General features: G+C 48.4%; 4 pseudogenes; all 4 read right to left on the reverse strand.

Moving 5' to 3' along the window:
- Window positions 1–6,204: 6,204 nt before the first annotated feature.
- LOC127311448 (F-box/FBD/LRR-repeat protein At5g22660-like) lies at window positions 6,205–8,130 on the reverse strand (annotated as a pseudogene).
- A 16,369-nt stretch (window positions 8,131–24,499) lies between these two features.
- Window positions 24,500–26,312, reverse strand: LOC139833417 (F-box/FBD/LRR-repeat protein At5g22660-like; annotated as a pseudogene).
- Window positions 26,313–42,678: 16,366 nt separating this feature from the next.
- Window positions 42,679–44,479, reverse strand: LOC139833419 (F-box/FBD/LRR-repeat protein At5g22660-like; annotated as a pseudogene).
- Window positions 44,480–60,837: 16,358 nt separating this feature from the next.
- LOC127311449 (FBD-associated F-box protein At3g52670-like) lies at window positions 60,838–62,576 on the reverse strand (annotated as a pseudogene).
- Between the last annotated feature and the right edge of the window lie 9,513 nt (window positions 62,577–72,089).

Here is a 72,089-nt window from a genome sequence, read left to right on the forward strand (position 1 = left end):
ATATATAGACTACATAATGAATGCACGTTTTTTTATCTAGACATTTCCCACCACGATCAAGCTTTTAGCTAATCAGTTTTAGAAGCAACTGCTACATCCGGTAGTCTTTACCATGAGCTTGTCAAACTAGAGTAAATTGTTCCACCAACTAAACTGACTCGAATTGCACTAAAGATCTGGGTTGTAAATAAATTAATAGGCCTTATGTTGATATATTTTTAAAACAGGAATGGATCTTCTGTTCGTTTTTGGGAGGATGATTGGCTAGGTGATATTTCCTTAGCAGAACAATAACCATCTTTATATAATATAATGCAGCGGAAAAATGTTTTGGTAGCCAATATGTTGGCACAAACTCCGCTAAATATTAGTTTTAGAAGGACCTTTAATGAGTATAAATGGAATCAATAAATTCATTTATGCCAACGGCTAATGACGGTTCGGTTGTCTAATAACCCGCACAAATTTGTTTGGAAACTTTGGTTAAATCTATGTACCTTAACTTAATGAATGGTCATACTAGGCTTTTACGTAAATACTTATGGAAGTTGAAAATTCCTATCAAAATTAAAATCTTCATGTGGTTCCTTAATAACAAAGTGTTGATCAGAAAAGATAATTTTGGCCAAACGTAATTGTAATGATGGTCAAAAGTGTTGTTTTTGTGATTCTTTAGAAACCGTACAACACTTATTCTTATCATTTCGTTTTGCTCAAATCAGTTGGGGTATAATTTATCTAACCTATAATATACCCCGCCTGCTAATATTTCTAATATGTTTGGTAACTGATTTAATGGGTAGAAAAGAATGATAAAGCTCGGATACAGATTGGTATATTAGCTTTATCTTGGTCCATGTGGACAAGTAGGAATGATTGTATTTTTAACAAACAAAAGAGAACTAATTTTTTGTAGGTTATTCGACGTGTTGTGCATTAGATACAACAATGGGCCTACCTTCTCCCGGTGAATCAGCGGGAGGTTATGGTTACTGGATGCAGCCGTCTGCTAACGGTTACATGGGATGTCTTTTTCCAGGCTACTGGATATATAGCGTCATATTAGTAGACAACACAAAATAGATAGGTATATATTGCTTTTCATTTTTTAGATGGTTGATACATGTCTTAACGTTATTTGATTCTGATTGTGAACTCTTGAACTTTTGAAACTCTAAAATAAATAGAAAAGGCTATATGCATCGACTGATGTAGAGGTCGGGGCATCTTCCATTTCAAAAAAAAAGGCCTTATGTTGATTCCTCGCACTCAGAACTTCAATAGGGACAAGGTGTTTCTGCACTCGGCTGCATCTACACCTTTTATTTGAAATGTATTTTGAACAAATTTAAAAATATCAAAAAAAATTTAAAAAAAGTCACGTGTATATCTCGACATGTTACTTGCTCATAATGTTGTTTTGATGAAAACCGACATGTTTTGTGTCCTGTGTAAAAACAAATTGGTACTAAAATAGTCTATTCCGAGACATTTTTTTATCTTTTTTACACGTAGCATAAAAGTTATCGGATTTATGTGAAACTTCACGTCCACACATAAAACATGTCGGAACAAGTCCATCTACATGCGTTTTTCTTTCCTAAATTTATTAACATTGTGAAATATGGTTTGTAGATACCGGGTGCATATACTACACCCAGGATCAGTTTGGAGTTTCACTGCGGAAAATGTTTGTAATTAATTAATAGTAATATTTTGTGTGTGAAATAGCGAATAAACAATATGCTAACACATTTTATTTTCGGATCTGAATGTCGTCGGTTTATAATGTTTCATATAGGAGTATCAAATTTGGTGTGTTCGTGCGACGCACATTGTTTTGGTACTATTATTTGCTGCGAGGTTTAGCTTAGCTAGCACAGAATCAATTAACTAGCTAGGACTTCCTTTCTCCGTACTAGCTAGGAGTTCTAATTGTATGGAGTTCCAGTGAAATATATTGTACGTTTACAAATCCCCAACTTGGTCGGCGCAGTTGGCTCGGAAGCCTTAGAGCATCTTCAGCCGCGTCTCTCAAAGAGTCTCTCAAAGGGATTTGGGGCGCGTCGGATAAAATTTCGTTTCCAGTCGCGCGTCCCAAAGGCCCTTTCCGTCCGGTGAATCCCAATACGGTGTCCGGCGTCCCGAGCTCGTCCCCGCTCCACAGGGGATGCTCCGGGCACGCCGGTCAGTTCCCTCCACCACCGTCTCCACCACCACCCCCGCCACCTCCAGCACCGCAGTTCGACATCGACCCGGAAACTGGGGAGAACGAGGCGTGGGAGGAGGCGGCGCTGGCAGACACCATAGCGGTGTTCGACGCCGCCATGGCGAAAGAGGCGTGGCGGCGCCGGACGGAGGAGATGGGCGAGCGGTGGCATGCAGAGCGTCGGCGCCTATACATGGAGCGGGATCTCCAGCACCGTGAACGGCGGGAGGCACTTGAGCAGTAGCGGCGGGAGGCGGTGGAGCGTTAGCAGTGGCAGGCGGCGGAGGATCGGGAGGCGGCGCTGGCGGCAACGGAGGCGGCATGGGGGGCGGGCGGATGCGTTGGCGGCGGAGGCTGGTGCGTTGGCGGCGCAAATGGAGGAGGAGGAGGAGGATGACGACGACGACGAGACGGCGGAGGAGGAGGACGACGAGGCGGAGGAGGAGGACGACGACAACGACTTCAAGTAGTCCGACGACGACAGGCCGCACCTGGAAGAGGCGGCGGATCAGCAACGAGCGCTCGTCGAGTCCTTCGAGTCGGAGAAGAAGCTCTAGGACGATGTCTGTGCCCGCAAAGACGAGCAGATTCGCCGCGCCGTCGAACTCTTCCTCTAGGTGGCGCAGCAGGGGAGGGCAGTCGACGACGCGCTGATGGAGCAGCGACGTCTGCTCGCCACCCTACGCAGGGAGAGGCGGCGCGCGGAACAGGAGCTGCGCCGGAAGGGAGGCCACGATGGGGCGGGGCCGTCGAACGCACCGCCAGACGGCTAGTAGGCTAGGGTTAGATAAAATCTAGCCATTTTCATTTAAACTTGTAATATAATATAATCAAATTTGTATAAAAACCTTTATTTTCGTGCACTTTTATTTATTTGGGGGTGCGTTTGGGGGACGCGGGCTGGGTCTTCCAAACGCGGCACGAAAAAAACGTGTTCCCCAAATACTCGATCCGACGCCTTTTGAAAACGCTTTGGGGGACGCCGGTGGAGATGCTCTTAGCCTGACAAGAACACACGTGTTGTAAGCACGATGCAGTCAGTTCCAGTATTGTATATCTGCATTTGAGCTCCACCCTTTTTATATGTAACAATAATTATTTTATTTTTAAAAACTTAGTTGTACATTTCTAGCTTTCCGAAAAATAATTGGATAGTAGAGCGATGTGCCGAAAGAAGCTACTAGCTGTCTGTGTGACACCCCGAGGTCACAGGGAAATAATGGATTAGTCTAACTTATCTCAACAACCTGGCTTAGTCTTAAAAAAATCCAGCGCAATCATCCCCAACCCCAAGCAAAATACACGGCATCACAACTGCGTGCCTACACCTCGATCAGTGATGCGTACAATGCACACAGTTGAATTTACGATCCACGTTACGTTGCAGTGCACGAAGCTAACTAAACAATGGTGGAATGACGATTGACGATGCTAATTGAAGCTAAATCACGTTCTATGTATCTGGAAATTCTTATATATTTGCACAATCTGGTTGCCGTGGTTAAAGAAGTTTTCTTTATTTAGAGGTGATGGGGTGGCCATTGTAAAACCCCTAGGGTTCCACCCCTCTCGTCGGCAACGCCGTTGGCCCTCTCGGCCTCCTGTGGCCTTGGGGGAGACGTGGCGGACCATGGCCTCTCGTCGGCGGAGGGTTCCCATTCTTATTTAGGTTGTTTTCCAGTGTCTTATTTTAGTTACTGATGCGACGGCTATATTCTTAAGTTAAAATACTTAAGGTCCTCCTCTCCCTGTGTGAGTTTTTTCGATCTACAATTGTCATCATTAGCGATGGTTATTGTTGTCGTGCGTTGGTCTTTTCGGACATCACCACGATAATTTCTTGTTTATCTACTACAACAAACACTAATCAGAGGAGTAATATTTTAGGGAAGTCAAAGAAGTAATTAGCCGGGGCGGCTAATCACCGGAACAAGTAAACAACGGGGACAGCGCGACAAGTCGACACCGGCGTACGCGGCTGGCTGGCACGGCGACAGGCACAGAGGGGCTTTGTCTGCGTGTCACGATAGCTGCAGGATGCAGCTTGCAGCCACCAGTTAATCAAGGTCCAGTTTAAGCAAACCAGTGGAGGGGATCCATTGGTTAACCGACCACCGCGTGAGCTCCTCGGGGTAAGTAGCCGCTCGCTCACCGTTGCGCCTATCGTCAACACCATCGAGGAGATTAACTGTCTTGCAATTTTTCTTTAGCAAATCTGTGAGTATTAATCAACCACTGTGTTGCTCATCCTGATCATGTTGGTCTGTGCCCGGCATGCGATGGCTATAGCTGTCAGCCCGTCACCCACAATTTCGGTATTTCTGGTGTCAGATGTGAGTAAAAGGTTGCAAGAACATCTTCAGTGGACCATTCCATTTTAGGCCCTAAAAATGTCCATTTGATGCTGGGGATAATTAGCGATATCTGTCACAGTATGGACCTGCACTGTTTTCAATTTTTTTGATTGATTTTATTGCTCTGAACATGCTTATTATTGATAAACTGTTGTGTGTCATTGAGATGATTTTGCGCGAAAGTATACCTCTCATTTCAAGTATTCTGTGTGGCTTCTGAATCCCGTTAATGATTGTCGGCTAGACTTATTCCTTAGGTTACATTTTACAGAAAATTAACACCTCATAGTAGAGCTATACATCTACTCCTTGAATGCGGTTCCACAAGTATGTAACACAGTACACCGGTGGCAAGTCCATGTAGGCGCTTATCAGCTTCTCAAGTCACTTCACACTTACCGTGAAACCTTGTTATTGATATAGTTATTTTGATTTTATATCCACGCTGATAAAGCTACATCGATTTTCTCTCCAGACAGCACAGGTGAAGAACATAAACTCCGACAATTCTGCTTGTGATGTGGGTAGTACCATCTGCTCAAGATGGATGTGTAACAGCTACTCCTCTTTACATTTTTTTATAGCAGAACTGTGTAGTGTTACATAAGAGACAATGCGTGCATTCAGCCCTTGGGCTTGTAAGAGTTGGCCGTGGGCCAGATGTTGTGTGCGTTGAGCTATTACTGAAGAAATTACCATCTCGTGTCTGTAAATAGTATCGATGGAATATACTCTGAAATCTGAATCCCCGAACTCATCTCTCTGCTTCTGCTTTCTCATCCCCTTACTTCCATTCTCTCACCCTGATTCGAATTATTTCATCTCTTGCGCGACTTCGATCCCTCGTCGATCGGGTCGTTACATGATGCTTGTCACATATAGGCTAGTTTACAAATATTCTCGGAATTGCTTGAAACAAAAGACCACGTCCCTATTTTTTCAGAAGCTTCACGAAGTCCGAAGGAGAGACGAAGGGGGGCCACTAATATGATGGCATCAAAGCCTTGAGATTGCACTTCTTTCCTGCTTATTCCATTATTACTACCACATGCATCTCATGGTCCATATTTACTACAATGTCATTATCGGTAGCTATACAAGCGCTACCATGCATCTCATGATCCAAATTTCAGAACTGAAGAAGAAGGTAGGCCATAAAGAGATGCGGCAATAATTCACTTGCCGGTTCTATGCAAATCAACCAGGACATGAAACGGCACAGCCTGCAAGGGTCAAAAACTTCTGCTAGCTGGAACAAGAGTTCCAGGCAGTATCCAGGGGAAACTGTCAAGGTAGTACATACAACATGAAATAGCTCACATATTGCTAATTTTCCCCATCATCAAACCTCATAATGTTTAGCAGCAACTGTGCAACCTAAAACCATTCTCATCAGATCAAACCTGGCTAATGAAACTACACACGAATACAATAGGTGCTTCACAATTTCCATCAAACGAGACAGTTAGAATGGTAGTCATTTGCATCAGCGAAAACAGTACTACTAACTTCAGCACTTACTTCCCCACATAATGTTTAGCATCAATTGTGCAATGTAACACCACTAACTAAATCAAATCTAGCTAATGAAATCACACAGAAATACTGGTATTTACCACAGAATGGTAGTCATTCGCACCATCTAAAACAATACTACTAACTTCACCACTCAAGCTAATCATGTTTGCAGAAACACGAGCCAGGGCAGAACATCAAAAAAACTGAAAACAGGGCATGTCCATACTGTGACAGCACACCACGTACATTAAGAACTTACAGATCAATTTACTTTCCGCATGAAATATGTAGGCACCGATTGACTTAGACTGCGAAAGGGTCACCAACAGAAAATTCGGATGACCTTTTGTATCTCCGCATGTTGTCTCCTTCAGGCTTAGGATGTATAAAGACCGTGATTGAGGAGCCTGCACTAGCCCGTTTCATGGACCCCAGAGGCGCCACTTTGGAATGCAAATCCTCCTCCGAAGTGAAACTTGTATGGGCAATCACTAGCACCGCCTCCTTCAGCACCAGCGCGCTCCCAAGGAAAAACTTGAGGAACGCAAGCTCACTTCGTCCCCATTTGAAATAATGGAACACCAGCTGCTTGATGCGCGAGCGGATGCATTCTATGGTACCTGACTCATTCCAAAACTTGAGGTTGACCTTGCCAGAGGGTTGATCAGCTTCTGCAGACTGAAAATTGTAATTAATCAGTGCACATTAAGTACAACAAGTATTGATGGATCATGCAGCAGATGGTGCAAATGAATGCCAAAAGATGCATCAGGGGCTTCACCATGAGGTGGAGCGTCTCAATGCTTGGAAAGCATCTGAGCATAGTCGGGATCATCTTGACATCATTACGGACGCCAAAACACACCTCCAAAGCCAGGATCCTCACACTCGGTACCATGATGCTTGGGCTGGCCTTTGCCCCAACCTGCAATCGCAATCTCAAAGCACCCAATTGAGAGAAGAAAGATCGCACACACTTATACACTGATCATTTAGGTACGATGTGCAGTAATAGAGCAAATGGAAAAAAAGATGAGCAACCTTGATGACCCCCAGCAATTGCAGCTTGGGGGCATGGCCGATGCTCATCTTGTTGCTGGCCGCGCCGAAGCCCCAACCTCCTGAATAGATGAATCGCTCAAGGCATGGGGCGTGCACCACAGAGATTTCTTCAAATGAGCATCCGACGATCTGCACGCAACGGAGGCTCTGGCTGACAAGGCGGAGGGGAATCTTGAACATATTCTCTCCGACACAGAGCGTCTCCAGCACGGGGCTTCTGTCGAGGATGAAGTCCAAATCCCTGCTCTCCATGAAGACGCTGATGAACCCGAGCTCACGGAGGTTAGGGAAACAGGTGGCACGCGAGACGCGGGCCGTGTCGGGGAACCTCCACATGCCGAGGTGGAGGTGGGTGAGGGTGGTCATGCCTAAGAATGTGGCAGGGAGAAGGAAGTCGAGCGGGGACGGAGCGGTTGAAGAGGACGAGCTCCTGGATGCCCTTGGCGGCGAGGGTGTGGAGCCAGGGCGTGAGCAGGTGTTGGAACTCCTCCATGTAGCTGCTGGTGAGGTGGACGCAGCGGAAAGGGCCCGGGTGCGCGAGGAGGATGCGGGAGACGGCGGAGGTGACGCGCCGCGCGTCGGCACGCCCGACCACGGTGCCGGCAGGGAGGATGTGGGAGTCGACGAGGACGAGCGGGGTAGAGCGCCAGACCCCGCGCCAGCGGCGGGAGAGCGCGGCGGTGCGCGCGGCCTCCAGGATGGGGAGGCGGGATACGATGTTGCCGAGGAGCTCGTCGGGGAGGCTGCTGACGCGGTCGGCGCCGTCGTGGGGGAGGAGGGAGGAGAGGCGAGCGTCGACGGAGGCGGGCGGGTCCGGGAGGGCGTAGTGGGCGTCGGAGAGCACGCGGGCGAAGTGTGCTTCTACCTCGTGACGGTCATGGCCTTCGCGCCGGAACCGTTCCTCCTTCGAGGGGTCCATGAACAAGGGTGGCACCCGGGTGTCCATGGTCGCCGCCGCCGCCGCCGCCGGAGGCGCTGGGATGGGGACGAGGGCTATCGATGCCTGTGCGAAAGAAGTCTACATACCCCCCATAGGTTTCACGTTTGGAGCGTTTAACCCCCCCAGGTTTCAACTAGAGCAAATAACCCCCCAGGTATCACTTACCAGTTAGTTAACCCCCCCAGGCTGGTCATGGCTGTTTTAGCCTATGTGGAGAGTGGTTTTGGCCACGTAGACTACAGGAGATGGGGAAGAAAAGTCCGATGCTGTGGCTGCCGTCCTCTCTGCTTATGGCGCCGGCGCCCGCGCTCGCCGACGACGCTCCCGGCGCTCGCCGATTCATCCTCCTGAAGCTCGTTGTTGTCCGCGCGGCAACAAATCCTCCTCCCAGCGCTCTCCGACGCGCTCCAGAGTCCAGAGCATCGGCAACACGGAGATCATGGACCGCTCTCCAGAGCATCGCCATGAGCGCTCTAGACTCCAGAGACTCGGCAATGCGGAGATCCTCCCGACGCTCGCCTACGAAGATGCCCGCGACGCGCTGGATCTCCTTCACTGCCCCCTCCTCCAGCGTGGACGCCGCCCTAGGCGAGGTCGTGCGCCGCGTAGAAGCCGGCAACAGCGACGGCGTCGCCAAGAGGCAGACGATCGATAATGCGGGCCAGGCCTTCACCAAGGAGAGGAGCGCACGCCGCCGGGTGCCGGTGACAGTGTCGGCTCGTCCAAGGCTGAACTCGACCAAGGCTGCAGGCAGCGCTGAAGCAGCCCGACTGCGCGCCCGCCTCGCGTCCAGGAGCGCTCCTTAAGCCACGTCTTGTCCGCACTCTGCATCGACAGCGCTCGTCCTGAGCCGCGCGTCCGCTTCGCTAGCACCCCACCTCGCCGCGCGTCCAGGAGCGCGTACTCTGCATCCAACAAGTCGCCGTCGAGAAAACAGAGCTTCCGTAGAAGCCTGCGGCATAGACGGGCAAGGTTCGTGCTCCTTCTTCCCCAAATTAGGTACCCCTTTCCCTCTTTCGTGCAGGACTCAGAGGATGGACGAACTGGAAGAGGACAGATCGAATTGGAGATTCAAATCGGAGAATTGGATTTTTATCATCAGTAAGGAACCTAGAGGTTGGGATATATGTACGCTGTGACGAGCTTCCAGTGGAGTATTGCTGCAACGCGAAGACCCTCCCAAATCGCGAAGACCCTCAACCGCGAGCTGCATCGCCTCCGCGTCCGCCGCCCTATACACTTGCATCGGCATCGAGCCCATGGCCCCGTGGATTTCTGCGCCTGTGCACTTGCATCGCCATCGACCGAGTCGTCGTCGAGTTCGACCCCCCACGACGGCGCAGCGGCGAATCGCACCGGGCGATGGGGAAGAGCATGGGCGGGCGGTGGGGAAGAGTTGCCGGCCCGGCGGGCAGTGCATGAGAGTAGAAAGCGACACCCATCTCTTAACCGTAACTCAGTCCACATGACCCAATACCGCTCACGGAAACAGCTAATACAATGACAAACCGCCTGGAGGGGGTAATGTATCTGGTAATGCAAACCTGAGGGGGTTAAGTACTCCACTTGAAACCTGAGGAGGTTCTCCGTCCCAAACGTGAAACCTGAGGGGGTTATCTAGACTTCTTTCATGCCTATGCAGTGGAGCAGCAACGGCACGAAAGAAAATGCTCCTGAGCCCAAAGTGTTCGAAACCTATTGCTCGTGGCCCATTGGTTTCTCTACAAAATAATGAGACCATTCCTTTCAGATTACTTTGCGGCCCAACTAAATGTTGAGTGCTCACAGTAACAAATACATACTAGAGGATTACCCCGCGCGTTGCTGCGGGATTTGAAGAATGATTTAGAGATTGTCATCAGAAAATTCACTGTGATATGTATTAAAGTGAAACAGCTTAACACCAAAAAGTTAGCAGAAATGCATCCGCTCAATTCTTCTATAGTTCTTTCAGTTGCTTCAAAATAAGATGTAGATGTACAATTCAATTGATTAAAAACGGTTACATTGTGATTTACAGTAACACTGATTGCAAGTATACTGTAAAGTGAGTGAACACTGATGCATACCTACTCAATTCTAATCAAGTCAAAGAACCAAAACTGCAGCGTACATTAATTACATTTCATTCAGATGATTCAGAGAGGATTACATTGTACGAACAAAAGAAGCTAAAAATATCTAATGAGCCAAAAACATGTCATATTGACACTGTTTGCTATAGACTGTTGTACGCTAAAGACATGTAGGTTAGGCAGGGTAATGGTTATAGGAATGGCTCGATTATAGCCATTAGATACAATAAAAACTGAACGACTGTAAGACTGCATGACTTGTTGCATGAATTATAAAATTGAAAAATGTACATGGATTAGTTCTTTGCATGGAGTCAACAGCAGGATCCTGCAATCGGAAAATTGAGAAACAATAATCGATTTGTGCTAATCAAGCTGGTTTAGTTCTTAGTTAGCATGAAGATGAGGCTTACCAAATAAGTACAAAAGAAATACTATAATAAGTGCAGGATAAGCATGATGCAACAATAGAAGAGCGAACTGGAAGTTGTTGCTTAAAGAAACAGGAAATAAAAGAATAAATAAGAGGGGTATGATAAATAAAACACACTTACATTTGTTGACTTCTGAGGAGGTTCCAATCATCTAACTGGGGTGGGCATAAAATAGAACGAAGTTCTTACCTGGATCGACTCAATCCCTGATGTATGCAATGCACACCCTGTAGAAAATTTTCCCTGTACTTGGATTAAGCATAAATAGACATAACACTTAGGCCAATGGAAGAGTATTTGGAATTATAATCAGTATACATATATTCTCCACCAAATATAGACTACTTTGAATTAATTACAGAAAATGACTTGAAATTGATGCAGGAAAGAAAGGGCAGGGAGAAAACCAGCAGAACAGACATGGGATGATAGAGAAGATTAATCAATGAACTCCAATTGGTAGGTGCGGACGTGCAGTACTCATCCATCTTTCACCCGATGGTGTACGGGAAAATGTCAACAGTGTCCACGCTGCCCTTGAGATTTGAGAAAGTCGTACGGGGAAGGACCTGGAGGAGCACCTATGATGAATCAGAAACAGTGGGAAAGACTTGGTGATCTTGAGTTTGTCATGGTCTTATAAAACGCAGGGCAAGAGATGGATCGTCAGGCGAAAGCCAGTGGGAAGGGGAGAGGGTGGAGTAGACGAATAGGAAGAGCAAACAAATCGCTATAGTTATGTTATATTCCTTTATATCGTTGGTGCGCTTCGGGAATACAAATAGGTACATGGAAAGATCGCTAGTGGGCTGACGTGGAAAGCTATTTGTGTGCAGAAAAAATTGAAAATTTAAATAGTCTTATGACGTGGCAGGTCGATGAGGTGGCATGCTTGCATGTTGAGAGAATTACCTTTAGTGGGTTGCTCTCATTTAGATATTATAGATTTGTGTTTATGTATTTCAGTTTCTAATTAGTACTAGCTAGTACTATATTGCGGAAATGCGCTTTTGATCGTACCTGTATATGCTCATGCCACAAAAAAAAAAATACATTTTAAAACATCAAGAAAAAATTCCGAACAAAAATTCGTGTGTATATCTATGTTGCCATGCCAAGTTTTGCGGAAATCCTAAGCTTTTTGTGTCCTGTATAAAGAAGACAAAAAAAAATCTTGTGGAGAGCTTATTTCTTGCACCAAATTCGATATTTTTTACACATGACATATAAAACATCGATTTTTCGTGAAACGACTTTGTGAACACATAGAACATTAAGATGTATGTGCAAATAATACGATAAAAAAATTCATTTCAAAACCAGAAGCGTGTGCTCCCGGATGCAAAAGTGGCATGTCCACGTACTAGGTAATGTAGTCGTGTGTTGCCGCGTCCGCCCGTTGGAAACATATGATGTTTAAAAAAATTATAAATCAAAAACATTCAAATTGGTGTAACTTTGAGTAATCAAAGCTGCCACATGTGACCTCAATTGATCGTATATGCAAAACAATACAAGGAAGCCTTCGGCTCGCCCGCGCAGAGATCTACTACCAGGCAAGAAGAGGAAACAGAGCATGACAATGTCTTCCAAGTTGTCATGGAACACGAAAAATAGAGGCGGACACAACCTGCCGACAACCAGAGGGACATTGGCAATGGCATCAATCAGCAACATGCCTACAAATATCAATCAATAAACAGTAAGGAACAAAACCAATTTGCAAACAGAGAGAAAAGCAGAGCCTCATCCGGTCGTCAATCTCGATTGCGGGGATGGCAGAACGCTGACGCCAAGGATGGAGGAGATGGAGCCCCAGCGCGTCGATGCTTGACGGCTGGCACCGGAAGTAGCCAGTTCTGGCAAGAGCAACAGTCGTGGCGCTGGAGCGGCGAGCTGGGGCGCCACCCCCAACTCTCCTCTTCCTCTCGTAATTCTGGCGCGGCCCCTCCTCCGCAGCCTGCACCGCAATCCCCTACATCAGCTCCACCGGCCGTCTCCACACCCTGGCCTTCCCGCTCGACCAGTGGAGCCACACACACCCTGACCTGTTGTGCCTCGTTGAGAGCACCGGCGAGAATCCCCCGCGACCGGCAGGCTCGATTCGACTCTTGGGCCGAGTCATGAATGACCACAACTGTGGACGGCAGCCGCTGGCATGCGCACTTGCGGATACCACAACTTACCCACAAAGTTGACCTCCTTCTGCTGCGTGGGCGGTGGGGAGGCGCCACTGCAAGCACTGGCTCGATGCTCCGGCGGCGCGCTGACCAACTTTTCGTGGCGGCAAGAGTGGGGTGGGGAGGATCAGGTTGGGATGACGCGCTCCAAGATCACGAGCAGTTGGCGGCGCCGCCGCTGTCGAGTACTCAGACGGGGACCAACTATCTAGGTTGAAGGCGAGTACCCACACGGAAGACCAACCAGCGAGGTGGAGGGCCACTGGTACGTGAGGAGTTGCAACGTGGAATCTGCACACATCCACCGGCTACGGAGGAGCTCGGCCGGGGAAACTTCGCAGCAGCCGCAACTTCACCATGGGGGAATGGACCGCATCACGGAGGGGAGATTTCTTTCCAATAAGATGAATGGGGAGATTTGAGGATAGAGAAAGGAAGTGAGACAAAACGAAATTGAGGAGCTGTGACGGGACTTGACCCGATTCTTCGAGAACGCTAATATAGGTGAAACGTGGCAATTAGTTGAACATGAAACGTGCCAATCAATATAGGCAAACGCCGCTCTAATCCAACCGCTTTAAGCCCCACCGTGTTCACCGGTAACGATTACAGCAATAGGAACAGCAATAGAAACGAAGGCAGGTAGGAACCGGTAACCGGTAACCTTCCAAGGCAAGGAAAAAAGGAAACTAAAACGAGACAGTCGACTGATTTTATGTACCGTGTAAAATGAAAGCAACGTGCCGCACACAGATAGGAGAATGGAGAGGATAAATAGCCCATCTACAGTAGCTAAATTGATTTGGGTGTAGTAACTTGTTCAACTTTTATATAGTGTATAATATAATGCACCTACTCAACCGTGCTTTCTCAATCTCGATCTTGCTACATGCGTGAAACAATGACAGCGCTTTTTAAAAATATATGCTAGTTGATCTTGTAATGATATGAACTTGACGGCAAAAAGCTTATGAGCTATCCTCTCGCTAGCAAAGTGAAAGTCAACCCCTATATGCTTACGTGGATGAAGCGCCGTATTAGAGAAGAGATAAGTTGCTCATATATTGTCGCACCATAAAACTACAGAACGCTCTTGCCCAATTCCGAGTTTCTCGAGCGAGATCGATGACTTTACAAGGCTAGTGCGAAACTCAAGCGAACGACAACATCTGCAATGTATGAGTCTAAACAATTTATACTAAACAAATTTACCTTTTAAAACACTCCAACAATAAATTCTTACTATTTCTAATACAATATTTAGTGCATAATCTTAATTACTATTTCCAAATTCTATTTTAACAATAAAATTCAAAATTAACCCATAAATTCAAATACTTGCCATTACACTTGAACTAGTGTTAAATTACACATGCCATGTATAACATATTTATTTTTCGAGTTATAGTTTGCAATAATTTTGTGTTATCTGTTAACAAAAATAACATTCCCTCTATGTAATATTTTGTACCATATATACATATTTATATAGTGTTTTCTATGTCATACCTATTTTGTATTTTTAAATATCTCGACAAAGGGTTCTTCAATTTATAAGTCTAAATATTCTTGTAATGGATTGCCGAGTAGGATTTTCCAGCTAATTAATTTTACAAAATATGAAATTCTACAGGGTAGGAGGTGTCAACCAGTGGTTTGTTCGGCCAAAGAAACAAGAGTTTCCTCCCAAAAGTTGTTGGTGCATATAGTACAACTATATCTTGTTATCATATATCTTGGTAACAGGAATCATGTGAAAAATTGTGTGAATATAAGTTAATTAGAATGGTATTAGTCATTTGCATCCGCGAAAACAGTACTAGTAACAACAGCACTTAAGAACTGAAAGAAGAATGGTAGCTCAATCTATCTAAAAAGGACCGGAGAGAGTAGTCATTTGCATCCGCCAAAACAGTACTAGTAACTTCAGCACTTAAGAACCGAAAGAAGAATGGTAGCCCAATCTATCTACTCCCTCCGTTCACTAATGTAGCTATACAAGCGCTACCATTCATCTCATGATCCAGATTTCAGAACTGAAGAAGAAGGTAGGCCATAAAGAGATGCGGCCAACAGTAAACAAATGGAAAAAAACAAAGATATTTAAGAAAAAAATGATGGTTTTTATTTGCTAGAAAAGCCGTGCCGACGTCCGAAAAACCAAAGTCATAAGTCGCGAATATTCACGCGAACGAACGCGCTATACGTGTGCATATATAGTGCAAGGCATTGTGTGCCTATAGCATTTTAGATGTCTACAAGAGCTCTTCTTATAAGTTGATCCAAATCTTCTTGCCTTAGCAATGTGGGATTAAAATTGTAGCATAGCTTTTGAATCTTTAGACTTTTGCAATGAGCCACCTAGAAGCCAGTATTAGACGCTGTATAGCACTCGTTTGCGGGCTGGACCTAAGGGCATCTCCAACCGGGCGACCCATCCCGCGCCCGCGCGTCCGGATGGGTCGAAACGGACAAAAACGCGGCCCAGCGCGGGGACGCACCGCCAGCGGACGGCCGCGGCGTCCGGAACGACAGCAAACCCGGCCCAAATCTGGGCCGGGTTTGCGTGGCCGCGAATGGCACGCGGCGTCCTCGCGTGTCCGCCTGTCCGCGTGGCTGGCCCACCTGTCGGTGCCGGTCCTATTAAATGTGGACGGGGAAGGGGACTGTCCCTATCCGGTCCCCACTTTCCACTCCGTCCGCACGCGCGAGCTCGAAGCTTCCGCGCCGCCATGGCCCCGGCGCGAGTTCGAGCCGTCCGCCAACGACCACGAGGCCGGTAGCAGCCGGCAAGTCGCGCCGCCGGCGTTCGCAATGGGGCCGCCGGCGCCTCCCCGACGCGACCGGATCTACGTCACCGTAGCGGTGGCGCAGATGTTCTGGGACGCCGGCGTCCCAATGCCGTGGGGGGACGTGCACCTCCCCCACGGCTGGCACCTGAGCCCGGATCGGGTTCCGGTGCCGCCCATCCCGGCTCCGGCCGCGCCCGCTACGCCGAGATCCGGAGGCGCGCGCTCAGCTGCCGGCGGACCTCCGGCAGGACCCCGCGTACGGTGACGCAAGTCCCAAGCGGGACTTGTGGTTCGAGGTGGAGCACGATGCGCGCCGGCGCACATGCTTCACATCCGCGACGGCGGCCTCGCGCGCAGCCAGCCACACCTGCTAGGCGGGCTGGCCGCCGCCCGACGGCCTCTACATCAACGAGCCCGCGCCCAGCCCCAGCCGCAGCCCCGGGAGGAGGAGAACGACCCGGAGCTGCGGCGGCGCTCGCGGCGTCCCGCGAGCAGCGGGACCTCGACGAGCTGGCCAAATGGCCGCACCTCGCCGAGGCGCTGCGCACCTCCGCGCTGGAGGAGGCGGCCGGGAAGGCCCGGGAGGACGCCCGAGGCGGAGGCGTGGGCCTTCCCGGAGGCCGGCGCGCCGTCGGAGGAGGCTACGCGTCGGCGGCGCTCCGGGAGGAGGAGCGCCGGCCGCGCGCCCGGCGGAGGAGGAGGAGCGCTGTGCCACGCGCCCGGCGGAGGAGCAGCTCCGGCAGGCCCGCGCAGGGAACGGCTGCGCAGGCCGGCGAGCCCGCCGAACCCGCAGTCCGCCTGGGAAAGGGCGCAGTGGGAGCCCTGGCCGGAGTCCCCGGTGCCCTCCGGCGTGTCGAGCCGGAACAGCGCGTCGCCGCCGGGGGGCGTCGTCGTCATCGACGCCGACGATGACGAGTACTACTGGGGGTAGTACTGCCGGCGGCCACCGTGCTCGCAAACCCTGTGTAGGGTTTCTTTTTTTTTTAGTTTAAAGCCCATATAGGGCTTTCTTTTGTGTAAAAATTGCCCAAAATAGGGCTAAGTTTAATTAACCACTAGTTTAATGTTTTTTTGGCTGTTTTCCTTTTTTATTTTTATTTTTGTTATTTTAATTACATATGCGGTGCGTCCGCGCGTTGGGCGCAGCGCGCGACCCAAACGGACACGCGGACGCGGGGCGCTGTCCGTGTGTCCGGGCGGCGACCCAAACGGCCCAAAACGGACGGCCCAGCGCGTCCGTTTGGGTCGCCCAGTTGGAGATGCCCTAAAACCATGCAGTGGTGGAAGGGTGAATGAGGTGGGCCAATGTGATACTTTTAGGATGTCTCTTCATGCATGCATGGCCAGTTTGGATCCTTGCATGATATTTATTGTGCCCTCCCCCATGTTCTGTCAAAGCATTTAGCTGCCTGCTCCGTCTGCCACCGTCACTCGCGGCCGGCGGTGCTCCCTCGGGCGCCTTGTCGCCCCGCCCTGCTCGAAGCTCGGTCTCCGTCGCAAATATTGACTAGGTAGATTGTGGTTACTCCCTCCCTTCCCGAATAATTGTATTTTTTTCTATTTTAGAAGGTAAATATTTTTAAATTTGATTAAATTTTTATACATATATAGCATCATATGTGACATCAAATTATTATATTATTGATAGTAGAGATGAATTGCAGCGATATTAATTATCCAAACTAAGGACGGAGGGAGTAAATTGGATAGAACGAAACTCTTACCTTCAACACGTGCATAGAAACCAAACCACATTTATTCGGGTCAGCACATCACATTCTTAAAATAAAAAATCTGATCCTCCGCTTATCCAGGAAGAAAATTTTCTACGACTCTGTCTGAGCACTGGATAAGCCCATCGGTCTGTAAATTTTCTTGTTGGGCCAGCCCAACTGAGCCCCGCCATCGCGCAGTATCACTTGCCCGCTCCATTAGCTCAAAAAAACAAAAGAAAAGAAAAATCCCACTCCAGAACCTTCTTCCCCTTCCTTGGTTCCTCCCTCGCTGCCATTGATCGTCGACGCCAAAACCCCACGCTGCTAAACCCTAGCTCCTGCGCGCCACGGCCGTGGACGGCGAGGACTTGGTCGCGGTGCTGGGTTTCCTGCGTGACAAGGGCTTCGTGGCCACGGAGCTGGCGCTGCAGGAGGAGCAGACCCGCCTCTCCACCATCACCAACAACCCACAAGTCCCGCGCCGCAGGTACGCGCGCACCGCTACCCCCTCCAGGGCCTAGTCGGTTTGTGTGGAATCGCATGGATCGGGAGGTGTTGACAGGGAATTGAACTTATGTGTTCCCTGCCATCGCCCCCTCCCCTCCCCCAATGACAAGGGATTAACTCGTCAATGCCTACGGATTGTAGACTAGGATTTAGTTGGAAGTAGAGGGCAAGTAGATCTCGAGGGTTTCAGCCGGAAAAGTACTCGACTGCTAGAAAACAAGGGTTGTGTTGACAATGAAATCGATCCTCTCTTCGTCCCTCGACTCCCCCTTATATAGGAGGCGGAGCCGAGGGTTTCGTGATACAGAAGTTACAGAGTTCGGGAGACAATCTGAGTCCGTTCCGTAGTAGTTACAAGTCAATATTCCTAATACAATTCTATCTTTCCAAACTCTCTCCTAACTGGGCTTCCGGGCTTTATAATCTTCGGGTCGTGGGCCTTCAGTAAAACCCCGGTACCATCTTCGGCAGGCCCATTGGAGATGCCTATGTCAGTAGCCCCTGAGATTTTGCTTGAATCGAAGAATCAGGGGAAATCTCCAACTTTATAATTACCATACAACTTCTTCGAGTTAACACATATTTTTAATAAATTAATCATATATCGCACAGGGATAACGGTAATTCCAAACCCTTTTCCCTTATGTCAAAACAAAGGTACATGCTAAAATAGAAAATAAGATAGAGCCATGGACTACGAATATCATCATAGCTGGTTCATCTATGTTTTTGTTAAATTATTCCCTTACGACATGATTCAACACATATAGCTCCCACAATGGCTTGTGTTCTTGTCCATCTAATTCGGACACAAAATAGTGCGCATGCTTATACTGCCGAAAATGCACCATGGACATGTAAGGACTTTTTTTTTTTTGACATACGGACATGTAAGGACTTGAAACCGACGGCGACTTCACGAAACAGCATTGTCCCGCGAAAAATTAAAGACTCAAACAAGACACATTATTTCTTTTTTATTTCATACCATGATAGTTATTTATGGACTTAATTAGTTTGAAAACTGGCACGATGAGGACATCCGAAAATGCCAAGTAAGTGCGAAAGTATAAAATGGGCTTTAAGTACTAGTTTTTCAATATTCAATCACGCCCCTAGGGAGGCCATGCTTGGCGCGGTTGCCGAGATACTTCAAATCCTCTGGCAAGGTCAACCTCAACCTCAAGTAAAAATAAAGTAAACTAAAAAAGGAAATAAATTTCAGAGAAAAATATGGATTTTATTTGCTAGAATCGCGAATATTCTAAGTCGCGAATATTCACGCTGTGACGCACGCGCTATATGCGGGTGTAGTGCAAGGCACTGTGTGTCTATAGCATTTTAGATGTCGACAAGAGCTTTCCTTATAAGTTGGTCCAAAGTTTCTTGTCTTAGCAATGTGGGACTAAAAATTGTGGCCTAGCTTTGGAATCTGTAGACTTTTGCAATGCGATACCGAGAAGGCAATGTAGGCCCTTTGCATGAAGACGTTGATGAACCCTTGCTACGCGAGACGCGGGCCGTGTCGGGGAACTTCCACATGCCGAGGTGGAGGTGGGTGAGGGTGGTCATGCCTAATAAGGTGGCAGGGAGAAGGAAGTCGAGCGGGGACAGACGGTTCAAGAGGACGAGTTCCTGGATGCCCTTGGTGGCGAGGGTGTGGAGCCAGGGCGTGAGCAGGTGTTGGAACTCCTCCATGTAGCTACTGGTGAGGTGGACGCAGCGGAAAGGGCCCGGGTGCGCGTGGAGGATGCGGGAGACGGCAGAGGTGATGCGCCGCGCGTCGACGATGACATGGAGGATGTGGGAGTCGACGAGGACGAGCGGGGTGGAGCGCCAGACCCCGCGCTAGCGGCGGGAGAGCGCAGCGGTGCGCGCGGCCTCCAGGATGGGGAGGCGGGATACGATGTTGCCGAGGAGCTCGTCGGGGAGGCTCCTGACGCGGTCTACGCCATCGTGGGGGAGGAGGAGGAGAGTCGAGCGTCGACGGAGGCGGGCGGGTCCGGGAGGGCGCAGTGGGCGTCGGAGAGCACGCGGGCGAAGTCTGCTTCTACCTCGTCAGGTGTTGTGTTGTGATCCAAATTCATATACTAAAGGGAGGCTAACTTCTGACGAGCGGAGCGAGGCCCGTCGCCGGAGGCTTGGGCCGAAGCGTAGTGGTGGTGAAGGTGAGATGGTTGTTACTCTTGGGTTCTTGAAACTCTAGACAGCTTTGAGGCCTTTGTGGAGATTTCATGGGAGCCTCCGATTAAGTTGTGGATGTTTGCCCTAAGCTTTGTGTAAGACTCGGTTTCCGCCTCGAAGGAAATCCCTTAGTGGAACCGTGACTTAGGCCTTTGTGGCAAGGGTCACCGGAGAATAAGGTGCTGCCTTTGTGGCGTTCAGTATATATGTGGTTTTCTACCGCATATTGGGGTGAGGCCTTTATAGCGTTGGTGTGCATCGAGCAACCACACCTCAAGGCGAGACCTCATGTGGCACTTGGGAAGCACTAAGCCATCGCACCTCTCCAACGGAGATTAACACCTGCAAGAGTGTGAATTGGGAATAAATCATTGTCTCCGCATGGCTCGATTATCTGTATACCCGAGCTCTCTACTTATACAATTTAATTTGTGATAGTCTTCGTGCTTGAATTTATATATATTTTGTTATCACATAGTTGCTTATCATGCTTAGCATATGTTGTTGACGCGCATAGGTGAACCGTAGTTTATAAGTTTGGTCTTGACAAAGTAAACACTTATTTTATTTCGCATATATTTTATTGCGCATTTGTTAAGCTCATCTCAGATTTTTTTAACCACCTATTTACCCGCTCTTCAGGAGGCATTGTGTCCTTTGAGTTACACATGTCATGTACAACATATTTATTTTTAAGTTATAGTTGGGAATAATTCGGTGGGTACAACTTTATTTGGTGATAAAATAACATTCATCTATTCATCTATGTAGTGTGTTGCACCATGTAGACATACTATATAGTGTTCTTAAATTTTGTTCCTATTTTATATTTTTAAATATCTTGACAAAGGGTTCTCCAATGTATGAGTCTAAACAATTTATACCGAACAACTTTACCTTTTAAAACACTCCAACAATAAATTCTTACTATTTTAAATACAATATTTAGTGCATAATCTTAATTGCTATTTCTAAATTCTATGTTAACACTAAAATTCAAAATTAACCCATAAATTCGAATACTTGTCACTGCACTTGAACTAGTGTTAAACTACACATGCCATGTATAACATATTTATTTTTCGAGTTATAGTTTGAAATAATTTGGCGTTATCTGCTAACAAAAATAACATTCGTCTATGTAATATTTTGTACCATATAGATATATTTATATAGTGTTTTTCTATGTCATACCATTTTTTTTATTTTTAAATATCTTGAGAAAGGGTTCTCCAACGTATAAGTCTAAATATCCTGATAATGGGTTGCCGAGTAGGATTTTCCAACTAATTAGTTTAAAAAAATATGAAATCCTACAGGGTATGAGGTGTCAACCAGTGGTTTGTTTGGCCAAATAAACAAGAATTTCCTCCCAAATAACATCATCTTCCCTTGGTAGGGTTATAATTGGTCATTGGGCATGTATGCTCAGTTCATGGTCACATGAAAATAATGTTTGTAAATACTTAGAACATTTAAGAATTCAATATTAAGTTGCAGCATTGATCTCCACTCTTGGTTTGATGTAGTTACCGTCAGATGATGCAATCAAAGGGAAACACCAATGCATTGTTCGTACATCATCATTGTGAAAGAGTTAACGTGCATTTGTATTCCTTTTATTTGAGAGACCACTTCACAGTGGTTAGAAGTTGTAAACACCCGTTCTCATATGGTGATGTTGTGGACTTCCTCCACATTTGCAAATGGGGTTGTGCTTGCTTACTGTTACTCATGGGCACAATCGATTTTCTGACACCCCATGGGTGTGGTTTAGCTGTCGGAAGCCATTGGGCGAAGAAGTAGGAGGGAGAGAAGAAAGCTAGAGGGGAAAGATCTTCCGCCACCGCTGCTCTCCTGCCACTACAGAAATCCAGTTTTGCTCCGCCCCCTTGTCTCCACCACCAGCCGGCCGCCTACCACCGTCACCCGCGGCCGGTGGAGCTCCCTCGGGCGCCTTGTCGCCCCGCTCTACTAGAAGCTCGGTCTCTGTGTTGCCTGCCAAAATCCACCGGCGAGCTTGGCGACGATCAACACCGTAGAGCCGGGAGGCTCTCAGGACTGCGGTTGGCCCTGGTCCCTCGGGCGACGGCGCAATGTCTTCGGCACACGTCCCAGCTAAATGCAAGGGCGTGCCACCTGACCTATACCTGGTCAGGGAGGTGTTGGATTGCTTCGATTAGCTTCCTGCATGGAAAAAACACGTAAACATTAAATACGAGCCCCGATCGGCTCTTAAGTTGTTCTGTGGATCGGCTCAAAGAGCCGATTGTCCCATGGTTCGTATTAGATTTGCAATAAACATGGGAACCTTGCTTAATCAATATCAAGATGGACCAATCTACGACAGTTTAGGGTTTTCACCGCATAACCGGAACATCCTACGCGTAATTGGGCCTAGCAGACACGTAAGATAATAGGAAAGCTAGTCCTAAAGAGGCCTAAAAACCTCGGCAAGGGAGTCATAGTCACCGTCGAGGCCAGCAAGAATGTAGGCGGTGAACTCAGAGTCGCGGAGAGGCTCACCAATGGAAGCAAGGGTGTCAGCCAGCTTCTTGACCTTGTTGTAGAAAGCGGTCATAGTCCCATTCTCCTTGCGAGTTTCGCTAAGCCGTGCGGATAGCCATGGACTGAGCCGTCGATTGAGACGAGAAGCTCGACTCCAAGATGTCCCACACCTCATGTGACGTTGCAGCAAAGAGGACCAGCCCAGCAACACCCTCACCAAGGGAGGACTATATCGCCGAGAGAATGGCTTGGTCTTGAGCAATCCACGCACGGTACATCGGATGGTGCGAGGACGGACACGGCAATGTGCCAGCGACGAACCCTTCGAGGTAATGGCTGCGAAGAAGTGGGAGCACCTGAGCGCGCCAATACAGATAGTTATCCGGCTTAAGCTTTACCGGGAGAAGATGCGAGAAGATAAACGGCGGCGACGGGATCGCGGCCAGAGCAGCTTCGACATCCAGGGAAGGGACATGGGACGGCGCCGAAGGAGATGGCACCACAGCGGCAGGGTAGAGCGATGAAGCGCCGTACGTGTGCGGGGCCCTGTGCGGCGGGACACCATAGGGCGACGGAGAGGCACCATAGTGTGGCGCTGTCGCATAGGCACCGTGTCCATGGAACGCGCCATACGAGGGCAGCGCTGTCGGCGGAAGTCCATATGGAGCTCCATAAAGAGGGAAGCCCGGGTAGCCACCATAGCCGGCATAGGCGGCCGGAGTAGGGGCGGAATCAGCAGGGCCCGCTGCGGAGTAGATGGGGGCAGCGGGGGCAGGAACGACCGCGCGCATCATCGGATGGGCGGCAGGCGGAGGCGGCTGTGTGGGCACCAGCGAAGGTGCGACAGCCGGAGGTGGCAGCGGCGCAGGCACCTGAGAGTGCGGGGCGGCTGCTGATGGCAACGGAGGCGGAGGCCGAGCCGCCACGGGTGAGGTCGTCGAGGACGCACCCGCGTACAGTGAGGAGACGGGCCCGGCGAAGAGAGCCCCGGCAGATCGGGACTGCAGAGGGCCGAGGGAAGCCACCGCGATATAGGGCGCCGTCCCACCATTGAGAAGGTGCGCGAGGAACGGCGGGACGAACGCATGGTCCAGATGAACAGGGGCCGGCAGCACGGACAGATGCCAAGGCGGCGATCGTGTCGGAGGCGACGACGTCGGCGGCCGTGGCAGCAGCGTCGCTGGAGGCGACGGCGGCGGAAGGCGGAGCGGAAGACATGTTTTTAGGTTGGAGATCGATTGTCGTCTGATACCATAACAAACAATAGTTTTAGGGTTTGTGGCACACCTCCAACGTGGGGTGGCCTTTGCATTATATAGGGGTACAATACAAGTACAGGTAGGATTACAACACACGTATATCCTAATATATACAGAATCTAAGCTACCATGCATCTCATGATCCAAATTTCAGCACTGACGAAGAAGAAGGTAGGCTATAAAGAGATGCGGCAATAATTCACTTGGGTCTATGCAAATCAATTAGGACATGAAACGGCACACAACCTGCAAGGGTCAAAAACTTCTGCCAGCTGGAACAAGAGTTAATTTTCCCCATCATCAAACCTCATAATGTTTAGCAGCAACTGTGCAACCTAAAACCATTCTCATCAGATCAAACCTGGCTAATGAAACTACACACGAATACAATAGGTGCTTCACAATTGCCATCAAACAAGACAGTCAGAATGGTAGTCATTTGCATCAGCGAAAACAGTACTACTAAATTCAGCACTTACTTCTCCACATAATGTAGCAGCAATTGTGCAATGTAACACCACTCACCAGATCAAATCTAGCTAATGAAATCACACAGAAATACAGTAGGTTCTCCACTATCGCCGTCATAAAAAATACTGGTATTTACCACAGAATGGTAGTCATTCGCACCATCTAAAACAAAACTACTAACTTCACCACTCAAGCTAATCACGTTTGCAGAAAAAGAGCCAGGGCAGAACATCAAAAAGAACTGAAAACAGTGCATGTCCATACTGTGACAGCATACCACATTAAGAACTTGCAGATCAATTTACTTCCCGCATGAAATATATAGGCACCGTTGACTTAGATTGCGAAAGGGTCACCAACAGAAAATTCGGATGATCTTTTGTATCTCCGCATGTTGTCTCCTTCAGGCTTAGGATTTATAAAGACCGTGATTGAGGAGCCTGCACTAGCCCGTTTCATGGACCCCAGAGGCGCCACATTGGAATGCAAATCCTCCTCCGAAGTGAAACTTGTATGGGCGATCACTAGCACCGCCTCCTTCAGCACCAGCGCGCTCCCAAGGAAAAACTTGAGGAACGCAAGCTCACTTCGTCCCCATTTGAAATAATGGAACACCAGCTGCTTGATGCACGAGCGGATGCATTCTATGGTACCTGACTCATTCCAAAACTTGAGGTTGACCTTCCCAGAGGGTTGATCAGCTTCTGCAGACTAAAAATTGTAATTAATCAGCGCACATTAAGTACAACAAGTATTGATGGATCATGCAGCAGATGGTGCAAATGAATGCCAAAAGATGCATCAGGGGCTTCACCATGAGATGGAGCGTCTCAATGTTTGGAAAGCATCTGAGCATAGTCGGGATCATCTTGACATCATTACGGACGCCAAAACACACCTCCAAAGCCAGGATCCTCACACTTGGTACCATGATGCTTGGGCTGGCCTTTGCCCCAACCTGCAATCGCAATCTCAAAGCACCCAATTGAGAGAAGAAAGATCGCACACACTTATACACTGATCATTTAGGTACGATGTGCAGTAATAGAGCAAATGGAAAAAAAGATGAGCAACCTTGATGACCCCCAGCAATTGCAGCTTGGGGGCATGGCCGATGCTCATCTTGTTGCTGGCCGCGCCGAAGCCCCAACCTCCTGAATAGATGAATCGCTCAAGGCATGGGGCGTGCACCACAGAGATTTCTTCAAATGAGCATCCGACGATCTGCACGCAACGGAGGCTCTGGCTGACAAGGCGGAGGGGAATCTTGAACATATTCTCTCCGACACAGAGCGTCTCCAGCACGGGGCTTCTGTCGAGGATGAAGTCCAAATCCCTGCTCTCCATGAAGACGCTGATGAACCCGAGCTCACGGAGGTTAGGGAAACAGGTGGCACGCGAGACGCGGGCCGTGTCGGGGAACCTCCACATGCCGAGGTGGAGGTGGGTGAGGGTGGTCATGCCTAAGAATGTGGCAGGGAGAAGGAAGTCGAGCGGGGACGGAGCGGTTGAAGAGGACGAGCTCCTGGATGCCCTTGGCGGCGAGGGTGTGGAGCCAGGGCGTGAGCAGGTGTTGGAACTCCTCCATGTAGCTGCTGGTGAGGTGGACGCAGCGGAAAGGGCCCGGGTGCGCGAGGAGGATGCGGGAGACGGCGGAGGTGACGCGCCGCGCGTCGGCACGCCCGACCACGGTGCCGGCAGGGAGGATGTGGGAGTCGACGAGGACGAGCGGGGTAGAGCGCCAGACCCCGCGCCAGCGGCGGGAGAGCGCGGCGGTGCGCGCGGCCTCCAGGATGGGGAGGCGGGATACGATGTTGCCGAGGAGCTCGTCGGGGAGGCTGCTGACGCGGTCGGCGCCGTCGTGGGGGAGGAGGGAGGAGAGGCGAGCGTCGACGGAGGCGGGCGGGTCCGGGAGGGCGTAGTGGGCGTCGGAGAGCACGCGGGCGAAGTGTGCTTCTACCTCGTGACGGTCATGGCCTTCGCGCCGGAACCGTTCCTCCTTCGAGGGGTCCATGAACAAGGGTGGCACCCGGGTGTCCATGGTCGCCGCCGCCGCCGCCGCCGCCGCCGGAGGCGCTGGGATGGGGACGAGGGCTATCGATGCCTGTGCGAAAGAAGTCTACATACCCCCCATAGGTTTCACGTTTGGAGCGTTTAACCCCCCCAGGTTTCAACTAGAGCAAATAACCCCCCAGGTATCACTTACCAGTTAGTTAACCCCCCCAGGCTGGTCATGGCTGTTTTAGCCTATGTGGAGAGTGGTTTTGGCCACGTAGACTACAGGAGATGGGGAAGAAAAGTCCGATGCTGTGGCTGCCGTCCTCTCTGCTTATGGCGCCGGCGCCCGCGCTCGCCGACGACGCTCCCGGCGCTCGCCGATTCATCCTCCTGAAGCTCGTTGTTGTCCGCGCGGCAACAAATCCTCCTCCCAGCGCTCTCCGACGCGCTCCAGAGTCCAGAGCATCGGCAACACGGAGATCATGGACCGCTCTCCAGAGCATCGCCATGAGCGCTCTAGACTCCAGAGACTCGGCAATGCGGAGATCCTCCCGACGCTCGCCTACGAAGATGCCCGCGACGCGCTGGATCTCCTTCACTGCCCCCTCCTCCAGCGTGGACGCCGCCCTAGGCGAGGTCGTGCGCCGCGTAGAAGCCGGCAACAGCGACGGCGTCGCCAAGAGGCAGACGATCGATAATGCGGGCCAGGCCTTCACCAAGGAGAGGAGCGCACGCCGCCGGGTGCCGGTGACAGTGTCGGCTCGTCCAAGGCTGAACTCGACCAAGGCTGCAGGCAGCGCTGAAGCAGCCCGACTGCGCGCCCGCCTCGCGTCCAGGAGCGCTCCTTAAGCCACGTCTTGTCCGCACTCTGCATCGACAGCGCTCGTCCTGAGCCGCGCGTCCGCTTCGCTAGCACCCCACCTCGCCGCGCGTCCAGGAGCGCGTACTCTGCATCCAACAAGTCGCCGTCGAGAAAACAGAGCTTCCGTAGAAGCCTGCGGCATAGACGGGCAAGGTTCGTGCTCCTTCTTCCCCAAATTAGGTACCCCTTTCCCTCTTTCGTGCAGGACTCAGAGGATGGACGAACTGGAAGAGGACAGATCGAATTGGAGATTCAAATCGGAGAATTGGATTTTTATCATCAGTAAGGAACCTAGAGGTTGGGATATATGTACGCTGTGACGAGCTTCCAGTGGAGTATTGCTGCAACGCGAAGACCCTCCCAAATCGCGAAGACCCTCAACCGCGAGCTGCATCGCCTCCGCGTCCGCCGCCCTATACACTTGCATCGGCATCGAGCCCATGGCCCCGTGGATTTCTGCGCCTGTGCACTTGCATCGCCATCGACCGAGTCGTCGTCGAGTTCGACCCCCCACGACGGCGCAGCGGCGAATCGCACCGGGCGATGGGGAAGAGCATGGGCGGGCGGTGGGGAAGAGTTGCCGGCCCGGCGGGCAGTGCATGAGAGTAGAAAGCGACACCCATCTCTTAACCGTAACTCAGTCCACATGACCCAATACCGCTCACGGAAACAGCTAATACAATGACAAACCGCCTGGAGGGGGTAATGTATCTGGTAATGCAAACCTGAGGGGGTTAAGTACTCCACTTGAAACCTGAGGAGGTTCTCCGTCCCAAACGTGAAACCTGAGGGGGTTATCTAGACTTCTTTCATGCCTGTGCAGTGGAGCAGCAACGGCACGAAAGAAAATGCTCCTGAGCCCAAAGTGTTCGAAACCTATTGCTCGTGGCCCATTGGTTTCTCTACAAAATAATGAGACCATTCCTTTCAGATTACTTTGCGGCCCAACTAAATGTTGAGTGCTCACAGTAACAAATACATACTAGAGGATTGCAGCGCGTTGCTGCGGGATTTGAAGAATGATTTAGAGATTGTCATCAGAAAATTCACTGTGATATGTATTAAAGTGAAACAGCTTAACACCAAAAAGTTAGCAGAAATGCATCCGCTCAATTCTTCTATAGTTCTTTCAGTTGCTTCAAAATAAGATGTAGATGTACAATTCAATTGATTAAAAACGGTTACATTGTGATTTACAGTAACACTGATTGCAAGTATACTGTAAAGTGAGTGAACACTGATGCATACCTACTCAATTCTAATCAAGTCAAAGAACCAAAACTGCAGCGTACATTAATTACATTTCATTCAGATGATTCAGAGAGGATTACATTGTACGAACAAAAGAAGCTAAAAATATCTAATGAGCCAAAAACATGTCATATTGACACTGTTTGCTATAGACTGTTGTACGCTAAAGACATGTAGGTTAGGCAGGGTAATGGTTATAGGAATGGCTCGATTATAGCCATTAGATACAATAAAAACTGAACGACTGTAAGACTGCATGACTTGTTGCATGAATTATAAAATTGAAAAATGTACATGGATTAGTTCTTTGCATGGAGTCAACAGCAGGATCCTGCAATCGGAAAATTGAGAAACAATAATCGATTTGTGCTAATCAAGCTGGTTTAGTTCTTAGTTAGCATGAAGATGAGGCTTACCAAATAAGTACAAAAGAAATACTATAATAAGTGCAGGATAAGCATGATGCAACAATAGAAGAGCGAACTGGAAGTTGTTGCTTAAAGAAACAGGAAATAAAAGAATAAATAAGAGGGGTATGATAAATAAAACACACTTACATTTGTTGACTTCTGAGGAGGTTCCAATCATCTAACTGGGGTGGGCATAAAATAGAACGAAGTTCTTACCTGGATCGACTCAATCCCTGATGTATGCAATGCACACCCTGTAGAAAATTTTCCCTGTACTTGGATTAAGCATAAATAGACATAACACTTAGGCCAATGGAAGAGTATTTGGAATTATAATCAGTATACATATATTCTCCACCAAATATAGACTACTTTGAATTAATTACAGAAAATGACTTGAAATTGATGCAGGAAAGAAAGGGCAGGGAGAAAACCAGCAGAACAGACATGGGATGATAGAGAAGATTAATCAATGAACTCCAATTGGTAGGTGCGGACGTGCAGTACTCATCCATCTTTCACCCGATGGTGTACGGGAAAATGTCAACAGTGTCCACGCTGCCCTTGAGATTTGAGAAAGTCGTACGGGGAAGGACCTGGAGGAGCACCTATGATGAATCAGAAACAGTGGGAAAGACTTGGTGATCTTGAGTTTGTCATGGTCTTATAAAACGCAGGGCAAGAGATGGATCGTCAGGCGAAAGCCAGTGGGAAGGGGAGAGGGTGGAGTAGACGAATAGGAAGAGCAAACAAATCGCTATAGTTATGTTATATTCCTTTATATCGTTGGTGCGCTTCGGGAATACAAATAGGTACATGGAAAGATCGCTAGTGGGCTGACGTGGAAAGCTATTTGTGTGCAGAAAAAATTGAAAATTTAAATAGTCTTATGACGTGGCAGGTCGATGAGGTGGCATGCTTGCATGTTGAGAGAATTACCTTTAGTGGGTTGCTCTCATTTAGATATTATAGATTTGTGTTTATGTATTTCAGTTTCTAATTAGTACTAGCTAGTACTATATTGCGGAAATGCGCTTTTGATCGTACCTGTATATGCTCATGCCACAAAAAAAAAAAATACATTTTAAAACATCAAGAAAAAATTCCGAACAAAAATTCGTGTGTATATCTATGTTGCCATGCCAAGTTTTGCGGAAATCCTAAGCTTTTTGTGTCCTGTATAAAGAAGACAAAAAAAAATCTTGTGGAGAGCTTATTTCTTGCACCAAATTCGATATTTTTTACACATGACATATAAAACATCGATTTTTCGTGAAACGACTTTGTGAACACATAGAACATTAAGATGTATGTGCAAATAATACGATAAAAAAATTCATTTCAAAACCAGAAGCGTGTGCTCCCGGATGCAAAAGTGGCATGTCCACGTACTAGGTAATGTAGTCGTGTGTTGCCGCGTCCGCCCGTTGGAAACATATGATGTTTAAAAAAATTATAAATCAAAAACATTCAAATTGGTGTAACTTTGAGTAATCAAAGCTGCCACATGTGACCTCAATTGATCGTATATGCAAAACAATACAAGGAAGCCTTCGGCTCGCCCGCGCAGAGATCTACTACCAGGCAAGAAGAGGAAACAGAGCATGACAATGTCTTCCAAGTTGTCATGGAACACGAAAAATAGAGGCGGACACAACCTGCCGACAACCAGAGGGACATTGGCAATGGCATCAATCAGCAACATGCCTACAAATATCAATCAATAAACAGTAAGGAACAAAACCAATTTGCAAACAGAGAGAAAAGCAGAGCCTCATCCGGTCGTCAATCTCGATTGCGGGGATGGCAGAACGCTGACGCCAAGGATGGAGGAGATGGAGCCCCAGCGCGTCGATGCTTGACGGCTGGCACCGGAAGTAGCCAGTTCTGGCAAGAGCAACAGTCGTGGCGCTGGAGCGGCGAGCTGGGGCGCCACCCCCAACTCTCCTCTTCCTCTCGTAATTCTGGCGCGGCCCCTCCCCTCCGCAGCCTGCACCGCAATCCCCTACATCAGCTCCACCGGCCGTCTCCACACCCTGGCCTTCCCGCTCGACCAGTGGAGCCACACACACCCTGACCTGTTGTGCCTCGTTGAGAGCACCGGCGAGAATCCCCCGCGACCGGCAGGCTCGATTCGACTCTTGGGCCGAGTCATGAATGACCACAACTGTGGACGGCAGCCGCTGGCATGCGCACTTGCGGATACCACAACTTACCCACAAAGTTGACCTCCTTCTGCTGCGTGGGCGGTGGGGAGGCGCCACTGCAAGCACTGGCTCGATGCTCCGGCGGCGCGCTGACCAACTTTTCGTGGCGGCAAGAGTGGGGTGGGGAGGATCAGGTTGGGATGACGCGCTCCAAGATCACGAGCAGTTGGCGGCGCCGCCGCTGTCGAGTACTCAGACGGGGACCAACTATCTAGGTTGAAGGCGAGTACCCACACGGAAGACCAACCAGCGAGGTGGAGGGCCACTGGTACGTGAGGAGTTGCAACGTGGAATCTGCACACATCCACCGGCTACGGAGGAGCTCGGCCAGGGGAAACTCGCAGCAGCCGCAACTTCACCATGGGGGAATGGACCGCATCACGGAGGGGAGATTTCTTTCCAATAAGATGAATGGGGGAGATTTGAGGATAGAGAAAGGAAGTGAGACAAAACGAAATTGAGGAGCTGTGACGGGACTTGACCCGATTCTTCGAGAACGCTAATATAGGTGAAACGTGGCAATTAGTTGAACATGAAACGTGCCAATCAATATAGGCAAACGCCGCTCTAATCCAACCGCTTTAAGCCCCACCGTGTTCACCGGTAACGATTACAGCAATAGGAACAGCAATAGAAACGAAGGCAGGTAGGAACCGGTAACCGGTAACCTTCCAAGGCAAGGAAAAAAGGAAACTAAAACGAGACAGTCGACTGATTTTATGTACCGTGTAAAATGAAAGCAACGTGCCGCACACAGATAGGAGAATGGAGAGGATAAATAGCCCATCTACAGTAGCTAAATTGATTTGGGTGTAGTAACTTGTTCAACTTTTATATAGTGTATAATATAATGCACCTACTCAACCGTGCTTTCTCAATCTCGATCTTGCTACATGCGTGAAACAATGACAGCGCTTTTTAAAAATATATGCTAGTTGATCTTGTAATGATATGAACTTGACGGCAAAAAGCTTATGAGCTATCCTCTCGCTAGCAAAGTGAAAGTCAACCCCTATATGCTTACGTGGATGAAGCGCCGTATTAGAGAAGAGATAAGTTGCTCATATATTGTCGCACCATAAAACTACAGAACGCTCTTGCCCAATTCCGAGTTTCTCGAGCGAGATCGATGACTTTACAAGGCTAGTGCGAAACTCAAGCGAACGACAACATCTGCAATGTATGAGTCTAAACAATTTATACTAAACAAATTTACCTTTTAAAACACTCCAACAATAAATTCTTACTATTTCTAATACAATATTTAGTGCATAATCTTAATTACTATTTCCAAATTCTATTTTAACAATAAAATTCAAAATTAACCCATAAATTCAAATACTTGCCATTACACTTGAACTAGTGTTAAATTACACATGCCATGTATAACATATTTATTTTTCGAGTTATAGTTTGCAATAATTTTGTGTTATCTGTTAACAAAAATAACATTCCCTCTATGTAATATTTTGTACCATATATACATATTTATATAGTGTTTTCTATGTCATACCTATTTTGTATTTTTAAATATCTCGACAAAGGGTTCTTCAATTTATAAGTCTAAATATTCTTGTAATGGATTGCCGAGTAGGATTTTCCAGCTAATTAATTTTACAAAATATGAAATTCTACAGGGTAGGAGGTGTCAACCAGTGGTTTGTTCGGCCAAAGAAACAAGAGTTTCCTCCCAAAAGTTGTTGGTGCATATAGTACAACTATATCTTGTTATCATATATCTTGGTAACAGGAATCATGTGAAAAATTGTGTGAATATAAGTTAATTAGAATGGTATTAGTCATTTGCATCCGCGAAAACAGTACTAGTAACAACAGCACTTAAGAACTGAAAGAAGAATGGTAGCTCAATCTATCTAAAAAGGACCGGAGAGAGTAGTCATTTGCATCCGCCAAAACAGTACTAGTAACTTCAGCACTTAAGAACCGAAAGAAGAATGGTAGCCCAATCTATCTACTCCCTCCGTTCACTAATGTAGCTATACAAGCGCTACCATTCATCTCATGATCCAGATTTCAGAACTGAAGAAGAAGGTAGGCCATAAAGAGATGCGGCCAACAGTAAACAAATGGAAAAAAACAAAGATATTTAAGAAAAAAATGATGGTTTTTATTTGCTAGAAAAGCCGTGCCGACGTCCGAAAAACCAAAGTCATAAGTCGCGAATATTCACGCGAACGAACGCGCTATACGTGTGCATATATAGTGCAAGGCATTGTGTGCCTATAGCATTTTAGATGTCTACAAGAGCTCTTCTTATAAGTTGATCCAAATCTTCTTGCCTTAGCAATGTGGGATTAAAATTGTAGCATAGCTTTTGAATCTTTAGACTTTTGCAATGAGCCACCTAGAAGCCAGTATTAGACGCTGTATAGCACTCGTTTGCGGGCTGGACCTAAGGGCATCTCCAACCGGGCGACCCATCCCGCGCCCGCGCGTCCGGATGGGTCGAAACGGACAAAAACGCGGCCCAGCGCGGGGACGCACCGCAAAAGCGGACGGCCGCGGCGTCCGGAACGACGCAAACCCGGCCCAAATCTGGGCCGGGTTTGCGTGGCCGCGGATGGCACGCGGCGTCCTCGCGTGTCCGCCCTGTCCGCGTGGCTGGCCCACCTGTCGGTGCCCCAGTCCTATTAAATGTGGACGGGGGAAGGGGACTGTCCCTATCCAGTCCCCACTTTCCACTCCGTCCGCACGCGCGAGCTCGAAGCTTCCGCGCCGCCATGGCCCCGAAGCGCGAGTTCGAGCCGTCCGCCAACGACCACGAGGCCGGTAGCAGCCGGCAAGTCGCGCCGCCGGCGTTCGCAATGGGGCCGCCGGCGCCTCCCAGACGCGACCGGATCTACGTCACCGTAGCGGTGGCGCAGATGTTCCGGGGACGCCGGCGTCCCAATGCCGTGGGGGACGTGCACCTCCCCACGGCTGGCACCCGAGCCCGGATCGGGTTCCGGTGCCGCCCATCCCGAGCTCCGGCCGCGCCCGCTACGCCGAGATCCGGAGGCGCCGCGCTCGGCTGCCGGCGGACCTCCGGCAGGACCCCGCGTGCGGTGACGCAAGTCCCAACTGGGACTTGTGGTTCGAGGTGGAGCACGATGCGCGCCGGCGCACATGCTTCACATCCGCAACGGCGCGGCCTCGCGCGTAGCCAGGCACACCTGCTAGGCGGGCTGGCCGCCGCCCCGGCGGCCTCTACATCAACGAGCCCGCGCCCCAGCCCCGGCCGCAGCCCCAGGAGGAGGAGAACGACCCGGAGCTGCAGGCGGCGCTCGCGGCGTCCCGCGAGCAGCAGGACCTCGACGAGCTGGCCAAATGGCCGCACCTCGCCGAGGCGCTGCGCACCTCCGCGCTGGAGGAGGCGGCCGGGAAGGCCCGGGAGGACGCCCGAGGCGGAGGCGTGGGCCTTCTGGAGCTGGCGCGCCGTCGGGAGGAGGCTACGCGTCGGCGGCGCTCCGGGAGGAGGAGCGCCGGGGCCGCGCGCTGGCGGAGGAGGAGCGCCGGGCCACGCGCTGGCGGAGGAGCAGCTCCGGCAGCAGTCCGCGCGCGAGGGAACGGCTGCGCAGGCCGGCGAGCCCGCCGAACCCGCAGATCCGCACAGGAAAGGGCGCGGTGGGAGCCCTGGCCGGAGTCCCCGGTGCCCTCCGGCGTGTCGAGCCGAACAGCGCGTCGCCGCCGGGGGGCGTCGTCGTCATCGACGCCGACGATGACGAGTACTACTGGGGGTAGTACTGCCGGCGGCCACCGTGCTCGCAAACCCTGTGTAGGGTTTCTTTTTTTTTAGTTTAAAGCCCATATAGGGCTTTCTTTTGTGTAAAAATTGCCCAAAATAGGGCTAAGTTTAATTAACCACTAGTTTAATGTTTTTTTGGCTGTTTTCCTTTTTTATTTTTATTTTTGTTATTTTAATTACATATGCGGTGCGTCCGCGCGTTGGGCGCAGCGCGCGACCCAAACGGACACGCGGACGCGGGGCGCTGTCCGTGTGTCCGGGCGGCGACCCAAACGGCCCAAAACGGACGGCCCAGCGCGTCCGTTTGGGTCGCCCAGTTGGAGATGCCCTAAAACCATGCAGTGGTGGAAGGGTGAATGAGGTGGGCCAATGTGATACTTTTAGGATGTCTCTTCATGCATGCATGGCCAGTTTGGATCCTTGCATGATATTTATTGTGCCCTCCCCCATGTTCTGTCAAAGCATTTAGCTGCCTGCTCCGTCTGCCACCGTCACTCGCGGCCGGCGGTGCTCCCTCGGGCGCCTTGTCGCCCCGCCCTGCTCGAAGCTCGGTCTCCGTCGCAAATATTGACTAGGTAGATTGTGGTTACTCCCTCCCTTCCCGAATAATTGTATTTTTTTCTATTTTAGAAGGTAAATATTTTTAAATTTGATTAAATTTTTATACATATATAGCATCATATGTGACATCAAATTATTATATTATTGATAGTAGAGATGAATTGCAGCGATATTAATTATCCAAACTAAGGACGGAGGGAGTAAATTGGATAGAACGAAACTCTTACCTTCAACACGTGCATAGAAACCAAACCACATTTATTCGGGTCAGCACATCACATTCTTAAAATAAAAAATCTGATCCTCCGCTTATCCAGGAAGAAAATTTTCTACGACTCTGTCTGAGCACTGGATAAGCCCATCGGTCTGTAAATTTTCTTGTTGGGCCAGCCCAACTGAGCCCCGCCATCGCGCAGTATCACTTGCCCGCTCCATTAGCTCAAAAAAACAAAAGAAAAGAAAAATCCCACTCCAGAACCTTCTTCCCCTTCCTTGGTTCCTCCCTCGCTGCCATTGCTCGTCGACGCCAAAACCCCACGCTGCTAAACCCTAGCTCCTGCGCGCCACGGCCGTGGACGGCGAGGACTTGGTCGCGGTGCTGGGTTTCCTGCGTGACAAGGGCTTCGTGGCCACGGAGCTGGCGCTGCAGGAGGAGCAGACCCGCCTCTCCACCATCACCAACAACCCACAAGTCCCGCGCCGCAGGTACGCGCGCACCGCTACCCCCTCCAGGGCCTAGTCGGTTTGTGTGGAATCGCATGGATCGGGAGGTGTTGACAGGGAATTGAACTTATGTGTTCCCTGCCATCGCCCCCTCCCCTCCCCCAATGACAAGGGATTAACTCGTCAATGCCTACGGATTGTAGACTAGGATTTAGTTGGAAGTAGAGGGCAAGTAGATCTCGAGGGTTTCAGCCGGAAAAGTACTCGACTGCTAGAAAACAAGGGTTGTGTTGACAATGAAATCGATCCTCTCTTCGTCCCTCGACTCCCCCTTATATAGGAGGCGGAGCCGAGGGTTTCGTGATACACAAGTTACAGAGTTCGGGAGACAATCTGAGTCCGTTCCGTAGTAGTTACAAGTCAATATTCCTAATACAATTCTATCTTTCCAAACTCTCTCCTAACTGGGCTTCCGGGCTTTATAATCTTCGGGTCGTGGGCCTTCAGTAAAACCCGGTACCATCTTCGGCAGGCCCATTGGAGATGCCTATGTCGATAGCCCTGAGATTTTGCTTGAATCGAAGAATCAGGGGAAATCTCCAACTTTATAATTACCATACAACTTCTTCGAGTTAACACATATTTTTAATAAATTAATCATATATCGCACAGGGATAACGGTAATTCCAAACCCTTTTCCCTTATGTCAAAACAAAGGTACATGCTAAAATAGAAAATAAGATAGAGCCATGGACTACGAATATCATCATAGCTGGTTCATCTATGTTTTTGTTAAATTATTCCCTTACGACATGATTCAACACATATAGCTCCCACAATGGCTTGTGTTCTTGTCCATCTAATTCGGACACAAAATAGTGCGCATGCTTATACTGCCGAAAATGCACCATGGACATGTAAGGACTTTTTTTTTTTTGACATACGGACATGTAAGGACTTGAAACCGACGGCGACTTCACGAAACAGCATTGTCCCGCGAAAAATTAAAGACTCAAACAAGACACATTATTTCTTTTTTATTTCATACCATGATAGTTATTTATGGACTTAATTAGTTTGAAAACTGGCACGATGAGGACATCCGAAAATGCCAAGTAAGTGCGAAAGTATAAAATGGGCTTTAAGTACTAGTTTTTCAATATTCAATCACGCCCCTAGGGAGGCCATGCTTGGCGCGGTTGCCGAGATACTTCAAATCCTCTGGCAAGGTCAACCTCAACCTCAAGTAAAAATAAAGTAAACTAAAAAAGGAAATAAATTTCAGAGAAAAATATGGATTTTATTTGCTAGAATCGCGAATATTCTAAGTCGCGAATATTCACGCGAGCGCACGCGCTATATGCGGGTGTAGTGCAAGGCACTGTGTGTCTATAGCATTTTAGATGTCGACAAGAGCTTTCCTTATAAGTTGGTCCAAAGTTTCTTGTCTTAGCAATGTGGGACTAAAAATTGTGGCCTAGCTTTGGAATCTGTAGACTTTTGCAATGCGATACCGAGAAGGCAATGTAGGCCCTTTGCATGAAGACGTTGATGAACCCTTGCTACGCGAGACGCGGGCCGTGTCGGGGAACTTCCACATGCCGAGGTGGAGGTGGGTGAGGGTGGTCATGCCTAATAAGGTGGCAGGGAGAAGGAAGTCGAGCGGGGACAGACGGTTCAAGAGGACGAGTTCCTGGATGCCCTTGGTGGCGAGGGTGTGGAGCCAGGGCGTGAGCAGGTGTTGGAACTCCTCCATGTAGCTACTGGTGAGGTGGACGCAGCGGAAAGGGCCCGGGTGCGCGTGGAGGATGCGGGAGACGGCAGAGGTGATGCGCCGCGCGTCGACGATGACATGGAGGATGTGGGAGTCGACGAGGACGAGCGGGGTGGAGCGCCAGACCCCGCGCTAGCGGCGGGAGAGCGCAGCGGTGCGCGCGGCCTCCAGGATGGGGAGGCGGGATACGATGTTGCCGAGGAGCTCGTCGGGGAGGCTCCTGACGCGGTCTACGCCATCGTGGGGGAGGAGGAGGAGAGTCGAGCGTCGACGGAGGCGGGCGGGTCCGGGAGGGCGCAGTGGGCGTCGGAGAGCACGCGGGCGAAGTCTGCTTCTACCTCGTCAGGTGTTGTGTTGTGATCCAAATTCATATACTAAAGGGAGGCTAACTTCTGACGAGCGGAGCGAGGCCCGTCGCCGGAGGCTTGGGCCGAAGCGTAGTGGTGGTGAAGGTGAGATGGTTGTTACTCTTGGGTTCTTGAAACTCTAGACAGCTTTGAGGCCTTTGTGGAGATTTCATGGGAGCCTCCGATTAAGTTGTGGATGTTTGCCCTAAGCTTTGTGTAAGACTCGGTTTCCGCCTCGAAGGAAATCCCTTAGTGGAACCGTGACTTAGGCCTTTGTGGCAAGGGTCACCGGAGAATAAGGTGCTGACTTTGTGGCGTTCAGTATATATGTGGTTTTCTACCGCATATTGGGGTGAGGCCTTTATAGCGTTGGTGTGCATCGAGCAACCACACCTCAAGGCGAGACCTCATGTGGCACTTGGGAAGCACTAAGCCATCGCACCTCTCCAACGGAGATTAACACCTGCAAGAGTGTGAATTGGGAATAAATCATTGTCTCCGCATGGCTCGATTATCTGTACCCGAGCTCTCTACTTATACAATTTAATTTGTGATAGTCTTCGTGCTTGAATTTATATATATTTTGTTATCACATAGTTGCTTATCATGCTTAGCATATGTTGTTGACGCGCATAGGTGAACCGTAGTTTATAAGTTTGGTCTTGACAAAGTAAACACTTATTTTATTTCGCATATATTTTATTGCGCATTTGTTAAGCTCATCTCAGATTTTTTTAACCACCTATTTACCCGCTCTTCAGGAGGCATTGTGTCCTTTGAGTTACACATGTCATGTACAACATATTTATTTTTAAGTTATAGTTGGGAATAATTCGGTGGGTACAACTTTATTTGGTGATAAAATAACATTCATCTATTCATCTATGTAGTGTGTTGCACCATGTAGACATACTATATAGTGTTCTTAAATTTTGTTCCTATTTTATATTTTTAAATATCTTGACAAAGGGTTCTCCAATGTATGAGTCTAAACAATTTATACCGAACAACTTTACCTTTTAAAACACTCCAACAATAAATTCTTACTATTTTAAATACAATATTTAGTGCATAATCTTAATTGCTATTTCTAAATTCTATGTTAACACTAAAATTCAAAATTAACCCATAAATTCGAATACTTGTCACTGCACTTGAACTAGTGTTAAACTACACATGCCATGTATAACATATTTATTTTTCGAGTTATAGTTTGAAATAATTTGGCGTTATCTGCTAACAAAAATAACATTCGTCTATGTAATATTTTGTACCATATAGATATATTTATATAGTGTTTTTCTATGTCATACCATTTTTTTTATTTTTAAATATCTTGAGAAAGGGTTCTCCAACGTATAAGTCTAAATATCCTGATAATGGGTTGCCGAGTAGGATTTTCCAACTAATTAGTTTAAAAAAATATGAAATCCTACAGGGTATGAGGTGTCAACCAGTGGTTTGTTTGGCCAAATAAACAAGAATTTCCTCCCAAATAACATCATCTTCCCTTGGTAGGGTTATAATTGGTCATTGGGCATGTATGCTCAGTTCATGGTCACATGAAAATAATGTTTGTAAATACTTAGAACATTTAAGAATTCAATATTAAGTTGCAGCATTGATCTCCACTCTTGGTTTGATGTAGTTACCGTCAGATGATGCAATCAAAGGGAAACACCAATGCATTGTTCGTACATCATCATTGTGAAAGAGTTAACGTGCATTTGTATTCCTTTTATTTGAGAGACCACTTCACAGTGGTTAGAAGTTGTAAACACCCGTTCTCATATGGTGATGTTGTGGACTTCCTCCACATTTGCAAATGGGGTTGTGCTTGCTTACTGTTACTCATGGGCACAATCGATTTTCTGACACCCCATGGGTGTGGTTTAGCTGTCGGAAGCCATTGGGCGAAGAAGTAGGAGGGAGAGAAGAAAGCTAGAGGGGAAAGATCTTCCGCCACCGCTGCTCTCCTGCCACTACAGAAATCCAGTTTTGCTCCGCCCCCTTGTCTCCACCACCAGCCGGCCGCCTACCACCGTCACCCGCGGCCGGTGGAGCTCCCTCGGGCGCCTTGTCGCCCCGCTCTACTAGAAGCTCGGTCTCTGTGTTGCCTGCCAAAATCCACCGGCGAGCTTGGCGACGATCAACACCGTAGAGCCGGGAGGCTCTCAGGACTGCGGTTGGCCCTGGTCCCTCGGGCGACGGCGCAATGTCTTCTGGCACACGTCCCAGCTAAATGCAAGGGCGTGCCACCTGACCTATACCTGGTCAGGGAGGTGTTGGATTGCTTCGATTAGCTTCCTGCATGGAAAAAACACGTAAACATTAAATACGAGCCCCGATCGGCTCTTAAGTTGTTCTGTGGATCGGCTCAAAGAGCCGATTGTCCCATGGTTCGTATTAGATTTGCAATAAACATGGGAACCTTGCTTAATCAATATCAAGATGGACCAATCTACGACAGTTTAGGGTTTTCACCGCATAACCGGAACATCCTACGCGTAATTGGGCCTAGCAGACACGTAAGATAATAGGAAAGCTAGTCCTAAAGAGGCCTAAAAACCTCGGCAAGGGAGTCATAGTCACCGTCGAGGCCAGCAAGAATGTAGGCGGTGAACTCAGAGTCGCGGAGAGGCTCACCAATGGAAGCAAGGGTGTCAGCCAGCTTCTTGACCTTGTTGTAGAAAGCGGTCATAGTCCCATTCTCCTTGCGAGTTTCGCTAAGCTTCGTGCGGATAGCCATGGACTGAGCCGTCGATTGAGACGAGAAGCTCGACTCCAAGATGTCCCACACCTCATGTGACGTTGCAGCAAAGAGGACCAGCCCAGCAACACCCTCACCAAGGGAGGACTATATCGCCGAGAGAATGGCTTGGTCTTGAGCAATCCACGCACGGTACATCGGATGGTGCGAGGACGGACACGGCAATGTGCCAGCGACGAACCCTTCGAGGTAATGGCTGCGAAGAAGTGGGAGCACCTGAGCGCGCCAATAGAGATAGTTATCCGGCTTAAGCTTTACCGGGAGAAGATGCGAGAAGATAAACGGCGGCGACGGGATCGCGGCCAGAGCAGCTTCGACATCCAGGGAAGGGACATGGGACGGCGCCGAAGGAGATGGCACCACAGCGGCAGGGTAGAGCGATGAAGCGCCGTACGTGTGCGGGGCCCAGGTGCGGCGGGACACCATAGGGCGACGGAGAGGCACCATAGTGTGGCGCTGTCGCATAGGCACCGTGTCCATGGAACGCGCCATACGAGGGCAGCGCTGTCGGCGGAAGTCCATATGGAGCTCCATAAAGAGGGAAGCCCGGGTAGCCACCATAGCCGGCATAGGCGGCCGGAGTAGGGGCGGAATCAGCAGGGCCCGCTGCGGAGTAGATGGGGGCAGCGGGGGCAGGAACGACCGCGCGCATCATCGGATGGGCGGCAGGCGGAGGCGGCTGTGTGGGCACCAGCGAAGGTGCGACAGCCGGAGGTGGCAGCGGCGCAGGCACCTGAGAGTGCGGGGCGGCTGCTGATGGCAACGGAGGCGGAGGCCGAGCCGCCACGGGTGAGGTCGTCGAGGACGCACCCGCGTACAGTGAGGAGACGGGCCCGGCGAAGAGAGCCCCGGCAGATCGGGACTGCAGAGGGCCGAGGGAAGCCACCGCGATATAGGGCGCCGTCCCACCATTGAGAAGGTGCGCGAGGAACGGCGGGACGAACGCATGGTCCAGATGAACAGGGGCCGGCAGCACGGACAGATGCCAAGGCGGCGATCGTGTCGGAGGCGACGACGTCGGCGGCCGTGGCAGCAGCGTCGCTGGAGGCGACGGCGGCGGAAGGCGGAGCGGAAGACATGTTTTTAGGTTGGAGATCGATTGTCGTCTGATACCATAACAAACAATAGTTTTAGGGTTTGTGGCACACCTCCAACGTGGGGTGGCCTTTGCATTATATAGGGGTACAATACAAGTACAGGTAGGATTACAACACACGTATATCCTAATATATACAGAATCTAAGCTACCATGCATCTCATGATCCAAATTTCAGCACTGACGAAGAAGAAGGTAGGCTATAAAGAGATGCGGCAATAATTCACTTGGGTCTATGCAAATCAATTAGGACATGAAACGGCACACAACCTGCAAGGGTCAAAAACTTCTGCCAGCTGGAACAAGAGTTAATTTTCCCCATCATCAAACCTCATAATGTTTAGCAGCAACTGTGCAACCTAAAACCATTCTCATCAGATCAAACCTGGCTAATGAAACTACACACGAATACAATAGGTGCTTCACAATTGCCATCAAACAAGACAGTCAGAATGGTAGTCATTTGCATCAGCGAAAACAGTACTACTAAATTCAGCACTTACTTCTCCACATAATGTAGCAGCAATTGTGCAATGTAACACCACTCACCAGATCAAATCTAGCTAATGAAATCACACAGAAATACAGTAGGTTCTCCACTATCGCCGTCATAAAAAATACTGGTATTTACCACAGAATGGTAGTCATTCGCACCATCTAAAACAAAACTACTAACTTCACCACTCAAGCTAATCACGTTTGCAGAAAAAGAGCCAGGGCAGAACATCAAAAAGAACTGAAAACAGTGCATGTCCATACTGTGACAGCATACCACATTAAGAACTTGCAGATCAATTTACTTCCCGCATGAAATATATAGGCACCGTTGACTTAGATTGCGAAAGGGTCACCAACAGAAAATTCGGATGATCTTTTGTATCTCCGCATGTTGTCTCCTTCAGGCTTAGGATTTATAAAGACCGTGATTGAGGAGCCTGCACTAGCCCGTTTCATGGACCCCAGAGGCGCCACATTGGAATGCAAATCCTCCTCCGAAGTGAAACTTGTATGGGCGATCACTAGCACCGCCTCCTTCAGCACCAGCGCGCTCCCAAGGAAAAACTTGAGGAACGCAAGCTCACTTCGTCCCCATTTGAAATAATGGAACACCAGCTGCTTGATGCACGAGCGGATGCATTCTATGGTACCTGACTCATTCCAAAACTTGAGGTTGACCTTCCCAGAGGGTTGATCAGCTTCTGCAGACTAAAAATTGTAATTAATCAGCGCACATTAAGTACAACAAGTATTGATGGATCATGCAGCAGATGGTGCAAATGAATGCCAAAAGATGCATCAGGGGCTTCACCATGAGATGGAGCGTCTCAATGTTTGGAAAGCATCTGAGCATAGTCGGGATCATCTTGACATCATTACGGACGCCAAAACACACCTCCAAAGCCAGGATCCTCACACTTGGTACCATGATGCTTGGGCTGGCCTTTGCCCCAACCTGCAATCGCAATCTCAAAGCACCCAATTGAGAGAAGAAAGATCGCACACACTTATACACTGATCATTTAGGTACGATGTGCAGTAATAGAGCAAATGGAAAAAAAGATGAGCAACCTTGATGACCCCCAGCAATTGCAGCTTGGGGGCATGGCCGATGCTCATCTTGTTGCTGGCCGCGCCGAAGCCCCAACCTCCTGAATAGATGAATCGCTCAAGGCATGGGGCGTGCACCACAGAGATTTCTTCAAATGAGCATCCGACGATCTGCACGCAACGGAGGCTCTGGCTGACAAGGCGGAGGGGAATCTTGAACATATTCTCTCCGACACAGAGCGTCTCCAGCACGGGGCTTCTGTCGAGGATGAAGTCCAAATCCCTGCTCTCCATGAAGACGCTGATGAACCCGAGCTCACGGAGGTTAGGGAAACAGGTGGCACGCGAGACGCGGGCCGTGTCGGGGAACCTCCACATGCCGAGGTGGAGGTGGGTGAGGGTGGTCATGCCTAAGAATGTGGCAGGGAGAAGGAAGTCGAGCGGGGACGGAGCGGTTGAAGAGGACGAGCTCCTGGATGCCCTTGGCGGCGAGGGTGTGGAGCCAGGGCGTGAGCAGGTGTTGGAACTCCTCCATGTAGCTGCTGGTGAGGTGGACGCAGCGGAAAGGGCCCGGGTGCGCGAGGAGGATGCGGGAGACGGCGGAGGTGACGCGCCGCGCGTCGGCACGCCCGACCACGGTGCCGGCAGGGAGGATGTGGGAGTCGACGAGGACGAGCGGGGTAGAGCGCCAGACCCGCGCCGGCGCGGGAGAGCGCGGCGGTGCGCGCGGCCTCCAGGATGGGGAGGCGGGATACGATGTTGCCGAGGAGCTCGTCGGGGAGGCTGCTGACGCGGTCGGCGCCGTCGTGGGGGAGGAGGGAGGAGAGGCGAGCGTCGACGGAGGCGGGCGGGTCCGGGAGGGCGTAGTGGGCGTCGGAGAGCACGCGGGCGAAGTGTGCTTCTACCTCGTGACGGTCATGGCCTTCGCGCCGGAACCGTTCCTCCTTCGAGGGGTCCATGAACAAGGGTGGCACCCGGGTGTCCATGGTCGCCGCCGCCGCCGCCGGAGGCGCTGGGATGGGGACGAGGGCTATCGATGCCTGTGCGAAAGAAGTCTACATACCCCCCATAGGTTTCACGTTTGGAGCGTTTAACCCCCCCAGGTTTCAACTAGAGCAAATAACCCCCCAGGTATCACTTACCAGTTAGTTAACCCCCCCAGGCTGGTCATGGCTGTTTTAGCCTATGTGGAGAGTGGTTTTGGCCACGTAGACTACAGGAGATGGGGAAGAAAAGTCCGATGCTGTGGCTGCCGTCCTCTCTGCTTATGGCGCCGGCGCCCGCGCTCGCCGACGACGCTCCCGGCGCTCGCCGATTCATCCTCCTGAAGCTCGTTGTTGTCCGCGCGGCAACAAATCCTCCTCCCAGCGCTCTCCGACGCGCTCCAGAGTCCAGAGCATCGGCAACACGGAGATCATGGACCGCTCTCCAGAGCATCGCCATGAGCGCTCTAGACTCCAGAGACTCGGCAATGCGGAGATCCTCCCGACGCTCGCCTACGAAGATGCCCGCGACGCGCTGGATCTCCTTCACTGCCCCCTCCTCCAGCGTGGACGCCGCCCTAGGCGAGGTCGTGCGCCGCGTAGAAGCCGGCAACAGCGACGGCGTCGCCAAGAGGCAGACGATCGATAATGCGGGCCAGGCCTTCACCAAGGAGAGGAGCGCACGCCGCCGGGTGCCGGTGACAGTGTCGGCTCGTCCAAGGCTGAACTCGACCAAGGCTGCAGGCAGCGCTGAAGCAGCCCGACTGCGCGCCCGCCTCGCGTCCAGGAGCGCTCCTTAAGCCACGTCTTGTCCGCACTCTGCATCGACAGCGCTCGTCCTGAGCCGCGCGTCCGCTTCGCTAGCACCCCACCTCGCCGCGCGTCCAGGAGCGCGTACTCTGCATCCAACAAGTCGCCGTCGAGAAAACAGAGCTTCCGTAGAAGCCTGCGGCATAGACGGGCAAGGTTCGTGCTCCTTCTTCCCCAAATTAGGTACCCCTTTCCCTCTTTCGTGCAGGACTCAGAGGATGGACGAACTGGAAGAGGACAGATCGAATTGGAGATTCAAATCGGAGAATTGGATTTTTATCATCAGTAAGGAACCTAGAGGTTGGGATATATGTACGCTGTGACGAGCTTCCAGTGGAGTATTGCTGCAACGCGAAGACCCTCCCAAATCGCGAAGACCCTCAACCGCGAGCTGCATCGCCTCCGCGTCCGCCGCCCTATACACTTGCATCGGCATCGAGCCCATGGCCCCGTGGATTTCTGCGCCTGTGCACTTGCATCGCCATCGACCGAGTCGTCGTCGAGTTCGACCCCCACGACGGCGCAGCGGCGAATCGCACCGGGCGATGGGGAAGAGCATGGGCGGGCGGTGGGGAAGAGTTGCCGGCCCGGCGGGCAGTGCATGAGAGTAGAAAGCGACACCCATCTCTTAACCGTAACTCAGTCCACATGACCCAATACCGCTCACGGAAACAGCTAATACAATGACAAACCGCCTGGAGGGGGTAATGTATCTGGTAATGCAAACCTGAGGGGGTTAAGTACTCCACTTGAAACCTGAGGAGGTTCTCCGTCCCAAACGTGAAACCTGAGGGGGTTATCTAGACTTCTTTCATGCCTGTGCAGTGGAGCAGCAACGGCACGAAAGAAAATGCTCCTGAGCCCAAAGTGTTCGAAACCTATTGCTCGTGGCCCATTGGTTTCTCTACAAAATAATGAGACCATTCCTTTCAGATTACTTTGCGGCCCAACTAAATGTTGAGTGCTCACAGTAACAAATACATACTAGAGGATTACCCCGCGCGTTGCTGCGGGATTTGAAGAATGATTTAGAGATTGTCATCAGAAAATTCACTGTGATATGTATTAAAGTGAAACAGCTTAACACCAAAAAGTTAGCAGAAATGCATCCGCTCAATTCTTCTATAGTTCTTTCAGTTGCTTCAAAATAAGATGTAGATGTACAATTCAATTGATTAAAAACGGTTACATTGTGATTTACAGTAACACTGATTGCAAGTATACTGTAAAGTGAGTGAACACTGATGCATACCTACTCAATTCTAATCAAGTCAAAGAACCAAAACTGCAGCGTACATTAATTACATTTCATTCAGATGATTCAGAGAGGATTACATTGTACGAACAAAAGAAGCTAAAAATATCTAATGAGCCAAAAACATGTCATATTGACACTGTTTGCTATAGACTGTTGTACGCTAAAGACATGTAGGTTAGGCAGGGTAATGGTTATAGGAATGGCTCGATTATAGCCATTAGATACAATAAAAACTGAACGACTGTAAGACTGCATGACTTGTTGCATGAATTATAAAATTGAAAAATGTACATGGATTAGTTCTTTGCATGGAGTCAACAGCAGGATCCTGCAATCGGAAAATTGAGAAACAATAATCGATTTGTGCTAATCAAGCTGGTTTAGTTCTTAGTTAGCATGAAGATGAGGCTTACCAAATAAGTACAAAAGAAATACTATAATAAGTGCAGGATAAGCATGATGCAACAATAGAAGAGCGAACTGGAAGTTGTTGCTTAAAGAAACAGGAAATAAAAGAATAAATAAGAGGGTATGATAAATAAAACACACTTACATTTGTTGACTTCTGAGGAGGTTCCAATCATCTAACTGGGGTGGGCATAAAATAGAACGAAGTTCTTACCTGGATCGACTCAATCCCTGATGTATGCAATGCACACCCTGTAGAAAATTTTCCCTGTACTTGGATTAAGCATAAATAGACATAACACTTAGGCCAATGGAAGAGTATTTGGAATTATAATCAGTATACATATATTCTCCACCAAATATAGACTACTTTGAATTAATTACAGAAAATGACTTGAAATTGATGCAGGAAAGAAAGGGCAGGGAGAAAACCAGCAGAACAGACATGGGATGATAGAGAAGATTAATCAATGAACTCCAATTGGTAGGTGCGGACGTGCAGTACTCATCCATCTTTCACCCGATGGTGTACGGGAAAATGTCAACAGTGTCCACGCTGCCCTTGAGATTTGAGAAAGTCGTACGGGGAAGGACCTGGAGGAGCACCTATGATGAATCAGAAACAGTGGGAAAGACTTGGTGATCTTGAGTTTGTCATGGTCTTATAAAACGCAGGGCAAGAGATGGATCGTCAGGCGAAAGCCAGTGGGAAGGGGAGAGGGTGGAGTAGACGAATAGGAAGAGCAAACAAATCGCTATAGTTATGTTATATTCCTTTATATCGTTGGTGCGCTTCGGGAATACAAATAGGTACATGGAAAGATCGCTAGTGGGCTGACGTGGAAAGCTATTTGTGTGCAGAAAAAATTGAAAATTTAAATAGTCTTATGACGTGGCAGGTCGATGAGGTGGCATGCTTGCATGTTGAGAGAATTACCTTTAGTGGGTTGCTCTCATTTAGATATTATAGATTTGTGTTTATGTATTTCAGTTTCTAATTAGTACTAGCTAGTACTATATTGCGGAAATGCGCTTTTGATCGTACCTGTATATGCTCATGCCACAAAAAAAAAATACATTTTAAAACATCAAGAAAAAATTCCGAACAAAAATTCGTGTGTATATCTATGTTGCCATGCCAAGTTTTGCGGAAATCCTAAGCTTTTTGTGTCCTGTATAAAGAAGACAAAAAAAAATCTTGTGGAGAGCTTATTTCTTGCACCAAATTCGATATTTTTTACACATGACATATAAAACATCGATTTTTCGTGAAACGACTTTGTGAACACATAGAACATTAAGATGTATGTGCAAATAATACGATAAAAAAATTCATTTCAAAACCAGAAGCGTGTGCTCCCGGATGCAAAAGTGGCATGTCCACGTACTAGGTAATGTAGTCGTGTGTTGCCGCGTCCGCCCGTTGGAAACATATGATGTTTAAAAAAATTATAAATCAAAAACATTCAAATTGGTGTAACTTTGAGTAATCAAAGCTGCCACATGTGACCTCAATTGATCGTATATGCAAAACAATACAAGGAAGCCTTAGGCTCGCCCGCGCAGAGAAATAATACAAGGCAAGAAGAGGAAACAGAGCATGACAATGTCTTCCAAGTTGTCATGGAACACGAAAAATAGAGGCGGACACAACCTGCCGACAACCAGAGGGACATTGGCAATGGCATCAATCAGCAACATGCCTACAAATATCAATCAATAAACAGTAAGGAACAAAACCAATTTGCAAACAGAGAGAAAAGCAGAGCCTCATCCGGTCGTCAATCTCGATTGCGGGGATGGCAGAACGCTGACGCCAAGGATGGAGGAGATGGAGCCCCAGCGCGTCGATGCTTGACGGCTGGCACCGGAAGTAGCCAGTTCTGGCAAGAGCAACAGTCGTGGCGCTGGAGCGGCGAGCTGGGGCGCCACCCCCAACTCTCCTCTTCCTCTCGTAATTACTCGCGGCCCCTCCCCTCCGCAGCCTGCACCGCAATCCCCTACATCAGCTCCACCGGCCGTCTCCACACCCTGGCCTTCCCGCTCGACCAGTGGAGCCACACACACCCTGACCTGTTGTGCCTCGTTGAGAGCACCGGCGAGAATCCCCCGCGACCGGCAGGCTCGATTCGACTCTTGGGCCGAGTCATGAATGACCACAACTGTGGACGGCAGCCGCTGGCATGCGCACTTGCGGATACCACAACTTACCCACAAAGTTGACCTCCTTCTGCTGCGTGGGCGGTGGGGAGGCGCCACTGCAAGCACTGGCTCGATGCTCCGGCGGCGCGCTGACCAACTTTTCGTGGCGGCAAGAGTGGGGTGGGGAGGATCAGGTTGGGATGACGCGCTCCAAGATCACGAGCAGTTGGCGGCGCCGCCGCTGTCGAGTACTCAGACGGGGACCAACTATCTAGGTTGAAGGCGAGTACCCACACGGAAGACCAACCAGCGAGGTGGAGGGCCACTGGTACGTGAGGAGTTGCAACGTGGAATCTGCACACATCCACCGGCTACGGAGGAGCTCGGCCAGGGGAAACTCGCAGCAGCCGCAACTTCACCATGGGGGAATGGACCGCATCACGGAGGGGAGATTTCTTTCCAATAAGATGAATGGGGGAGATTTGAGGATAGAGAAAGGAAGTGAGACAAAACGAAATTGAGGAGCTGTGACGGGACTTGACCCGATTCTTCGAGAACGCTAATATAGGTGAAACGTGGCAATTAGTTGAACATGAAACGTGCCAATCAATATAGGCAAACGCCGCTCTAATCCAACCGCTTTAAGCCCCACCGTGTTCACCGGTAACGATTACAGCAATAGGAACAGCAATAGAAACGAAGGCAGGTAGGAACCGGTAACCGGTAACCTTCCAAGGCAAGGAAAAAGGAAACTAAAACGAGACAGTCGACTGATTTTATGTACCGTGTAAAATGAAAGCAACGTGCCGCACACAGATAGGAGAATGGAGAGGATAAATAGCCCATCTACAGTAGCTAAATTGATTTGGGTGTAGTAACTTGTTCAACTTTTATATAGTGTATAATATAATGCACCTACTCAACCGTGCTTTCTCAATCTCGATCTTGCTACATGCGTGAAACAATGACAGCGCTTTTTAAAAATATATGCTAGTTGATCTTGTAATGATATGAACTTGACGGCAAAAAGCTTATGAGCTATCCTCTCGCTAGCAAAGTGAAAGTCAACCCCTATATGCTTACGTGGATGAAGCGCCGTATTAGAGAAGAGATAAGTTGCTCATATATTGTCGCACCATAAAACTACAGAACGCTCTTGCCCAATTCCGAGTTTCTCGAGCGAGATCGATGACTTTACAAGGCTAGTGCGAAACTCAAGCGACGACAACATCTGCAATGTATGAGTCTAAACAATTTATACTAAACAAATTTACCTTTTAAAACACTCCAACAATAAATTCTTACTATTTCTAATACAATATTTAGTGCATAATCTTAATTACTATTTCCAAATTCTATTTTAACAATAAAATTCAAAATTAACCCATAAATTCAAATACTTGCCATTACACTTGAACTAGTGTTAAATTACACATGCCATGTATAACATATTTATTTTTCGAGTTATAGTTTGCAATAATTTTGTGTTATCTGTTAACAAAAATAACATTCCCTCTATGTAATATTTTGTACCATATATACATATTTATATAGTGTTTTCTATGTCATACCTATTTTGTATTTTTAAATATCTCGACAAAGGGTTCTTCAATTTATAAGTCTAAATATTCTTGTAATGGATTGCCGAGTAGGATTTTCCAGCTAATTAATTTTACAAAATATGAAATTCTACAGGGTAGGAGGTGTCAACCAGTGGTTTGTTCGGCCAAAGAAACAAGAGTTTCCTCCCAAAAGTTGTTGGTGCATATAGTACAACTATATCTTGTTATCATATATCTTGGTAACAGGAATCATGTGAAAAATTGTGTGAATATAAGTTAATTAGAATGGTATTAGTCATTTGCATCCGCGAAAACAGTACTAGTAACAACAGCACTTAAGAACTGAAAGAAGAATGGTAGCTCAATCTATCTAAAAAGGACCGGAGAGAGTAGTCATTTGCATCCGCCAAAACAGTACTAGTAACTTCAGCACTTAAGAACCGAAAGAAGAATGGTAGCCCAATCTATCTACTCCCTCCGTTCACTAATGTAGCTATACAAGCGCTACCATTCATCTCATGATCCAGATTTCAGAACTGAAGAAGAAGGTAGGCCATAAAGAGATGCGGCCAACAGTAAACAAATGGAAAAAAACAAAGATATTTAAGAAAAAAATGATGGTTTTTATTTGCTAGAAAAGCCGTGCCGACGTCCGAAAAACCAAAGTCATAAGTCGCGAATATTCACGCGAACGAACGCGCTATACGTGTGCATATATAGTGCAAGGCATTGTGTGCCTATAGCATTTTAGATGTCTACAAGAGCTCTTCTTATAAGTTGATCCAAATCTTCTTGCCTTAGCAATGTGGGATTAAAATTGTAGCATAGCTTTTGAATCTTTAGACTTTTGCAATGAGCCACCTAGAAGCCAGTATTAGACGCTGTATAGCACTCGTTTGCGGGCTGGACCTAAGGGCATCTCCAACCGGGCGACCCATCCGCGCCCGCGCGCCGGGTTGGGTCGAACCGGACAAAACCGCGCCCCCGCGGGGGGACGCACCGCAAACGCGGACGGCCGCGGCGACCGTAACGACGCAAACCCGGCCAAAATCTGGGCGGGTTTTGCGTGGCCGCGGATGGCACGCGGCGTCCTCGCGTGTCCGCCCTGTCGCGTGGCTGGCCCACCTGTCGGTGCCCAGTCCTATTAAATGTGGACGGGGGAAGGGGACTGTCCCTATCCAGTCCCCACTTTCCACTCCGTCCGCACGCGCGAGCTCGAAGCTTCCGCGCCGCCATGGCCCCGAAGCGCGAGTTCGAGCCGTCCGCCAACGACCACGAGGCCGGTAGCAGCCGGCAAGTCGCGCCGCCGGCGTTCGCAATGGGGCCGCCGGCGCCTCCCAGACGCGACCGGATCTACGTCACCGTAGCGGTGGCGCAGATGTTACAGGACGCCGGCGTCCCAATGCCGTGGGGACGTGCACCTCCCCCACGGGCGCACCTGAGCCCAGATCGGGTTCCGGTGCCGCCCATCCCGAGCTCCGGCCGCGCCCGCTACGCCGAGATCCGGAGGCGCCGCGCTCGGTGCCGGCGGACCTCCGGCGAGGACCCCGCGTACGGTGACGCAAGTCCCAAGCGGGACTTGTGGTTCGAGGTGGAGCACGATGCGCGCCGGCGCACATGCTTCACATCCGCGACGGCGCGGCCTCGCGCGCGACCAGCCACACCTGCTAGGCGGGCTGGCCGCCGCCCGACGGCCTCTACATCAACGAGCCCGCGCCCCGGCCCGGCCGCAGCCGGGAGGAGGAGAACGACCCGGAGGCTGCGGGCGGCGCTCGCGGCGTCCCGCGAGCAGCGAGGACCTCGACGAGCTGGCCAAATGGCCGCACCTCGCCGAGGCGCTGCGCACCTCCGCGCTGGAGGAGGCGGCCGGGAAGGCCCGGGGAGGACGCCCGAGGGCGGAGCGTGGGCCTTCCTGGAGCTGGCGCGCCGTCGGGGGAGGAGGCTACGCGTCGGGCGGCGCTCCGGGAGGAGGAGCGCCGGGCCGCGCGCTGGCGGAGGAGGAGCGCCAGCCACGCGCACGGCGGAGGAGCAGCTCCGGCAGCAGTCCGCGCGCAGGGAACGGCTGCGCAGGCCGGCGAGCCCGCCGAACCCGCGATCCGCCTGGGAAAGGGCGCGATGGGAGCCCTGGCCGGAGTCCCCGGTGCCCTCCGGCGTGTCGAGCCGGAACAGCGCGCGTCGCCGCCGGGGCGTCGTCGTCATCGACGCCGACGATGACGAGTACTCTGCGGGGGTAGTATGCCGGCGGCCACCGTGCTCGCAAACCCTGTGTAGGGTTTCTTTTTTTTTAGTTTAAAGCCCATATAGGGCTTTCTTTTGTGTAAAAATTGCCCAAAATAGGGCTAAGTTTAATTAACCACTAGTTTAATGTTTTTTTGGCTGTTTTCCTTTTTTATTTTTATTTTTGTTATTTTAATTACATATGCGGTGCGTCCGCGCGTTGGGCGCAGCGCGCGACCCAAACGGACACGCGGACGCGGGGCGCTGTCCGTGTGTCCGGGCGGCGACCCAAACGGCCCAAAACGGACGGCCCAGCGCGTCCGTTTGGGTCGCCCAGTTGGAGATGCCCTAAAACCATGCAGTGGTGGAAGGGTGAATGAGGTGGGCCAATGTGATACTTTTAGGATGTCTCTTCATGCATGCATGGCCAGTTTGGATCCTTGCATGATATTTATTGTGCCCTCCCCCATGTTCTGTCAAAGCATTTAGCTGCCTGCTCCGTCTGCCACCGTCACTCGCGGCCGGCGGTGCTCCCTCGGGCGCCTTGTCGCCCCGCCCTGCTCGAAGCTCGGTCTCCGTCGCAAATATTGACTAGGTAGATTGTGGTTACTCCCTCCCTTCCCGAATAATTGTATTTTTTTCTATTTTAGAAGGTAAATATTTTTAAATTTGATTAAATTTTTATACATATATAGCATCATATGTGACATCAAATTATTATATTATTGATAGTAGAGATGAATTGCAGCGATATTAATTATCCAAACTAAGGACGGAGGGAGTAAATTGGATAGAACGAAACTCTTACCTTCAACACGTGCATAGAAACCAAACCACATTTATTCGGGTCAGCACATCACATTCTTAAAATAAAAAATCTGATCCTCCGCTTATCCAGGAAGAAAATTTTCTACGACTCTGTCTGAGCACTGGATAAGCCCATCGGTCTGTAAATTTTCTTGTTGGGCCAGCCCAACTGAGCCCCGCCATCGCGCAGTATCACTTGCCCGCTCCATTAGCTCAAAAAAACAAAAGAAAAGAAAAATCCCACTCCAGAACCTTCTTCCCCTTCCTTGGTTCCTCCCTCGCTGCCATTGCTCGTCGACGCCAAAACCCCACGCTGCTAAACCCTAGCTCCTGCGCGCCACGGCCGTGGACGGCGAGGACTTGGTCGCGGTCTTCGGGTTTCTGCGTGACAAGGGCTTCGTGGCCACGGAGCTGGCGGCTGCGAGGAGCAGCACACCCGCCTCTCCACCATCACCAACAACCCCCAAGTCCCGCGCCGCAGGCTACGCGCGCACCGCTACCCCTCCAGGGCCTAGTCGGTTTGTGTGGAATCGCATGGATCGGGAGGTGTTGACAGGGAATTGAACTTATGTGTTCCACTGCCATCGCCCCCTCCCCTCCCCCAATGACAAGGGATTAACTCGTCAATGCCTACGGATTGTAGACTAGGATTTAGTTGGAAGTAGAGGGCAAGTAGATCTCGAGGGTTTCAGCCGGAAAAGTACTCGACTGCTAGAAAACAAGGGTTGTGTTGACAATGAAATCGATCCTCTCTTCGTCCCTCGACTCCCCCTTATATAGGAGGCGGAGCCGAGGGTTTCGTGATACACAAGTTACAGAGTTCGGGAGACAATCTGAGTCCGTTCCGTAGTAGTTACAAGTCAATATTCCTAATACAATTCTATCTTTCCAAACTCTCTCCTAACTGGGCTTCCGGGCTTTATAATCTTCGGGTCGTGGGCCTTCAGTAAAACCCGGTACCATCTTCGGCGAGCCCATTGGAGATGCCTATGTCAGTAGCCACTGAGATTTTGCTTGAATCGAAGAATCAGGGAAATCTCCAACTTTATAATTACCATACAACTTCTTGAGTTAACACATATTTTTAATAAATTAATCATATATCGCACAGGGATAACGGTAATTCCAAACCCTTTTCCCTTATGTCAAAACAAAGGTACATGCTAAAATAGAAAATAAGATAGAGCCATGGACTACGAATATCATCATAGCTGGTTCATCTATGTTTTTGTTAAATTATTCCCTTACGACATGATTCAACACATATAGCTCCCACAATGGCTTGTGTTCTTGTCCATCTAATTCGGACACAAAATAGTGCGCATGCTTATACTGCCGAAAATGCACCATGGACATGTAAGGACTTTTTTTTTTTTGACATACGGACATGTAAGGACTTGAAACCGACGGCGACTTCACGAAACAGCATTGTCCCGCGAAAAATTAAAGACTCAAACAAGACACATTATTTCTTTTTTATTTCATACCATGATAGTTATTTATGGACTTAATTAGTTTGAAAACTGGCACGATGAGGACATCCGAAAATGCCAAGTAAGTGCGAAAGTATAAAATGGGCTTTAAGTACTAGTTTTTCAATATTCAATCACGCCCCTAGGGAGGCCATGCTTGGCGCGGTTGCCGAGATACTTCAAATCCTCTGGCAAGGTCAACCTCAACCTCAAGTAAAAATAAAGTAAACTAAAAAAGGAAATAAATTTCAGAGAAAAATATGGATTTTATTTGCTAGAATCGCGAATATTCTAAGTCGCGAATATTCACGCGAGCGCACGCGCTATATGCGGGTGTAGTGCAAGGCACTGTGTGTCTATAGCATTTTAGATGTCGACAAGAGCTTTCCTTATAAGTTGGTCCAAAGTTTCTTGTCTTAGCAATGTGGGACTAAAAATTGTGGCCTAGCTTTGGAATCTGTAGACTTTTGCAATGCGATACCGAGAAGGCAATGTAGGCCCTTTGCATGAAGACGTTGATGAACCCTTGCTACGCGAGACGCGGGCCGTGTCGGGGAACTTCCACATGCCGAGGTGGAGGTGGGTGAGGGTGGTCATGCCTAATAAGGTGGCAGGGAGAAGGAAGTCGAGCGGGGACAGACGGTTCAAGAGGACGAGTTCCTGGATGCCCTTGGTGGCGAGGGTGTGGAGCCAGGGCGTGAGCAGGTGTTGGAACTCCTCCATGTAGCTACTGGTGAGGTGGACGCAGCGGAAAGGGCCCGGGTGCGCGTGGAGGATGCGGGAGACGGCAGAGGTGATGCGCCGCGCGTCGACGATGACATGGAGGATGTGGGAGTCGACGAGGACGAGCGGGGTGGAGCGCCAGACCCCGCGCTAGCGGCGGGAGAGCGCAGCGGTGCGCGCGGCCTCCAGGATGGGGAGGCGGGATACGATGTTGCCGAGGAGCTCGTCGGGGAGGCTCCTGACGCGGTCTACGCCATCGTGGGGGAGGAGGAGGAGAGTCGAGCGTCGACGGAGGCGGGCGGGTCCGGGAGGGCGCGATGGGCGTCGGAGAGCACGCGGGCGAAGTCTGCTTCTACCTCGTCGGTGTTGTGTTGTGATCCAAATTCATATACTAAAGGGAGGCTAACCCGACGAGCGGAGCGTGGCCCGTCGCCGGAGGCTTGGGCCGTAGGGTAGTGGTGGTGAAGGTGAGATGGTTGTTACTCTTGGGTTCTTGAAACTCTAGACAGCTTTGAGGCCTTTGTGGAGATTTCATGGGAGCCTCCGATTAAGTTGTGGATGTTTGCCCTAAGCTTTGTGTAAGACTCGGTTTCCGCCTCGAAGGAAATCCCTTAGTGGAACCGTGACTTAGGCCTTTGTGGCAAGGGTCACCGGAGAATAAGGTGTTGCCTTTGTGGCGTTCAGTATATATGTGGTTTTCTACCGCATATTGGGGTGAGGCCTTTATAGCGTTGGTGTGCATCGAGCAACCACACCTCAAGGCGAGACCTCATGTGGCACTTGGGAAGCACTAAGCCATCGCACCTCTCCAACGGAGATTAACACCTGCAAGAGTGTGAATTGGGAATAAATCATTGTCTCCGCATGGCTCGATTATCTGTATACCCGAGCTCTCTACTTATACAATTTAATTTGTGATAGTCTTCGTGCTTGAATTTATATATATTTTGTTATCACATAGTTGCTTATCATGCTTAGCATATGTTGTTGACGCGCATAGGTGAACCGTAGTTTATAAGTTTGGTCTTGACAAAGTAAACACTTATTTTATTTCGCATATATTTTATTGCGCATTTGTTAAGCTCATCTCAGATTTTTTTAACCACCTATTTACCCGCTCTTCAGGAGGCATTGTGTCCTTTGAGTTACACATGTCATGTACAACATATTTATTTTTAAGTTATAGTTGGGAATAATTCGGTGGGTACAACTTTATTTGGTGATAAAATAACATTCATCTATTCATCTATGTAGTGTGTTGCACCATGTAGACATACTATATAGTGTTCTTAAATTTTGTTCCTATTTTATATTTTTAAATATCTTGACAAAGGGTTCTCCAATGTATGAGTCTAAACAATTTATACCGAACAACTTTACCTTTTAAAACACTCCAACAATAAATTCTTACTATTTTAAATACAATATTTAGTGCATAATCTTAATTGCTATTTCTAAATTCTATGTTAACACTAAAATTCAAAATTAACCCATAAATTCGAATACTTGTCACTGCACTTGAACTAGTGTTAAACTACACATGCCATGTATAACATATTTATTTTTCGAGTTATAGTTTGAAATAATTTGGCGTTATCTGCTAACAAAAATAACATTCGTCTATGTAATATTTTGTACCATATAGATATATTTATATAGTGTTTTTCTATGTCATACCATTTTTTTTATTTTTAAATATCTTGAGAAAGGGTTCTCCAACGTATAAGTCTAAATATCCTGATAATGGGTTGCCGAGTAGGATTTTCCAACTAATTAGTTTAAAAAAATATGAAATCCTACAGGGTATGAGGTGTCAACCAGTGGTTTGTTTGGCCAAATAAACAAGAATTTCCTCCCAAATAACATCATCTTCCCTTGGTAGGGTTATAATTGGTCATTGGGCATGTATGCTCAGTTCATGGTCACATGAAAATAATGTTTGTAAATACTTAGAACATTTAAGAATTCAATATTAAGTTGCAGCATTGATCTCCACTCTTGGTTTGATGTAGTTACCGTCAGATGATGCAATCAAAGGGAAACACCAATGCATTGTTCGTACATCATCATTGTGAAAGAGTTAACGTGCATTTGTATTCCTTTTATTTGAGAGACCACTTCACAGTGGTTAGAAGTTGTAAACACCCGTTCTCATATGGTGATGTTGTGGACTTCCTCCACATTTGCAAATGGGGTTGTGCTTGCTTACTGTTACTCATGGGCACAATCGATTTTCTGACACCCCATGGGTGTGGTTTAGCTGTCGGAAGCCATTGGGCGAAGAAGTAGGAGGGAGAGAAGAAAGCTAGAGGGGAAAGATCTTCCGCCACCGCTGCTCTCCTGCCACTACAGAAATCCAGTTTTGCTCCGCCCCCTTGTCTCCACCACCAGCCGGCCGCCTACCACCGTCACCCGCGGCCGGTGGAGCTCCCTCGGGCGCCTTGTCGCCCCGCTCTACTAGAAGCTCGGTCTCTGTGTTGCCTGCCAAAATCCACCGGCGAGCTTGGCGACGATCAACACCGTAGAGCCGGGAGGCTCTCAGGACTGCGGTTTGCCCTGGTCCCTCGGGCGACGGCGCAATGTCTTCTGGCACACGTCCCAGCTAAATGCAAGGGCGTGCCACCTGACCTATACCTGGTCACGGAGGTGTTGGATTGCTTCGATTAGCTTCCTGCATGGAAAAAACACGTAAACATTAAATACGAGCCCCGATCGGCTCTTAAGTTGTTCTGTGGATCGGCTCAAAGAGCCGATTGTCCCATGGTTCGTATTAGATTTGCAATAAACATGGGAACCTTGCTTAATCAATATCAAGATGGACCAATCTACGACAGTTTAGGGTTTTCACCGCATAACCGGAACATCCTACGCGTAATTGGGCCTAGCAGACACGTAAGATAATAGGAAAGCTAGTCCTAAAGAGGCCTAAAAACCTCGGCAAGGGAGTCATAGTCACCGTCGAGGCCAGCAAGAATGTAGGCGGTGAACTCAGAGTCGCGGAGAGGCTCACCAATGGAAGCAAGGGTGTCAGCCAGCTTCTTGACCTTGTTGTAGAAAGCGGTCATAGTCCCATTCTCCTTGCGAGTTTCGCTAAGCTTCGTGCGGATAGCCATGGACTGAGCCGTCGATTGAGACGAGAAGCTCGACTCCAAGATGTCCCACACCTCATGTGACGTTGCAGCAAAGAGGACCAGCCCAGCAACACCCTCACCAAGGGAGGACTATATCGCCGAGAGAATGGCTTGGTCTTGAGCAATCCACGCACGGTACATCGGATGGTGCGAGGACGGACACGGCAATGTGCCAGCGACGAACCCTTCGAGGTAATGGCTGCGAAGAAGTGGGAGCACCTGAGCGCGCCAATACAGATAGTTATCCGGCTTAAGCTTTACCGGGAGAAGATGCGAGAAGATAAACGGCGGCGACGGGATCGCGGCCAGAGCAGCTTCGACATCCAGGGAAGGGACATGGGACGGCGCCGAAGGAGATGGCACCACAGCGGCAGGGTAGAGCGATGAAGCGCCGTACGTGTGCGGGGCCCCAGGCGGCGGGACACCATAGGGCGACGGAGAGGCACCATAGTGTGGCGCTGTCGCATAGGCACCGTGTCCATGGAACGCGCCATACGAGGGCAGCGCTGTCGGCGGAAGTCCATATGGAGCTCCATAAAGAGGGAAGCCCGGGTAGCCACCATAGCCGGCATAGGCGGCCGGAGTAGGGGCGGAATCAGCAGGGCCCGCTGCGGAGTAGATGGGGGCAGCGGGGGCAGGAACGACCGCGCGCATCATCGGATGGGCGGCAGGCGGAGGCGGCTGTGTGGGCACCAGCGAAGGTGCGACAGCCGGAGGTGGCAGCGGCGCAGGCACCTGAGAGTGCGGGGCGGCTGCTGATGGCAACGGAGGCGGAGGCCGAGCCGCCACGGGTGAGGTCGTCGAGGACGCACCCGCGTACAGTGAGGAGACGGGCCCGGCGAAGAGAGCCCCGGCAGATCGGGACTGCAGAGGGCCGAGGGAAGCCACCGCGATATAGGGCGCCGTCCCACCATTGAGAAGGTGCGCGAGGAACGGCGGGACGAACGCATGGTCCAGATGAACAGGGGCCGGCAGCACGGACAGATGCCAAGGCGGCGATCGTGTCGGAGGCGACGACGTCGGCGGCCGTGGCAGCAGCGTCGCTGGAGGCGACGGCGGCGGAAGGCGGAGCGGAAGACATGTTTTTAGGTTGGAGATCGATTGTCGTCTGATACCATAACAAACAATAGTTTTAGGGTTTGTGGCACACCTCCAACGTGGGGTGGCCTTTGCATTATATAGGGGTACAATACAAGTACAGGTAGGATTACAACACACGTATATCCTAATATATACAGAATCTAAGCTACCATGCATCTCATGATCCAAATTTCAGCACTGACGAAGAAGAAGGTAGGCTATAAAGAGATGCGGCAATAATTCACTTGGGTCTATGCAAATCAATTAGGACATGAAACGGCACACAACCTGCAAGGGTCAAAAACTTCTGCCAGCTGGAACAAGAGTTAATTTTCCCCATCATCAAACCTCATAATGTTTAGCAGCAACTGTGCAACCTAAAACCATTCTCATCAGATCAAACCTGGCTAATGAAACTACACACGAATACAATAGGTGCTTCACAATTGCCATCAAACAAGACAGTCAGAATGGTAGTCATTTGCATCAGCGAAAACAGTACTACTAAATTCAGCACTTACTTCTCCACATAATGTAGCAGCAATTGTGCAATGTAACACCACTCACCAGATCAAATCTAGCTAATGAAATCACACAGAAATACAGTAGGTTCTCCACTATCGCCGTCATAAAAAATACTGGTATTTACCACAGAATGGTAGTCATTCGCACCATCTAAAACAAAACTACTAACTTCACCACTCAAGCTAATCACGTTTGCAGAAAAAGAGCCAGGGCAGAACATCAAAAAGAACTGAAAACAGTGCATGTCCATACTGTGACAGCATACCACATTAAGAACTTGCAGATCAATTTACTTCCCGCATGAAATATATAGGCACCGTTGACTTAGATTGCGAAAGGGTCACCAACAGAAAATTCGGATGATCTTTTGTATCTCCGCATGTTGTCTCCTTCAGGCTTAGGATTTATAAAGACCGTGATTGAGGAGCCTGCACTAGCCCGTTTCATGGACCCCAGAGGCGCCACATTGGAATGCAAATCCTCCTCCGAAGTGAAACTTGTATGGGCGATCACTAGCACCGCCTCCTTCAGCACCAGCGCGCTCCCAAGGAAAAACTTGAGGAACGCAAGCTCACTTCGTCCCCATTTGAAATAATGGAACACCAGCTGCTTGATGCACGAGCGGATGCATTCTATGGTACCTGACTCATTCCAAAACTTGAGGTTGACCTTCCCAGAGGGTTGATCAGCTTCTGCAGACTAAAAATTGTAATTAATCAGCGCACATTAAGTACAACAAGTATTGATGGATCATGCAGCAGATGGTGCAAATGAATGCCAAAAGATGCATCAGGGGCTTCACCATGAGATGGAGCGTCTCAATGTTTGGAAAGCATCTGAGCATAGTCGGGATCATCTTGACATCATTACGGACGCCAAAACACACCTCCAAAGCCAGGATCCTCACACTTGGTACCATGATGCTTGGGCTGGCCTTTGCCCCAACCTGCAATCGCAATCTCAAAGCACCCAATTGAGAGAAGAAAGATCGCACACACTTATACACTGATCATTTAGGTACGATGTGCAGTAATAGAGCAAATGGAAAAAAGATGAGCAACCTTGATGACCCCCAGCAATTGCAGCTTGGGGGCATGGCCGATGCTCATCTTGTTGCTGGCCGCGCCGAAGCCCCAACCTCCTGAATAGATGAAGCGCTCAAGGCATGGGGCGTGCACCACAGAGATTTCTTCGAATGAGCACCCAATGATCTGCACGCACCGGAGCCCCAATCTTGAACATATTCTCTCCGACACAGAGCGTCTCCAGCACGGGGCTTCTGTCGAGGATGAAGTCCAAATCCCTGCTCTCCATGAAGACGCTGATGAACCCGAGCTCACGGAGGTTAGGGAAACAGGTGGCACGCGAGACGCGGGCCGTGTCGGGGAACCTCCACATGCCGAGGTGGAGGTGGGTGAGGGTGGTCATGCCTAAGAATGTGGCAGGGAGAAGGAAGTCGAGCGGGGACGGAGCGGTTGAAGAGGACGAGCTCCTGGATGCCCTTGGCGGCGAGGGTGTGGAGCCAGGGCGTGAGCAGGTGTTGGAACTCCTCCATGTAGCTGCTGGTGAGGTGGACGCAGCGGAAAGGGCCCGGGTGCGCGAGGAGGATGCGGGAGACGGCGGAGGTTACGCGCCGCGCTTCGGCACGCCCGGCCACGGTGCCGGCAGGGAGGATGTGGGAGTCGACGAGGACGAGCGGGGTAGAGCGCCAGACCCCGCGCCAGCGGCGGGAGAGCGCGGCGGTGCGCGCGGCCTCCAGGATGGGGAGGCGGGATACGATGTTGCCGAGAAGCACGTCGGGGAGGCTGCTGACGCGGTCGGCGCCGTCGTGGGGGAGGAGGGAGGAGAGGCGAGCGTCGACGGAGGCGGGCGGGTCCGGGAGGGCGTAGTGGGTGTCGGAGAGCACGCGGGCGAAGTGTGCTTCTACCTCGTGACGGTCATGGCCTTCGCGCCGGAACCGTTCCTCCTTCGCGGGGTCCATGAACAAGGGTGGCACCCGGGTGTCCATGGCCGCCGCCGCCGCCGCCGCCGCCGGAGGCGCTGGGATGGGGACGAGGGCTATCGATGCCTATGCAGTGGAGCAGCAACGGCACGAAGGAAAATGCTCCTGAGCCCAAGTGTTCGAAACCTATTGCTCGTGGCCCATTGGTTTCTCTACAAAATACTGAGACCATTCCTTTCAGATTACTTTGCGGCCCAACTAAATGTTGACTGCTCACAGTAACAAATAAGTATTTGTGTTATGTATTTCAGTTTCTAATTAGTACAAGTAGTACTATATAGCAGAAATGCACTTTTGATCTTGGGTGCATATGCTCCTGCCACCAAAAAATATATTTTAAAACATCAAAAAATCCGAACAAAAATTTCGTGTGTATATGTTGATATTCTATGTTGCCATGCCAAGTTTTGTGGAAATCCAACGCTTCTTGTGTCCTGTATAAAGAAGACAAAAAAATGTCTTGTGGATCTTTTTTACACATGACATGTAAAACATCGATTTTTCGTGAAACAACTTTGTGAACACATAGAACATTAAGATGTATGCGCAAATAATACGATAAAAAAAATCATTTCAAAACCAAAAGCATGTGCTCCCGGATGCAAAAGTGGCATGTCCACATACTAGGTAATGTAGTCGTGTGTTGCCGCGTCCACCCATTGGAAACATATGATGTTTAAAAAAGTTTTTTTTACGGGGAAAAATGATTGTATTAAGCAGATATAGAGTTGTTACAATCCCTTACAAGGGCATCCGAATAGGCTCTGGCCCTATCCCTAACCACACAGCAGTATAGTCATTCAATCTACCATAACCAGCTAACATATGACTAGCTACATTTTGCGATCTAGCAATCTTAAAAACACCAGCCACCCGTTCAGAGATTAAAAGGGTCCTAGCTTCAGCAACAATATATCCCATGGGCGAGCGATCCCTTGCACTAGCCGTCAGCATCTTCACTGCCTCCGCGCTGTCTGTTTCGACCAAAATTGGTTGATGACAATGATTTACCGCTAGAGCAATACCCTCCATAATGGCACAGAGCTCCGCCTCCAGCGCGGAATTACACTGACAGAGAGATATGCACGCAGAGAAAATAATAGTCCCATCATGTGCCCGCAAGATCATGTTGGAGATATGCTCAAAAGGCAATAATAAAGTGGTTATTATAATATATCTTTGTGTTTATGATAAATGTTTGCATACCATGCTATAATTGTATTAACCGAAACATTGATACATGTGTGTTATGTAAACAACAAGGAGTCCCTAGTAAGCCTCTTGTATAACTAGCTTGTTGATTAATAGATGATCATGGTTTCGTGATCATGAACATTGGATGTTATTAATAATAAGGTTATGTCATTGGTTGAATGATATAATGGACACACACCCATAGTAAGCATAGCAAAAGATCAATTCATTAAGTTCAACTTGCTATAAGCTTTCGATACATAGTTACCTAAGTCCTTCGACCATGAGATCATGTAAATCACTTACACCGGAAGGATGCTTTGATTACATCAAACGCCACTGCATAAATGAGTGGTTATAAAGATGGGATTAAGTATTCGGAAAGTGTGAGTTGAAGCATATGGATCAAGAGTGGGATTTGTCCATCCTGCTGACGAATAGATATACTATGGGCCCTCTCGGTGGAATGTCGTCTAATTAGCTTGCAAGCATGTGAATAGTTCACAAGAGATGATATACCACGGTACGAGTAAAGAGTACTTATCGGTAACGAGGTTGAACAAGGTATGGAGATACCGATGATCGAACCTTGGACAAGTAAAGTATCGCGTGCCAAAGGGAATCGGTATCGTATGTAAATGGTTCAATCGATCACTAAGTTATCGTTGAATGTGTGGGAGCCATTATGGATCTCCAGATCCCGCTATTGGTTATTGGTCGGAGAGGAGTCTCAACCATGTCTGCATAGTTCACGAACCGTAGGGTGACACACTTAAGGTTTGATGTCGTTTTAAGAAGATATGGAATATGGAATGGAGTTCGAATGTTGTTCGGAGTCTCGGATGGGATCCAGGACATCACGAGGAGTTCCGGAATGGTCCGGAGAATAAGATTCATATATAGGAAGTCACTTTCCAAGTTTGGAAATGATCCGGTGCATTTATGGAAGGCGCTAGAATGTTCTAGAACCTTCCGAAAGAAATCACCCTGGAAGGTGGAGTCCTGGTTGGGCTCCACCAACCCTAACTTGCCAACCAAGTGGGAGGGTGGAGTCCATGGTGGACTCCACCTCCTTTGGCCGGCCAAGTAAGAAGGAAAGGGGGGAGTCCCACTCCCCCTAGGTTTGGCCCTTTGGAAGGTTTGGGAGTTGGACTCTTATTCGGATTCTAGGGCTAACCCTTGGGGTTTCCACCTATATAAAGAGAGGGAGAGGGAGGGGGCAGCCACAAGTTGGGCCGCACCACCTAGGGCACCCTTGGCCGGCGCCCTAGCCACCCCCCTCTCCCAAACCCTAGCACTACTCCCTCCTCCACCTCTCTCCCGCACGGCTTAGGCGAAGCCCTGCCGGAGATCTCCACCACCACCGCCACCACGCCGTCGTGCTGTCGGGATTCCGAGGAGGATCTACTACATCCGCTGCCCGCTGGAACGGGGAGAAGGACGTCGTCATCAACACCGAACGTGTGACCGAGTACGGAGGTGCTGCCCGATTGTGGCACCGTCAAGATCTTCTACGCGCTTTTGCAAGCGGCAAGTGATCGACTACATCAACAACGAGATCTAATCTCGTAGGCTTTGGAAATCTTCGAGGGTTAGTCTCATCTTCATCTCGTTGCTACCATCTACTAGATTGGATCTTGGCTTGTTATTCGTTCTTGCGGTAGGAAATTTTTTGTTTTCTATGCTACGAATCCCAACAGTGGTATCAGAGCCGTGTCTATGCATAGATTGGTTGCACGAGTAGAACACAATGGTTTTGTGGGCGTTGATGCTTTAGTTGTCTTTAGTTGGTGTACTTTGCATCTTGCGGGATGGTGGGATGAAGCGGCTCGGGCTAACTTTACATGACCGCGTTCATGAGACTTGCTCCACGCTTGACATGCAACTTGTATTGTATAAGTGGCTTTGCGGGTGTCTGTCTCTTCCACCATAGTGAAGATTCAATCCACTCTTTCTATTGACAACACTAGTATCACCGTTGTGGTTCATGTTCGTAGGTAGATTGGATCTCACTCAAAAACCCTAAACCACGTAAAATATGCAAACCAAATTAGAGGCGTCTAACTTGTTTTTGCAGGGTTTGGTGATGTGATATGGCCATGATGTGATGATGAATATGTATGAGATGATCATTATTGTATTGTGGCAACCGGCAGGAGCCTTATTGTTGTCTTTAAATTTCATGTTGATGTATTATTTCAAAGTAGTTGTAATAGTTGCTACATGGAGAACAACCATGAAGACGGCGCCATGGACCTTGACGCTACGCCGATGATGATGGAGATCATGCCCGTTGATGATGGAGATCATGTCCGTGCTTTGGAGATGAAGATCAAAGGCGCAAAGACTAAAGGGCCATATCATATCACATATGAATTGCATGTGATGTTAATCCTTTTATGCATCTTATATTGCTTAGATCGCGACGGTAGCATTATAAGATGATCCCTCACATTAATATCAAGATAATAAAGTGTTCTCCCCTCGTATGCACCGTTGCTACAGTTCGTCGTTTTGAAGCATCTCGTGATGATCGGATGTGATAGATTCTACGTTCACATACAACGGGTGTAAGCCATGTTGCACACGCGGAAATACTTGGGTTTGCTTGACGAGCCTAGCATGTACAGACATGGCCTCGGAACACAGGAAACCGAAAGGTTGAACACGAGTCATATGGATGATATGATCAACATGTTGATGTTCACCATTGAAGCTACATCATCTCACGTGATGATCGGTTTTGGTGTAGTGGATATGGATCGTGTACCACTAAACAACTATGATGGATGTTGTATTAAGTGGGAGTTCATTAGTAATTAGATTAAAACATGAACTAATTATCATGAACATAGTCTGAATAGTATTTTGAATTAAATTTGTGGAATTGGCATCCGTTATCTACCATGCGCTAGTCTTGTAATTGAGATAGAAATACTGTTAAGTCTGACAAGAAACTTTACGCACTGGTACCGTATTATTAAAGAATCAAGTAATGATTAAGTCATATTGCAAACTTTTGGTAAAACTCACATTAGAGCAATGGTTTCAATTAGTACCTTAAATCATCTTGTCTCCGTAAAACTTGAAGTTCAAATCTGTTTGAAAAGTGAGGAGCTGAAAATTTTGTTTTCAGAAATAAGCAAGGTATGAGATATATGTGATATCTAAGACCTTATTGCAAAATGATAGAATATAATCTAGTGAGACTACATAAACTCATAAGTTTTATGGGAATGTACGAAGGTTGAAGACGCCAGGCGTCCCAATCCACCAACTAGTTGGGCACTAACGATATTCTCATATCCATGAAGTGATCGTCCTTAGTATGCACCGTTGCTAAGACTCGTCGTTTCGAAGCATCACGTGATGATCGGGTGTTATAGATTCTACGTGTGCATACAACGGGTGGAAGCCAGATTTGCACATGCGAATACTGAGGTTAAACTTGACGAGCCTAGCATGTACATACATGGTCTCGGAAAGACGTCATGATTTGATGGATAAAAATTATGAGTGAAATTGTTCATCACATTAAAAGGTTACTAATAGTGAAATCCGGAACACTTGTCATGTGATGATCAACTTCAAAGTAAGAACCTCAAGGTTATTGGTAATTGACCAACAAACCTAGAAGTTATTGATGTTGAAGTGTTTTCTGAAATATGAGGAAAGCCAAAAGAGAAACTACAAAAGTTTTTGGCAGAAAGAAAGAAAAGACTAGAAAGTCTAGCTCAGGTGTATATAGATAATATACATGTTATGAATGTATTCTTTGATTGGTCACACAATGAAGTTCTTGGGTATTTGTACCATATTGGTTGGTATGAGATGTCATACAACACAACGCAATACAAGAATACAATAGCCTAAGTGACTGATAAGGAATGTGGTAATAATGCACGTCTGGAACAAAATAAAATGTTATTATGTTCGTCGTTGGCATTCTACCTAGCCCTTCAGATTTATAATAAAGAACTTAATAATTGTTATTTTGCTCTGGTCAAATGAAAACAATGAGTTGTTAAAATTGTGGCCTTACTACATGAACGATGGATAAGTTATTATAAATCTGAATGGTGAAACACACATACATAACACTGACGCTAAAATGCCATAAGGCAAATGATTTGAATTCCACTTATTTGTGGAACCGCCATTTAGGTCATGTTAGAAAGAAACGCATGAAGAAACTCCATGCAAATGGATTTTTGGATTCATTTGATTTTTTGAATCATTTGGCGCTTGCAAATCTCTTCTAAAGAGAATGACTATAATACCGTTCATAGGCCAAGAGTTGAATGGGCAACTAACTTAGTGGAAACTTACATGATGATGTAGGTGGTTCACAGGGCATAGTTGTGTGCGGGAGATTCTTCTACTTCATGAAAACTTCCAACAATGAATTGAGTGTATATATAAGGATATATTTATTCAATAAGGAAGAAATTTGAAACATTTGAATAGATTCAAATAAATTTCAGCATGAAGTGGAAATCATCGTAATAGAAAAGTCAAATATCTATGATTGGATCATGGTGGAAATATTTGAATTACGAGTTTTAGCGAACATCTAAGAGAGTTATGAAATTGTTCTACAACTCACGTTTCTTGGAGTATCATAGTGATGATGGAGTATCCGAGAGACGTATCCAAACCTTGTTGGATTAATGATGAGATAAAATAAAATGACGCCATTATATTTTTGTGGATTATGCTTTAAAGACTACCGCTTTTACACTAAATAGAGCATCATCATAATCCGTTGAAATGACACCATACAAGTTATGGCATGGGTATAAACCCTAATAGTCCTTTCTTAAATTTTGGTATGCATAGCATAAGTAAATGAGTTTACAACTAAAATCGGATGAATGTCTTTGTTGGTTATCCCAGAGAATTGATTGGGAATTCTTTCCACTATGAAGTCAAAGACAAAAGTGTTTGTCGATGTTTCATATTTCCAAGAAATTGTTTCTAGCGAAGTATTTGAGTGGGAGGACAATGAAACTTGATAAGGTTGATGAACCTGAGCATGATGATCAGAGTAGCGCAGCATCGGAAATGGTTCCGGAAGTGGCCACGAAGATCATAGCTCACATGACTACAAAGAGTTATAGTCATGGAGATCGAAGTACCCATTGAACCTTGTAGGTATGGTTTACTTTGTGATCAAATAAATGATTTGTGGACAAATGATTGATTTTGAACAATAATGAACCAACTACATACAAAGAAGTTATGATGGGCCCTGACTCCGTTATAATGGCTAAGAGCCATAAAAATCCAAGATAGGTGAATACTTTTTGAAAGTAAACGGATCTATAAAATTGATGGACTTGGATGGAATATCCTTGAAGAAGCTCGACTTGTAAAAAATTTGTTTACGACAAAGTTCAAAAAGTTGAATACGATAAGATTAAATCTTCCGTAGCGATGCTTATAGTCTATGTGGATTGTTCTAGTAATCACTACATATTTCTTTTATGAGATATGCTAGTAGGATGGCAAAATACATTACTTAACAGAAGTGTGTATTAAAAGGTGTATACAAGATACAACCAAGAGTTTTGCTGGTCCGTGGAATACTAGATAGGTATACAAACTTCAATTGGATGAAGTGAGTATCACGGAGTTGGAATCTTCACCGGATGAAATAATCAAAGAGTTTTTCATCAGAAACGATGAAGATACTTGCATTTGCAAGAAATTAAGTGGGAGCGCTAAGACATGTTTATAATACTTTATGTAGATGACATATCGTTGATTATAAATAATGTAATCATGTACTTGATGTGAATAAAATGTTTCATTGAGAATTAACTTCAATGAAAGGATATGGACTGAACCATATTTAGCGTCAAGATTTATGAAGATATATTGAAACGCATAATAAGTTTAAGTAAAAGTACATAGAATGAATATTGAAGTAGTTCAATGTAAAAATATTAAGAAGGTGTTCTTTTCATGTGAAGGTTTAACAAGACTTGAGTGTATCTGACACTCAATGAGTAAAAACACATGAGTGATTTTAGATCACGAATAATATGTACACAATCAGATGTACTGTGCTCTAAAGAGTTAGGAGCATATACCAGAATGATTCATGATAATCATTGGACAACAGTAAGAATATCCCTGAGTTCTTTAGAAGAACCAAGGATATTAGTTTTGTATGGGGAAATGACAAAACAAATCGTTGTAAGATGTTGCACCGATATTAGTTTGGTCACATATAAAAATGAATTTCAAATCTCAAATAGGCTAAAAGTGTTCATTAAAAGGTAGCACAATGGGATAGAAAGAGTCTATACTAGATTTAGATGAGTTCTAAATATATTGTGACGGATTCTACAAACGGAGGCAGAGTATGTCATTGTTTTGACAATGACTGAGGATGTTAAAAGTCAAGAAGTTCTTTGAGAACTTGGTGTAGTTCCGAAAGAGTCAGAACTTTGAAGCTATATTGTGTATGATAATATTAGTGACATATTTCAGACCGCGGAATTAAGGTTCCACCAGAAGACTGAACATATATGATTAATGCCGATTCATTTGGAAAATGAGTGAAGCGTTGAGACGCAAATGAATTGCAAAATACATACGTTTCTGAGCGTGTCAGATCCGTTGACTGAAACCTCTCCCGTAAGCAAAACATGATAAGCACCAGAAGGCCAAGGTGTTATATCTTTACATATGTAAACTAGATTATTGACTCTAGTGCAAGTGGGAGACTGTTGGAGATATGCCCAAGAGGCAATAATAAAGTGGTTATTGTAATATATCTTTGTGTTTATGATAAATGTTTGCATACCATGCTATAATTGTATTAACCGAAACATTGATACATGTGTGTTATGTAAACAACAAGGAGTCCCTAGTAAGCCTCTTGTATAACTAGCTTGTTGATTAATAGATGATCATGGTTTCGTGATCATGAACATTGGATGTTATTAATAACAAGTTTATGTCATTGGTTGAATGATATAATGGACACACACCCATAGTAAGCATAGAATAAGATCAAGTCATTAAGTTCAACTTGCTATAAGCTTTCGATACATAGTTACCTAAGTCCTTCGACCATGAGATCATGTAAATCACTTACACCGGAAGGATGCTTTGATTACATCAAACGCCACTGCGTAAATGGGTGGTTATAAAGATGGGATTAAGTATTCGGAAAGTGTGAGTTGAAGCATATGGGTCAAGAGTGGGATTTGTCCATCCTGATGACGGATAGATATACTCTGGGCCCTCTCGGTGGAATGTCGTCTAATTAGCTTGCAAGCATGTGAATAGTTCACAAGATATGATATACCACGGTACGAGTAAAGAGTACTTGTCGGTAACGAGGTTGAACAAGGTATGGAGATACCGATGATCGAACCTCGAACAAGTAAAGTATCGCGTGACAAAGGGAATCGGTATCGTATGTAAATGGTTCAATCGATCACTAAGTTATCGTTGAATGTGTGGGAGCCATTATGGATCTCTAGATCCCGCTATTGGTTATTGGTCGGAGAGGAGTTTCAACCATGTCTGCATAGTTCACGAACCGTAGGGTGACACACTTAAGGTTTGATGTCGTTTTAAGAAGATATGGAATATGGAATGGAGTTCAAATGTTGTTCGGAGTCTCGGATGGGATCTAGGACATCCCATGAGTTCCGGAATGGTCCGGAGAATAATATTCATACATAGGAAGTCACTTTCCAAGTTTGGAAATGATCCGGTGCATTTATGGAAGGCGCTAGAATGTTCTAGAACCTTCCGGAAGAAATCACCATGGAAGGTGGAGTCCTGGTTGGGCTCCACCAACCCTAACTTGCCAACCAAGTGGGAGGGTGGAGTCCATGGTGGACTCCACCTCCTTTGGCCGGCCAAGTAAGAAGGAAAGGGGGGAGTCCCACTCCCCCTAGGTTTGGCCCTTTGGAAGGTTTGGGAGTTGGACTCTTATTCGGATTCTAGGGCTAACCCTTGGGGTTTCCACCTATATAAAGAGAGGGAGAGGGAGGGGGGCAGCCACAAGTTGGGCCGCACCACCTAGGGCACCCTTGGCCGGCGCCCTAGCCACCCCCCTCTCCCAAACCCTAGCACTACTCCCTCCTCCACCTCTCTCCCGCACGGCTTAGGCGAAGCCCTGCCGGAGATCTCCACCACCACCGCCACCACGCCGTCGTGCTGTCGGGATTCCGAAGAGGATCTACTACATCCGCTGCCCGCTGGAACGGGGAGAAGGACGTCGTCATCAACACCGAATGTGTGACCGAGTACGGAGGTGCTGCCCGATTGTGGCACCGTCAAGATCTTCTACGCGCTTTTGCAAGCGGCA

The sequence above is a fragment of the Lolium perenne genome, chromosome 7 (genome assembly GCF_019359855.2).
Source record: "Lolium perenne isolate Kyuss_39 chromosome 7, Kyuss_2.0, whole genome shotgun sequence".
NCBI lineage: Eukaryota > Viridiplantae > Streptophyta > Magnoliopsida > Poales > Poaceae > Lolium > Lolium perenne.